The 60,948-nt window shown below is 36.9% G+C and overlaps 10 protein-coding genes and 1 pseudogene across 11 annotated transcripts; 6 read left to right on the forward strand and 5 right to left on the reverse strand.

Annotated features, from left to right (window-relative positions):
- Positions 1 to 1,500: 1,500 nt before the first annotated feature.
- LOC121752618 (dolichyl-diphosphooligosaccharide--protein glycosyltransferase subunit 2-like) lies at positions 1,501 to 8,758 on the reverse strand. The gene is made up of 20 exons (XM_042147741.1): positions 8,684 to 8,758; positions 8,436 to 8,581; positions 7,616 to 7,808; positions 7,445 to 7,534; positions 7,115 to 7,177; positions 6,931 to 7,000; positions 6,664 to 6,728; positions 6,343 to 6,397; positions 5,438 to 5,565; positions 5,210 to 5,325; positions 4,981 to 5,050; positions 4,581 to 4,682; positions 4,360 to 4,449; positions 4,100 to 4,248; positions 3,500 to 3,611; positions 3,340 to 3,423; positions 3,024 to 3,104; positions 2,680 to 2,904; positions 2,429 to 2,551; positions 1,501 to 1,970 (listed from the first exon to the last, which is right to left on the reverse strand). The coding sequence occupies exons 2-20, from the start codon at positions 8,576 to 8,578 to the stop codon at positions 1,854 to 1,856; spliced, it is 2,076 nt and encodes a 691-aa protein (XP_042003675.1). The 5' UTR covers positions 8,579 to 8,581; positions 8,684 to 8,758; the 3' UTR covers positions 1,501 to 1,853.
- Positions 8,759 to 9,561: 803 nt separating this feature from the next.
- LOC121800692 (uncharacterized protein At1g03900-like) lies at positions 9,562 to 11,877 on the forward strand. Its single transcript, XM_042200210.1, has 3 exons — positions 9,562 to 10,194; positions 10,701 to 10,961; positions 11,639 to 11,877. Exons 1-3 carry the CDS (start codon positions 9,694 to 9,696, stop codon positions 11,705 to 11,707), a joined length of 831 nt encoding a protein of 276 aa, XP_042056144.1. The 5' UTR covers positions 9,562 to 9,693; the 3' UTR covers positions 11,708 to 11,877.
- A 3,664-nt stretch (positions 11,878 to 15,541) lies between these two features.
- On the forward strand, positions 15,542 to 21,928 carry LOC121752626 (casein kinase 1-like protein 9). Its single transcript, XM_042147747.1, has 14 exons — positions 15,542 to 16,192; positions 16,311 to 16,351; positions 17,095 to 17,164; positions 17,347 to 17,495; positions 17,593 to 17,688; positions 18,433 to 18,503; positions 19,170 to 19,231; positions 19,324 to 19,387; positions 19,579 to 19,663; positions 20,367 to 20,493; positions 20,634 to 20,707; positions 20,785 to 20,842; positions 20,960 to 21,090; positions 21,393 to 21,928. The coding sequence occupies exons 1-14, from the start codon at positions 16,117 to 16,119 to the stop codon at positions 21,654 to 21,656; spliced, it is 1,368 nt and encodes a 455-aa protein (XP_042003681.1). The 5' UTR covers positions 15,542 to 16,116; the 3' UTR covers positions 21,657 to 21,928.
- A 1,205-nt stretch (positions 21,929 to 23,133) lies between these two features.
- Positions 23,134 to 25,580, reverse strand: LOC121752637 (vacuolar protein sorting-associated protein 2 homolog 3-like). Of its 2 annotated transcripts, XM_042147756.1 has the most exons (11): positions 25,445 to 25,576; positions 25,294 to 25,338; positions 25,158 to 25,192; positions 25,030 to 25,080; positions 24,818 to 24,922; positions 24,668 to 24,739; positions 24,405 to 24,476; positions 24,236 to 24,316; positions 23,617 to 23,652; positions 23,477 to 23,532; positions 23,134 to 23,398 (listed from the first exon to the last, which is right to left on the reverse strand). In XM_042147756.1, the coding sequence occupies exons 1-11, from the start codon at positions 25,476 to 25,478 to the stop codon at positions 23,347 to 23,349; spliced, it is 639 nt and encodes a 212-aa protein (XP_042003690.1). In that variant the 5' UTR covers positions 25,479 to 25,576; the 3' UTR covers positions 23,134 to 23,346. The 2 variants fall into 2 exon arrangements, with proteins under 2 accessions (XP_042003690.1, XP_042003697.1); XM_042147763.1 differs by lacking the exon at positions 25,030 to 25,080 and having other exon boundaries at positions 25,445 to 25,580.
- Positions 25,581 to 26,682: 1,102 nt separating this feature from the next.
- LOC121752667 (60S ribosomal protein L14-2-like) lies at positions 26,683 to 28,558 on the reverse strand. Its single transcript, XM_042147780.1, has 5 exons — positions 28,417 to 28,558; positions 28,228 to 28,329; positions 27,222 to 27,351; positions 27,033 to 27,145; positions 26,683 to 26,910 (listed from the first exon to the last, which is right to left on the reverse strand). The coding sequence occupies exons 1-5, from the start codon at positions 28,417 to 28,419 to the stop codon at positions 26,854 to 26,856; spliced, it is 405 nt and encodes a 134-aa protein (XP_042003714.1). The 5' UTR covers positions 28,420 to 28,558; the 3' UTR covers positions 26,683 to 26,853.
- LOC121752658 (protein LTO1 homolog) lies at positions 28,544 to 29,274 on the forward strand. The gene has a single exon (XM_042147774.1). It carries the CDS (start codon positions 28,663 to 28,665, stop codon positions 29,086 to 29,088), a length of 426 nt encoding a protein of 141 aa, XP_042003708.1. The 5' UTR covers positions 28,544 to 28,662; the 3' UTR covers positions 29,089 to 29,274.
- Positions 29,275 to 30,020: 746 nt separating this feature from the next.
- On the forward strand, positions 30,021 to 32,487 carry LOC121752651 (glycolipid transfer protein 1-like). Its single transcript, XM_042147768.1, has 7 exons — positions 30,021 to 30,207; positions 30,694 to 30,822; positions 30,960 to 31,015; positions 31,117 to 31,247; positions 31,422 to 31,557; positions 32,025 to 32,156; positions 32,273 to 32,487. The coding sequence occupies exons 2-7, from the start codon at positions 30,705 to 30,707 to the stop codon at positions 32,306 to 32,308; spliced, it is 609 nt and encodes a 202-aa protein (XP_042003702.1). The 5' UTR covers positions 30,021 to 30,207; positions 30,694 to 30,704; the 3' UTR covers positions 32,309 to 32,487.
- Positions 32,488 to 32,628: 141 nt separating this feature from the next.
- On the reverse strand, positions 32,629 to 38,628 carry LOC121792040 (annotated as a pseudogene).
- Positions 38,629 to 44,259: 5,631 nt separating this feature from the next.
- Positions 44,260 to 45,759, forward strand: LOC121800699 (piriformospora indica-insensitive protein 2-like). Its single transcript, XM_042200216.1, has one exon. The coding sequence runs from the start codon at positions 44,340 to 44,342 to the stop codon at positions 45,690 to 45,692; it is 1,353 nt and encodes a 450-aa protein (XP_042056150.1). The 5' UTR covers positions 44,260 to 44,339; the 3' UTR covers positions 45,693 to 45,759.
- A 314-nt stretch (positions 45,760 to 46,073) lies between these two features.
- On the reverse strand, positions 46,074 to 47,687 carry LOC121804800 (CRIB domain-containing protein RIC6-like). The gene is made up of 4 exons (XM_042204480.1): positions 47,295 to 47,687; positions 47,115 to 47,218; positions 46,909 to 47,008; positions 46,074 to 46,667 (listed from the first exon to the last, which is right to left on the reverse strand). The coding sequence occupies exons 1-4, from the start codon at positions 47,368 to 47,370 to the stop codon at positions 46,309 to 46,311; spliced, it is 639 nt and encodes a 212-aa protein (XP_042060414.1). The 5' UTR covers positions 47,371 to 47,687; the 3' UTR covers positions 46,074 to 46,308.
- A 9,353-nt stretch (positions 47,688 to 57,040) lies between these two features.
- On the forward strand, positions 57,041 to 59,522 carry LOC121800703 (long-chain-alcohol oxidase FAO2-like). Its single transcript, XM_042200220.1, has 3 exons — positions 57,041 to 57,265; positions 57,331 to 57,603; positions 57,677 to 59,522. Exons 1-3 carry the CDS (start codon positions 57,065 to 57,067, stop codon positions 59,375 to 59,377), a joined length of 2,175 nt encoding a protein of 724 aa, XP_042056154.1. The 5' UTR covers positions 57,041 to 57,064; the 3' UTR covers positions 59,378 to 59,522.
- The last annotated feature ends 1,426 nt before the right edge of the window (positions 59,523 to 60,948 follow it).

Below are 60,948 nucleotides of genomic sequence, written 5' to 3' on the forward strand. Positions count from 1 at the left end.
CAGCGACGAGATGCCACAGTCCTCGACTATTGAAACCCAAGCCTTCGAAAGCGCGACGTTTTCTCACACGCTCCAGACCGTTCTCTTTCCCGTCTCCTCATCATCCTCCTCCTCAGCCACCGTTCGCGAGGAAGAGCCCGTGGCTTTCCCCTGGCCCTTGCCCCTGCCCTTGCCGTTGTCCCCACATCATCGGGAGTCTCCCTCACTGGAGATAGCCCCAACTCTTCAAAAGAGAAAGTATCCACGCCGGTGAACTGATTCTCCGGAATAAAACTGGATGGGGTATCAGTAGACAACATATTGATAACCGGCCGATAGACATCGTCTGCTAGTGGTTCAGGGCCCCTGCCACCCCCTCCTCCAGGCATCATCCCCGGCATCATCCCCTGCATCATCCCCATCATATTTGGGGTCATGCCCCCCATCCCCATCCCCATCATATTTGGGGTCATGCCCCCCATCCCCGCTGCCCTGGGCATCATACCACCCATACCACACATCCCACCCATCCAATTGTACATATTGCAGTAACGGGACATCATACCACTCATCCCACCCATCCCACCCATACCACCCATCCTACCCATTCCACCCATCCCCGACATTGTCGGAACCGTTGTCGCATTTTCGCTAGAGTTTCCCTCCAGTTCGGCGGGAAACGTCGGAGTCTGCGACTCGCTCGTGGCGGGGGAGTTCCTGTCGTTCTCCATTAAGTAGAAATGAAATTTGTAGTAAAAGAAGAGAGAAACTTGTTAACACAAGTGGTGCGAATGAAATGAAGTTCAACGAGCTGTATATATAGAGTTTAAAAAAAATAAAATACCGGACGTCCGACCCACGCCACAATGGCGGACGTCCCAGGACAAAAAATAAAATACCGAGGACATCCGACGTCCTTACGGGACGTTCGTATCCGAGTTGAAACGCCACAATGGCGGACGTCCCGGTCGCCTGTCGCGGATGTCCGACCGGACGTCCGCCATTGGAGATGCTCTTACTATTACTTGAACTTGAACAATAAATTTACCATATGATTTTAAATGAGTCGAATAAATTTTACTATGTAAGTATTTTACTATTCAACAATTGAAAAGCAACTGGAAATTTGATTTTAGAATTGTTGCATGCTATAATCAACATTTTCTCAAAATTCAAATATAATCAAACTTCCAAAAATTCCGGCTATAAAAAGAGTATATAAAGTTCAGACTACATTTGAAATTCTTCTATAACTGCAGACCATAAAATATAGTAGCGATACTTATTAAATCAATAAATTATTTTTTTCACAGCATACTATTTCACTTTAATGAAATTTTATTTTGACATTCTCAAAATCAACGGAATTTGTTCATTCGATTATGCTTTCACATAAACTTTTCTCTCGTGACAAGAAGTAGTCTTCTGCATCTGTTAAAACCAATGCAAAAAAAAAGGGGCAAGCTTTGAGCTGAGTGCAACAACCTTCAGAGTTGGAGCAAAGAAGTGCACAACTAATGGTGATTCTAATCTCTGACATACTTCAATTCATGTAAATGTAATATCTAAAAAATCTGTTTTCAATACATTAATAAGCAATCAACTGCTATATATATAATAGTCAGATTAACCAGTACTGAATTACCAGCCAAGAAAAACCAACTCCCTGCAGCTACATCTTCCTTCATTTATGCCTATGACTCTCTCAACAGGTAATGCAACTACCTAATCCCACGCAAATATCAAAATTGTATCAGGGAATACAGGTACGTGATATAGTAATCAGACTCGAACACGATAGAACCAGATTGCAAACTGGGCTCTCTTTAAGCAGCTTCCTGTACCAGAAACTCTTAGAATAAGAATTGGCCCTTTCACGTAGATTTTAACTTGGACGAAGTGGATGCAAGATGAGATAGTGTCTTGTGCCCAACAAACATCAAGAACATTCCCAATAAGCCGAGTGCCTTCAGTGTGGTAAATAGGTCCAACTACAAGAGGATATAAGAGAAATATTATGAGTTACTCTTTTTCACATTCGCAATTGAATAGCACAAAATGGTACCAGAATAGATGATTTATGAGCAGGTAGAACATGGAATTTTCAAGATGCACAAATTTTTCTTCGTGCATAAATTTCCACATAAAAGATCAGTGATATTGCATGTTCAGTGATCAGAATATTGGACATAAAAACGTCAGCAGCAATATGCAAGTGCATGGAAAATGAGTAAGGCAGAGTTGAGATTGATCCTGCACAAATTACAAGACCAGAAATACAACAAGATCTTGAGCTCTGTATAAAAGAAGACCCCATTGAATGCACTTTAAAAATTCAAACCCATCAGCACAAGAAGAATCATTTTTAATACTATAATACATCAGCTCAATGGTACGCAAACAGAAAATGCTAAACTACAATCAGAGGAAAATTAAGAGACAGACAGACCTTTAACCAAAACAATGCATAGAGTGCCAGAACTGCTGCAATTCCCAGGTGGAAGAGAAGGGCAAAAGTTGAAGGGACAGTTGCTTTGGGGAAATTCTTGAGGTTGGCACGAAGCTGAACGAGCTGCACGACCACAAGAAAAAGTAGATAGTTTTAGCAGTGGCGATATGAAAAGGAGATGGGCACATTGAAAAAAATATCATCCATTTACTTGTGCAAGTCATAAGAGGAAAAATTTAAGCAACAAGTACCCCAGCCAAGAAACCGAAAAATGGTATGAGTACAAGGCCCAAGAAAACAAGAGAAAGCTCCTTAGCGGGACGCTTTTCTGGATCCCTGAATATGTGAGCGATCTCTGGCTTAGGCCCATATCTGGAGTATGGGTCAACAGGTTGTGGAGGAGGACGAGCGGCCTTTTCAGGTGCATCAGGGAGATCTAATTCTACATAGCCCAGAGGTTGCAAGAAAGAATTCTCCTGAAATAGATCAAACCAAGGTAATTTATGATAGTGTAAGCAGTCGATCCTATAAAAGTTAATTGGGAGCTAAAACACAAAATATCAAATGAAATGCTTTTTCAGACGGAGAAATTTACCATGTCAGAGTCTCCAACTGTAAGTTGGATATCGTATCTACCAGATAGGTAGAAAAACTTTTCAACTAGCCCCAGGAAATCCTACAAGATCAATAAAGCTAAGACACAATAATAGAAAACGATATAGGTCTACGTGCAGGATATATTACATCAATGACCTATCGTATTGCGTAAACACACAGTAATCTCAAACTGGAAGCACATATAGTGGGAGCAGTTATAATTCTAAAACATAAAAACTGTGACCTATTGTATTGAGTAAATAGCAGAATTTAACTCAGTTCATTTGCATGCAAGTGGTAATAAAGAACTTAACTAGTATTATCTCAAACTTCTTTCCTGAATTTCCCACCAAGAAGATGTGATCAACTTCACTTTCATGTCGCAACTTGAGGAACGCCTGAACAGAACATGGACTTAGACAAACTTCAAATAAGAAATAATACAGTCCAATTTATAAAGACTAGAATGGCAACCTGGTGGGGATTGAAAGCATTTCCAGAAGGAGTGGTCAGGTCAAAGGATAGCCTCAACTTCTGGAGATGATTAGCTGATAAAGCAACATCATTGCCGCCTGGTAATGTTAGCCTGAATTACATGACAGAGTATAAGAGTAGCTTATACTTATGTCCTTCCATGATAGGCATCATAAGATTCTCAAGAAATACTACAGTTGATTTTTGAAAATCAGATGCAACTCAAAGGACCATGAATAGTGTTACTAAATGGGGAGCAGAGCAAATAAAAGAGTAACGCAGTAAGATGATGACCAGAGATACAATAATATAAACAAACCCCAGTAAGCTACATCCCGAATCACGCTAAAAATGCTGATGGGGAACAGGAAACAACGAGAAAGCATCAAAGAGAGGTCGGGAGTTCACAACTCAATATGAAAACGCAGACAACATATGAGAGTCCACAAAGTGCATAATGGGTGCAGAAAGAGTTCAGGGACATAAACATAAAAAAAGGTCAAAAGCATAGAAAATAATAGATCCCAGCATAGTAAACACAAAGCAAAAAAGAAGACTATCACAAGATAACAGTCATAACAAGAGAAGTTAAGGGTTTACTTTTTCTGAGTCTCTATACTTCCATGGTCACCGTCAAGTATAACAATCTCTGCATTGCCAATCTTGATAACCCCGGTTATATCAACAAGCACTCTAGTTCGCCCACCAGTCACATAGGCTTTCTTATGTTCTGGGTTGTCAAATATAATCTACAAATGACAAATGCAGCTAGGAAAGGTAAAACATGGAGAGAAGAGGAAGATTGTATTCACTAATTGAAAGAGTGAGAGATGATACAGTAAAGGAGATGAACTTTATACCTCAAAAGAAAAAACATAGCTTCCAACATCAATATTTTTTGGCAACGTTTCCAAGACATGCATTCCACTGACTGCATTGAATTTTAGCTTCTGCATCATTGAAAATAAAAAAGCCCTTAGTTAAAGGTGTCTGAAACATGAATTTATGAAAGTGACTCTTTTGTAAGTTAATTATTAAGAAATTTCCAGCTTCATATAAGTCCTCTGCTAAATAGAATTACCTGGTCAATGACAGAAGCATCTTTTGAACCAGAGACAAAAATCTGCATGAGCCTGACTGACAGAGTACGAGCTGGAGAACCCAATACAGTGCTGACCCGAACCTAAGAAAACATTGAGAATAAGTACAGGCCTCCACATTTGCAACATTGGAAAGAACACCAGGAAAATCTCCAATAACACAATCAACTTCATCAATTATCTACACAATGATTGTGTTATACAGATATAACATGGGCAAAAACTTCATGCAGACCGACACACTAACATCTGAAGTTAAAGCTTCATTCCGGATTCCAGTTTACTTACACAAGTGCATAGTAAAAAGAAAATTGAAAGAAAGCAACTGATTGCTATGCAATAAAAAAGTTAATTAGAGTACAAAACTATTGGATTGTAGACCTTAAGTTGATCTTTCTTGGTGACTGAAATGACAGTAGCTGGCAGAGATAAAATCAGAGGAGTGGATTCCCTGGAGCAAAAATGAGAAGATATATTAGAGTTACTAGGAGTTAAGTACAAAGTCTAACAAGAGAAACTGCAGAAAATGTCTAAGTTATATATTTCAAACCAGAACATGCTTTATTGTATGAACGAAGGCCTAAAGAATGTTAATTTCAAAAACACTTGCCTAATGTTTTCCAAGCAACTCAAAGCATCAATTTGGTGATACAAATCTTGGGCACTTCCCGGAATTCCAACGCCAAGGAAGAATTTTGCCAAGCCCAAAATTTTATCTCCAGGAAGCTGCAAGTTGAAATCTAAGTTTATTTATGTGTAAAAGAAGATACAATTTACAAGAAAACCAAGTTACACAAGAAATTCCAAGTATCTGGAAAGTGGAGATAATCAAACATACATTCAAATTTTCAGATGTGACTGCTGCAACAGCTGTGATTCCACGGACTACTGAAGCAGAGGCTGAAATAGGACTCTGATGTCCCAGTGCACCGACATGTTTCTCATCAAAGTAATAAGTTCCATCATCTGGGAGAAGTACATCAAACAGAAAAATGAGTAAAGAATAGCATACTGTAATGTTTGACTTAAAACTCTTTGCTAGTATCACTGGATTCAGTTTAGATAATAGAAGGTTTAGCATAAAGAGAAAAGTCGCCTAAGTAGGACCCTGTGGCAGCATCAGAATACAAGTTCAGTTTTTATCACCCCAGCTGCAAGCATCAGGACATCTACATAGATCAGACCTTTTTAGGACAGTATACTCTAATTTCAAGAGAAGTTGGTATGGGAAGGAAAAAAACTTCCCAGAAGATGGAAGACAGAGGCTTCAAGGCAAGCATATATAATCATGGAGTGGATAAAACGTTAAGAGACCTTCTTCACCATGGTTAACACTTTCAGTTACATCCACTAGTTTATCATGTTCCGCCTCTTTTATGGTGGGTAAATGGGGAACTATTTCTCTAGCACATTTTCCTATATATAAACCATAAGTGGTATACCCATATGACCTAATCAGGTGAGAAACAGAATAAGCGACATTTAATCAGACAAAGGTTAGAATTTGTTAACCAATTAACAGGTATCTACTATAATTTGTCTACACTGCATCCTTAATACTTATCATATATATGAGCACCATTTAGAAACAATAGAAGAATGTCCTAACTCCTAATCCTTTTAAATAGACTAACATTATAGTGACCTTGTACCAATAACAATGGTGCTTAGTACAAGCTATTGAGCATGGATAAAAGAAAAACAAATATATTAAAAAGGGTAGGAAAACAGAGAGGCCCCTACCGTATCTTTCAATACCGTCAAAGAGCTTCAGGAGGTCATTTTTCAGAGTTGTAATCTGGCATTGCAAGCAGACTTAGATCAGATTATTAGACATGGAAATTGAATAACTACTTCTGTAGAGCTAGTGTGGCATAAATTCCACAATCACGTTCTTAATGCATTTGGTATATCTAAACACGCATGAAGCATCAATCGTCTAATTCTAATTTACTGTCAAGGTACTCAAAGGCTATGACATGTTATTTACAGCCTTGATAGTAACGGTATACCTTCACAGAATTGGTAACTTGTAAGTAAGAAACTCAAAACATCAACACTAACCAGGGAATTGTCAATCTGAGGAGTTGCTAAAGAAATAACTCCAGCCAGGGCTTCAAGTGCTATCCCTGTGAAATAAAAGCTACGTAGATAAACAATGCTGATATACTACTACTACTACTACTACTACTACTACTACTACTACTACTACTACTACAACAATGGCAACAGAAATATACTCCAGTACATAAACATCATCTATCGGTTGAATCAAAAGGGTTTGTGTTTAGCTAGCATATGTACTTTATATCAAGAGGACGAGTTAAATACCAGCAGCATTGTTACTAGACTCTGGATTGTTGGAATTAAGACGCCACCTTCCATCACTCTGACCAAGAGCCTGATAGAAAAGGACATAAATTTAGGCTTTTAAGAAATTGCAAGTAAATGGGGAGCATGTCAAGTGCTATCTCTTAGGACGCTTGCAGATCAATACATCATGTCCCGATTCTACCTTTATTGAGCGAAAAATTCTATCAGCATCTCCAAGATGAACATCCACTTCAGGCGTCTGTTCCTGATACCAAATGAATAGAACATGTGAAAAGAATTCAATGCAACAGAAAATGAGATTAAGAAATGAAAAGCTAATTGCTTGTCCAGAAGCTAGTGGAAGTGTGGAACAGCGGAAATCTTACAAAAATTTACACATGGCAGCAAATGAGCGGTATAAGGAGTTTATATTAAATCATAGTATATAGTTTTATTCTCAACATGGGTATACTTTTGTAGCCAAGTATGAATCGAATGAAAGAAATCTTAACAGAAATATGAACTCTTTTACCTTCAAAAGCACTAATCCTCCAATGGAATAGTAAAAATCAATAAGCGAATTGGCACCATTTAGAGAGCCCTTAAGTTTAGACTCAGTTCCCTGTGGACCAAGAACATAACGGTGAGAACAATAATCTTCACATCAAACAATTGTAGCTGATGGAAGAAAGATCTTTAATACCCGAAAAGCCTCACTATTGAGGTCACACTTCAGTATGCTGTTAACTCTTAGTGCTTGGAAATAATCCTTTGAGGCTGAAGAAGTAGACTTTAAGGTGTGCGCCACAGAAGCACAAGATGAAGTTGTTATATCATGCTTCTTTTCAATCCCAAGAACCTTAAACGTCTTTAAAGCCTCATATGTCTCCTCCAAACTGGAAATAGTGCAACAGAGTGAGATGGCCAACAATGTTAAACCGCATATGTTAAGTGGTATGGTTTTAGCAAGCAAGGTAGAGTAATGATCAGTATCAGGGAATATACAGAGGAGACAAGCAATAGAATATTGCACAAGAGCAGTCCTTTGGAGCGAAACAATGAGCCAAAGTTTATGCAAATCCCAATTCAAACACAAAATATTAATAACCAAATTTTTTTCCTATAGTATTATTTTTTTTAAAAAAGATGGGAAAGAACACACAAGAAAGAAAGGAAGACACTATGGGGGGACAGTGGGCAGTTGAATTGGATATGCAGCTTGCGTATTAGAGTCAGAATAGCCCCCCACCGCAAACAATAAACAAAACTTGCAAATTGTGAATAGAGACGGAAACTCTGTCTTAAGAAAGGCGATCAAGGCAAATCACGAATTCTGCTAATTAGCTAAAAACTCGAAATTGGAAGTTCAAACTTACTAGACAAGACTGATTGCTAAACTAATCTTCTATGATAATAACAGATCTTTCAATTCATCAATGACCATGAAAAAAATCTCAGAACCTAGAATTTGCGAGTCAAATACATCGCTAAGGGAGTGGGTTTAGAGAGGGTTTAGGACCGACCTTCCATAAGATCCATCAGCAAGAGAAAAGAGCTCCAATGCCGCAGATCGATGAGATTCCGAAACCGGGCTGAAGACGGCCGATTCACAGCTCGCGGCGAGCACCAAAACCGCTAATAGCAGTAATCTTAAATATCGCGCCATTTCCTGATGAAAATATCGGCGATGAGGCGACGATCAGTGAATACAGAACAAGGAGAATCGTAAAAATTGAGAGGCTGAGGATAAAATGCGGAGGAGATTGCTCACCGCGGTTGAGAGTCTTCGCTTCGACTGTACGAAATTGAGCTTTGGTTTGGTGAGGTCTAGACTTTAGTCTTCCAACAGTGACGCATACTGAAATTCCATATCTACCCCCGCTTCTTAGCCCGGCCCGGCCCGGCCCGATAAAAGCCTACACCTTATTCTATTAATTACGGGATAATTACACAATACATAAAAATCCTATTCTCTCCAAAATTATTTCTTATTTTTCATCTTATTCACATGATATTATTTCTTCAAATAATACCCCATGTATTGCAATATAAGCATCTTATATCATGCAGTAGATATGCATATAATTTCAGCTAATATATTTGCAGCTAATCTATATAAATACTAATTTTCAACCAATTTTTCATCCTCCATAACTTCACCCACAAACAAATTCCAGCTTATCTTTGATAAGTTATATGGAGTAGTATATTTCAATAAATCTCCTTCTAGCTGAGCACATATTTTTTCATTTCCTTTATCCTATTCTTAATTAGTTTTAGCCTTCTTTTCACACGCAAACACAGATTCAATCTCTTTCTCTCAAAAAAAAGAAAGAAAAGAAAAATGAATTGTTGCTGCAACTATATAGTAGCTAGTTTTCCGATGACTTGCAGCACCGAAATGACCTTCTTCCACTCCAATATCATTATGCAAACTCCTCAGATATTTATTTATTCTAATCATGTTTTTAGTATAATTTTAGAGTGAATAGGACAAAATATAAGATAAGATAATGGTGTTAATGATTTTTAATGGAATGCATTAATTTGAAACACTAATCATATTTTTTTTATATAATATATGTTAACTTAAAATTTTTTGTACTAATTTGAAATATTATGAAACCTTTCGTATGAATCCCATTAATTACAGTTGAAAATTCCAGTGGCTTGGCTTTAAACCCACGTTTTCACAGCTCCACCTTCAGCTTCAACAAACACTAATCAATCCTGCATCTGAAACCGACGAACCAACCCGAATTCTGCGCGAGCTCCGAAACGATGTCGTACGACGACGACCAGGAGACCTTCGAGCACACCCTCCTCGTCGTCCGCGAAGTCGCCGTCTACAAGATCCCTCCCCGCCCCACCAGCGGCGGCTACAAGTGCGGCGAGTGGCTCCAGTCCGACAAGATCTGGTCCGGCCGCCTCCGCGTCGTCTCCTGCCATGCCCGCTGCGAGATCCGCCTCGAGGACCCCAATTCCGGCGACCTCTTCGCCGCCTGCTTCGTCAATCCCGGCCAGCGCGACGCCGCCGTCGAGCCCGTCCTCGATTCCTCGCGCTACTTCGTGCTAAGGATCGAGGATGGGCGCGGGAAGCACGCCTTCATAGGGCTCGGGTTCAGTGAGAGGAATGAGGCGTTTGATTTCAATGTGGCGCTGTCGGATCACGAGAAGTACGTCAAGCGGGACGGGGATAAGGAGGCCAGCGGCACCGGCGGCGCTGAGGTTGGGGATGAGGGGCAAATTGATATACATCCCGCTGTCAATCATAGGCTTAAGGTAGTTTCCTTAGCTTTCTGCTTCCTAATTTTTTTATTTAGAAGTTGATTTCTTAGGTTTTGGGGTTTAATCTTAACAATGTGGCTCTGGATTGATCTGGGAAATCCGCTGTGTAATTTCTCAAATTATTGATTGATGCATATTGCTTTCGCACAAATAATTCAACTTTTTGATAGTTTTTGGATTGGTTTCCCCTAATATTTAGGAACTTAATGAATTCTTTAACTTGTTTTTGTAGTTACTTGACTTTTTTCTGTGCTTCTTTTGGCTATTAAAATACCAATCAAATAATTTATTTTTGCTTCGATTTGTTTTTGGACGTTTCTTTATGTGATCTTATGAATGGACTTCAAATTGCAGTCCTATATTTGTATTCTAGTGAAAAAACTACTACTACTATTTGCTTATGTCTTCAATTAATGTATTTTTATAGTAAAACACTGTCTTTTCTCTTTGTTCTGCAATTCTTAAGTAGCTCGTCTTATTTTTACATCTTACTGGGATAGGAAGGGGAGACGATTCGGATAAATGTGAAAAATAAACCTGCAAGTGGAGCAGGCATGCTTTCGACTGCAGTTGCAAAACCTAAAGCTCTAGGTCTTGCTCCCCCGCCTGCTGGAGCAGTCAAAATTAGGTCTCCTCTTCCTCCTCCTCCAAATGATCCCGTTGCTGCTAGGTTGGGTGGCAGTCATAGCAGTGCTCTGAATGTTGCCCAAGATAATTCAAGGCGCTCTAGTGATGCTCTTTCCGATCTCTCTCAACTTGAGGTATGCACTGTCTTTTGCAACTGGTCTAAAGCTAGTATGAGCTTTCATAGTCATTTTTTTCTTTCTATATGTGATTAATGGTTCAAGTAATCAGTTTCCATCCTTCACTTGTTTGCTGGCTTGATTTTGTTTCTAAAACAACTTAAAGCATTATTTCTACATTTTCTATTAGTAGTATTTCTTTTATATTCCACATTCTTGAAAGGTTATATACCAAGCTATACTGATTCATTTCCTTAGTAGAGTGAGATAAATGCTTGAGAATCCTTTGAAAACTGAAGGTAGAATTCTTAATCAGTAATACAAAGTTCAGCATTGTGAATAGCTAGTTGATTCTCTTTTGATTTTGTGCTTGTCGTAAATCAGCAGCATGATTTAGATGGTAACTTAGAGTTGCAAATCATACATTTATGTTCTTTTAAATATCCGCTCAGCGAGTGATTCCTTGCCCGTAGATTCTCTTTGGTTGGTGTGAAAGTATCACATAGGCTCGCCACTATGTTGATCGAACCTTGGATCGGTCGAGCTCTTGGTCTCATTATTGTGAAATGAAACAATTCTGATGTGCTGTGTGCATGGAAGCATGAAGTTTATCGTTCTCCATTTTCTTTGGTTTAGTTTCAAGATTGTGGGGTGCACTGCATTTGATTTCACATGTGAATCGTTTGAATTTGCAGAAGAGCCTTCCGTCGAGTGGCGGATCAGGGACTCCTCAAACCTCTGCAGCCGGCTGGGCAGCATTTTGAAGATCTTAAAGGTTGGAGCTTTTTGTTACAAAATGAGAAAATATGGGAAAATGTGGGGAGAGATGTCCTAAATATTTGTTGAGTTATTATACCACCATCTTCAAATATAAATGTGTATTTTTCATGTACCTTTTGTTATTCTAATTTTAACATTGGATCTTTACACTCTACATTGTCTGTGAACTGTAAGAACAAAATTGTGAAGTTTTTTCTGAAAAAGTACTGCAAGAAAACATCAAAATTTAATCCCCAAAAATTCAGAAATTGAAATTTGAATGGTTATGTCAGTTGTTCAATGGTTAGATGATGAAATTAAATTCAGCCTTTGAAGTTGCCTTCTCATGGTCAAGGCATTTTTTACTAGCGACCGTGATACTAGCTCCGACATCGGGGGCTTTGAATATTGGCTTAGAGATTTAGGGCATTAGCAATGGGGCGCCCTAAGGCGCGCCCTATGGCGCGCCACGTCAGCAGTTTTATCCTCCTACCTCCTCACCTGCAGTGGGGCGCCCTAAGACGCGCCCTAAGGCGCGCCCTATGGCGCGCCACATCATCATTTTTTTAATATTTATTACAAAACTCATACGAATTTAACAAAATTAATACATTAAAATACGAATTTCAAAAACTTCATTTCATTGAATAAAAATTAATACATTACAATGCGAATTAAAAAAACGTGAACTCAACAACGGCGGTTGCGAGCCCACACTTCTTCGATCATGTCGTTCATGAGCTGCGCATGATCCTGTTGGTTGCGCATTGAGGCCTGTCTAGATAGAACCTCGTTGAAGCCTAACGGTAACCCTCTATCGGGTGGCTCGGTCGACGCGCCGGCCAAACTAGATGCACGATCATCTTCATTCCAATCGGTGATGCTTCCGCCTTCATTCTCGACTATCATGTTGTGCATGATTATGCACGCATATATGACATCGGCGATGACATCCTTGAACCAGAAACGAGCCGGCCCTTTCACAATTGCCCACCGTGATCGGCAAAGTAGTCTTCAACCAGACGTGTGTGAGCTTCCGCGTGGTCGCGTCGGATATACGACCTATGTCGAATAGGTCTATGGACTTGCTCAGAGGCCGCTGCCGCTGCCGCCTGGCGCTGCATCAACGCATAGCAATGCGTCATCGCCGTTTCAACGACTGCATTTAATGCTATATCTATGCTATTACTGGACTCATCAGAGGAACTAGAACTATTGGTGTCGTCGCCGGGATTCATATTGGTTGGATTTGTGAGAGAGAATATGTAGAGGTATGCACAAATGAATGACAAACGCTCTTTAAATAGAAAACCAAACCGCGTGCCATCGTCCGCGACCTATCGTCCGTGTACGCCACAATGGGGAGGACGATGGCGCGGACGATGCCTATCGTCCGCGGCCATCGTCCGTGTACGCCACAATGGGGAGGACGATGGCGCGGACGATAGGCATCGGGCGCGCCATCCTCCGCGCCCTTAGTATCGGCCGCGACGATCGTCCGCGACCTATCGTCCGTATCCGCAATGGGCGCGGACGATCGATGGCGCGGACGATGCGCGCCATCGGGCGTGCCATCGTCCGCCCATTGCGGATGGCCTTATGCTATATGGGGCTTTCACATGAACCTCCTTACAAAAAATTCTTGTCAGAGTATCTATAGTTATATACCCTGTTATTATACCTTAATATTCATTTTTTATTTAATAAAAGTGAAAAAAAAACTATATACTTATATCTTAATGGGATATTGGCAACTAATATCATGGAACTTTCAAAAAGTTAGGTTTTTCCCACGAACTTTGAAATTGACAAATAATATCATGAATTTTACCCCGAATCAGTGAAAAAAGTTCTGCTATAGTAATAGATTGAAGAACAAATTTGAAGGGTGTACTTCAAGAAAAACTATTCTTGACGATTCAAAATCTTGAAACTCTCAGAGTTGTTGTCGAGAAATTACGAAAAAAATTATGTATCATGATATTATTTGCCGGATTTTTTTCATTGGTGGGAAATAACAAACTCGGGGTAAAGTTCGTGGTATTATTTGTCAGTTTCAAAGTTCGTGGGAAAAAATCAACTTTTTAAAAGTTTCATGATATTAGGTGTCAATATCCCTATCTTAATTTGGTGTAATAAATCCTTGATAGTAACTGCAAGTTAAACATACTATAAATTTTAAATAAAAGAAAAAAATATAACAAAAAATAAAAGTGATAAAATGGGTCAAAAATAGAGCACCTAATCTTTTTATAGGCCCAGCTATTTTTCGAGTGGCCCAAATTAATGAACTTATTTTCTACAAATGCATCTATTCTATAAGCATCGTAGTATAAACATAATGAAATCGTTTATTCAGAGTGCCCAAATTAAAGGAATATCAATCACTTATAGTAAAATAGAAAGAATATATAATAAGAAAACATAACTCGGCGATGAAGTACAAATTTAGTTTGTAAGACGTTTCTCTTTTCACTAAAGATCAAAAGTTTGAGAAAATATAACTCTCGAAACAAGCTTCTCAATCAGCCCCCTTCAATTTATTATATTGAGCTCGGGTTGGATTGACCTTATCAATCACACATATGAATGGACAATCTGAACCGTAGATCTGGAGCTCGATAACATATGAAGACCAACTCACGAAATAATTGGTTATATGAGCTTCATTGCACTAGAATCGTTCTTAATTAGCCCAATTCATCGCGACCAATTTGACATCTCGAACAATGCTTGCTTGTACGAAACATAAAGTTTAGATTATTTTTATCAAGATAATAGGTAGCTTCAATTTAAAAATAATGAATAGACATCAAGAAAACAAAAAGAAATAGATAAGTAAAAAGAGAATGTGAGCTTGATATCCACCCCACCAACTCCAATAAAATATTAAGATTTGTTATGATTAATTAAAGCATTGGGGGACAAAATTATTATGATTGCTAAATACTCATGAAACTAATCCACATTCACATATATAGGATTAAAAAATAATTAGATGGTAATTCACCTTTTGATTAGTAGGGGCATGCACGTTTGTGGGTGGAAACAACATACCATCACACGTTTTCAAGAATCATTCATTACTTTAATTATTTAAGTACATATTTTTCGCCACATCACAAATTCATTATTGATGAAAATTGAAAATCATTTACATAATTTACACTGAGTTGATAAGGTAATCAAATCCACAATTATGTAAAATATACTCTACTAGATTTATGTGTATACGCTTATTAAGCCCTATTTCTCCGTTGTCATGACCGTATCTTGCAATTGTATTATTTAATTAATTACATTTAAATTATAATAAATTTTAATTCAAGAGTATTAGTAATATTTTATAATTATAATTGAAATTTAACTGTCGCATATATCGGAACTTGATTTCACTATGGGAATGTTGAATTATTATAATTTATTTGTTAGATAATTATAAATATTTACACTTACAAGCAAGCCACCTAATATAAAATCATTCATATGATTTGTATACATCAAAACGTTGACCCTTTTTAACTATGAACTATTCAACGATTAGGTTATCCTATCATGGATATTGAATAATTTTAGGATATTAATTATCGTAAAATATGAGGAAATTTTGCATATTTAGTTTCCATATTTGTTTTTTCCTAATTTTATTATATATTAATTTATTTAATTCATCTTTGGTACATTTTATCCTCTTTCCATATTCTCCAATGTATAGATCCTATGTAAAAAATGTCACAATTATATTGAAAAGAATGACAGAATATAAGTAAAAAAGAAATAAAATCACTTCAATTTGCTCTCTTTATTTTCCTACACACATCGATAATCAGTCATCATCAATCTATTGCACTCTCTCTCTCTCTCTCTCTCTCTCTCTCTCACACACACACACACACACACACCGCACACACACACCGCACACACTCACGAAATCCATTGTTTTTGCGCTCCCAAACTATTTGCCCCGCCCCCCCTCCTTTTCCATCATCTCTCTCCCCAATTCTCGCTCATCTGTCTCCCCTTTGTATTGTTCGTTATCATCATTACTACCACTCTTTGGATTCGTTGATTTGCTAAAATACTCAACCTAATCAAAAGCTTACTCCGTGTTTATTTTGATCGGTTGTATTCTGGGTTTTGATCAATGATGAGTGATTTTGAGTTCGTGATTTAGGGTTCGTCTCGCCGACGATGTAGTTCGAGGAAATAAGGACTCGATCGATAACTTTTTGCTTATTTATTGATTCAATTGTGGGGAGTCCGACTTTAGGGATTTTTTTGCGTTATTTTTGGACCTTTTTTTTTTGGCTCCGATTAGTTTTTCTATCAAAATTTCCGATTAAGGCGTAGTCGACAGGAGTTCTTTGATTTTATTTTGGAATTTGGGGTTTTTTTCTTAATCCGACCAGTTGCCATGGATAATGTTGTGGGCGGAAAATTTAAGCTTGGGAGGAAAATTGGGTGCGGTTCATTTGGTGAACTCTTTTTAGGTATACCACCATTCGTCATTTAGTTCACTCCGTTGTTTGCTCTTGTTGGATTGCTGTAATGGGCTTGAATGTTTCTTCTGATAAACAAAGATATACTAATGTATCTTTTTATATGTAGGCGTGAACATACAAAGTGGAGAAGAAGTAGCCATCAAGCTGGTATTTTTCTTTAGATTTTTCCATCATCTTGTTGAAGTTTGTGTTTAAGTGATGAAAGTAGTGAGGTTCATTTATTTGTCCGCGCAATATATTTTCGCTTACCATGTCATCTATTGAAATTTGCAACTATCAATCTCGAGCTTGGGACTGACTTATAGGGTACTTAGTCCGCTCTCATGATATTGTATTTCTCACCTTAATTGATGGAGTACTTACTAAAACTGAAACTTTGAAATACAGGTTAGAGGGTGCACTGTAAGTTTTTTCCCTTGTCTTAATGAGAATACGCATAGCACATGAACTTAAATAACCAAGTGTATGCTTGTTTGTCAAGTGCTAAAATGAAGGTAATAGTATATATATCTCACACACGGGCCTCATCAGAAATAGATATTAGATTTATGAAGATCTACATGAAGAAATTACTGATGTATCCTTGTAACTTTGACAATCTACCTAATCGTGGCAGCTTTAAACTTTAATTTCATTTCTATGCTTGAATTGTCTTGCCATTATGTTTACCTAATCGTGGCAGCTTTAAACTTTAATTTCATTTCTATGCTTGAATTGTCTTGCCATTATGTTTACTTATCTCTGATACTGTGAAGTGCAATTGTATCCTTGTGCATTTAAGTTTTTATCTGTTTATTTATTAATGCTAAGAAGTTGCATCTTATTTGTACAGCCGCCATTGATTTTTTTCATTGTTAGTAATATGGTTTTATTGTTGCTGCTGTTGGCAGGAGTCAGTGAAAACCAAGCACCCTCAGCTTCAGTACGAATCAAAAATTTATATGGTTCTCCAAGGAGGAAGTAAGTTGCTCTCTAATCCTAATCTCCTTAAACACACTCAAAATTTTAACACAGGCTACTGCATAGGGGCATATGTACCCTGATTAAGTGTATGCAACTGAGAAATCGGTTCTTGGACTGCTCTTCTTTTGTTTGTCAACACAGTGAAGTTAATTTGAACATGTTTTGTCTCATATGTATAGCTGGCATTCCCAACTTGAAATGGTTTGGAGTTGAGGGCGAATATAGCATTATGGTGATAGACCTTCTAGGGCCAAGCCTGGAAGATCTCTTCAACTATTGTAACCGGAAGTTTTCCTTGAAAACAGTGTTAATGCTCGCAGATCAGCTTGTAAGTGGTTGGGACTTTCAAAGCCCATTCGTCAGCTCTAATTTTTGGGGTATTCAGTTTACTGAAAAAAAAACTAAAATTTGTTTTTAATTTGTAGATTAATAGAGTTGAGTACATGCACTCAAGAGGATTCCTTCACCGGGATATAAAGCCTGATAATTTTTTGATGGGCTTGGGTCGCAAAGCAAATCAGGTATGCCTTTCTATTATATAGACATCATACTTTTATTTGTATAAATTGTATTAGTTCTGAAGCCTGAAGTAATTACCTTGGTGTTGTTAATTTTTGGAGTACTTATTTCAAAGACTGTTGTTCTGACTTGTTAACTGAACTCATCCCTCATCTCCAGGGATTATTTAAATTATATATTACTCCAACAGTTTCTTTCTCCATTGCATCCCTTATAAGATGACCCTTCAATCTCCAGTTTATACAAGTGTTTTCACGAGCATTTACTTTTGACTTTTGAGAAAGCGATTGATTTTCCATTTTTAAATAAATTGGCTGAGAAGTCCCCATGACGTGATTGCAAATATTGCTGGTAGGTCAAAAAGACATTTGAGGAATAGGTTTTTGAAAAAGTATTTACCTGTAAATTCCAGAACTTTCACCATATTCTGGTATTGCATATCAGTTTTAAAATCTATCTGTAAATAACTGAACTATTGATTTTTTTTCTAATGTGGCAACCAATCAAAATTCCGGCTCTTACATGGCACTATCGGACGTCAACCAAAACGATGTGATATTGTAGGCAAACAGTGTCGTATTATACTAACTAAGGAATTTCCTATGATTAAAAGCAGAGTTTCTATTTTCATTTCAATTGTGGGCTGAAATCTCTAACTTATATTTATCACACAAAGTGGCTTCTGCCTGATTGTTATCTCCGTGCTTGTGGCTTTACTTGTCACAATATTGGTATTTATTTTGCAGGTTTATGTCATTGACTTTGGTCTTGCCAAAAAGTATAGAGATCTTCAGACCCATAAGCACATACCCTATAGGTACCTTTACATATCTTTCCATGGTTTCAGTTTGTGCAGCATTATAGTGTGCATATGTTCTATACACTCTTATTAATTAATTGGCACCACTTACTTTGCCAGAATTTTTTATTTTAATCACAAGAAAATGGCTGTGCTAACGTGCAATGGCTTTCTGTGAGCCCTAAAGTACTTTTTTTCCAAAGTGGAAGCATGTAGAGGAATTAGAAGACCGGTTGAACAATACTGAAGTTCTTTTGTTTTTATTGGCAAATGGCATCTGCTTATTAGTTTTTTTTTCCCTACATGGCTCAGTTTGTTGAGCCAAGAAATACTGGATTTCAAAGGATTCCAGCAACCTTGGTAAAATTAAATAAGATTATGTAGTTTGGCAAAGTTTAAGACCTGAAAGGTTGAGAAATATGAATTATTCATTTCAAATTTACACTTCCTCTCCTGATGACAGATAGATACCTACGTTGAAGCATGATAAACATCTTTGATGTCTAATAAAATTTTCTTTTGTTATGGGTTTTATGCCTTCCTGTCCCTAATTGACCATGTCAACTTACTAAGAATCTTGATTTGATCACAAGTTAGTTTTGCCTTTTTTGGCAATCGACCATTTCTGCAATTTAATATTTGACTCGACGTTCTTACTATTCCCCCTTTAACATTTGATTCCAGGGAAAATAAGAATCTAACTGGTACAGCTCGCTATGCCAGTGTCAATACACATCTTGGGGTTGGTGAGTAATGCATTGTATTAGAATGGTTATTCCTTCTTCGAGATTTGATCAAATTTCCATAATTTTATTTTGTAAATTATTCATGTTTTCAGAACAAAGCCGAAGGGACGATTTGGAATCCCTGGGTTATGTCGTAATGTACTTCCTGAGAGGCAGGTTGGTGATATGTGTGTTAACACAGCTCGTGTATCTTTTGAAAGAATAATAAATAATTATAATAAATAAAAGGATATTGTAATTAATATTATCAAATCTTTTTGTCATCTTGCCTTCCTTGTTTTGAATTATTATCTAACAAGTGTTTCAAGTTTTACTTCTTTTCCTTATTCTGTATATGTTCTTGGCAGTCTCCCTTGGCAGGGATTAAAAGCTGGCACCAAAAAGCAGAAATACGACAGGATCAGTGAGAAGAAAATGTTAACCCCTATAGAGGTCTATATTCACTGCGCTATTTACATTTTTATTGTTGTTGATTATGCATGTTTTGCTGCATATGCTAGTATTCTAAATTGGGTGATAGCGTGAAAAGAAATCGTAAGTACCTGTTCTATTTTTTACTACATGATTTCTCTTTGTAATGGTGATGGAGAATTGATGGAGGGTGTGTTTTTAATTTATCTAATGAATTCTTTCTCCATTTCTCATGATTAAACTATTTGAATATAATTTTGCTGTCTAAAAGGTCCTAGTATACTTTCTATCTTTATTTTTACTAGAAAAAAATTACTAAGTTTTTATTTCACTTGTCATGGGTCCTCATCATGTTAATAAACATGTCAGTATGTTGGATATTCCTAAACATGCTCTGAACTGCATAATATAGTCTTTCTGTTGTGAAACCTTACTCCCATGTTTTCAGATGCTCTTGGTTTTCTTCACCACCCTGTTTCTTTTTTGTGCCGCTGCATCAGTAGGTTTTGGTTAACATTAGTATCTCATTTTTTGGAAACTACATAAAATGGACCAGGGTTGTGCATATCATGCATGGGAGAAGCAGAGCGTGTATGAGTTTTCTATTGTGCTATTGTCTGATCCAAAATATTCTAAGGACTAAATTTTTATCTTTTTTGGGGTTTATCTTGCTACAAGCACTTAATCAGTCACAGAAAGTTTAACTTGATCATATTTACCACAGGTGCTGTGCAAATCATATCCATCAGAATTCATATCTTACTTTCACTATTGTCGGTCATTAAGATTTGAGGACAAGCCAGATTATTCTTATTTGAAGAGGCTATTCCGAGACCTATTTATTCGTGAAGGTAGCAAATAGTCTAATTGTGTCTTGATCTTGTTTGCTCCCAAAATATTTCTTGTTAATAAGTTTTTCGGGTATTTAGCTGTTTACTTCCTCCTTGAGTATCTTGTAATTCAGCATGCACTTGCTGAAACATTTATGCAGGTTACCAATTTGACTATGTGTTTGACTGGACTATGTTGAAGTATCCACAAATTGGTTCAAGTTCCAGAACTAGGGTGAGTTTTTGGCTTTTCACATCCTTGCTTTGTGTACTTTATGGTGTGAACCTAACAGCTTATTGGCTTCCATACAGAATATCCCTGGTAATCCTGTTACTGGACCCTCTGGTGAAAGACCAGGTAGAACATCAGGTATACCCCCTCACCCTAACTCGTAATGTAGTATATACATTTGCAGACTAAGTCAACTGAAATGGATGCTGGATTAAGTCTTGTCAGCTTCTTATGAATTTTCCACATTTTACATAGGGCAAGATCTTCGAGAAAAGTTCTCAGGTGCAGTCGAAGCTTTCTCTAGAAGAAATGCTACGAGTACTGGTCGGTATGGTGAACAGTCTAGACACAGGACATCTGAAGATGTACCTTCATCGATGAATGTGGTACCTTTTCTTTCCCATTCTGAAAAAAAATCAGCTATGATGTAACGTGCTTGTTAAATTTTTCTGCACTCGTGTCTCCTAGAAGCTGTTTTGTGCCGATCCCTGCCCCCATTCGGCAGGTGACGACCCTGTATCTAAAATTGAAACTCAAAGAAAGGGTCTAATAGGAAAGAGTAAAGGAGAGAATCTATGTTTTAATGGTCAAACATGCGCTGCAGCTGCACATCTACGTGCCATACTTGAGCAAACTGTTAATTTTGGACTTTAAATTGTGAGTTAATTTTATGTTTTCTCAAATGCAGCAACCAGATTCAGAGATGGGCCGCTCATCGCGAAATGGCAGCTCTTCAAAGAGAGCAGCTGTTTCAAGTACCAGACCAAGCTCATCCGGTGAAGCCATTGATGGCCGCGTGGGAAAATTTGTCCCGAGTGGTGGTCGCATATCAACCACACAAAGAATTCAACCTGGTGCTGAGCAGAAACCATCATCAGCCTTCACTCGCACAGCTAAAGGCACTCGTGATGATCCCTTGCGGAGCTTTGAGTTCCTCTCTATCAGGAAGTAATACCAGTGGCTCTTTTGAAAGGTAATATGAAGTTGACAAAGGCCACCTATTTATGGGATCTTCACGTTATCTATAATCCTTGTAAATGTGAAATGTGTCGTAGACAATTGTTGATGCTCATCCATCCTTCCCTTTGAGCATGTTTTTTTGTGAAGAGTTAATTTTATGTTACTACACAATGTGTATGCTCATCCAAGGAATTGATGAGTTAAATGTGCACCACTTTTCTATCTTTACAAGACAAAATTGTAGCTATAATAAACGTTTGCGTATCTCCCTACACGTTTCCATATTCTTATACTCCTATTTAACTATTTTGAACTTTTCATAATAGTTGTACAAAAATGAACTATGGCTTTGCTTTTCTTGCTATAAGAGCATCCCCAACGGTGGTGGAATGCTGCTCGTCCGTCCTTGCCGCTGGCAAGGACGCGCTCCGCCGCTGTTGCGCTTTTGCCACTGGCACGGACGTGCTCTTAGCTAAGAGCACGGCCGTGCCAGCGGCAAGAGCACAAGGCGTCGATGTGGCATGCTTTGATTGGCTCGTTGATTTATCATTTTTTATTATTATTTTTTAAAAAAAATCGAAAAAATCTGAAAATTTTAAAATTAATTAAAAAAATATTGTCTCACTTCCTAATAAAATATATCCATTTTTTTCACACTTTTAATTTTTTTCCATCATTTTTACCCCAAAATTCATACTTTCATCTATAAATACTCTCATTTCAAACACAAAAAATGACACTATACTAAACAACTCTCTCAATCTCAATTTTTAGGATTTTAATTATGTAATTTTTAATTTTTAGGAGTTTAATTATGTAATTTTTAATTTTTAGTATTTTAATTATGTAATTTTTAATTTTTAAGATTTTAATTATGTCTTTTTTATTTTATTTGTAATTTGTATTATTTATTGTGGTTTTTTAATGAATTTTAATATTATGTAAATGTTTTTGTTTAATTAAATTTTAAATTGAATTGTGCTCGTCCGCAAGGACGAGCACAGCTGTGGGTGTTGTGCTCTTGCCAGAGAGCAGACAGAAAAAGTGGGGCCGGCACAGCTGTGGGTGTTGTGCTCTTGCCAGAGAGCAGGCAGAAAAAGTGGGGCCGGGCCTACAACCGTGCCGCTGGCAAGAGCACGGTTGTGGATGCTCTAAGCCTCACTGTTTCAGGCTTGCAGAAACCAGACGATGATGGCTGAAACCAAAAGGTGCCATCCATTTTGGGTCCAATATACTTAAAACATACATAGAAATGTCGAACTCACGGAAATATTGTTTTATGCAAATCGGCGACTTTCTAAATTGAGGAAAATTCCCAAAAAGGTTTAACCCAAAATGCAACAATTGTTATTATCATCGTAAAACAATATCAGAGATGCTACATCAACTTAAACGAGGCAGAATACCTCCTACTTCCTGAACATACCATAAACACCCAATTTTGGGAAATTTGAAACAATTTTACTGTGTTTAAGAAACCTTAACAATTGTTATTATCATCGTAAAGCAAAGTCAGAGATGTTAGACAAACATTTGGTAACATTAGATTAAAACTATTCCATGTTAACCACTAGGAAAAAATTTGATAGACGCCGAAGGAGGACAAACTGCTAGTCAATAAATAACTATGAGCACAATTGTGATATTAAATGGAAATTGCAGCACCCAATCCAATTTGTAATTCAAGGATTCCTGAGGGCAGCCAGCCTCTTCTCGAGTTCATCGACGTTTGAACTACAAGACAAGGACGGCAGTTGAGGTGATATCTAGGAAATGGAATGTGAGTTCAAGTGCAACAACACTTTTTTATACCTGCTGGCACCTTCAGTGTTCTTCCCAGCAATTTTTCCTTTGGGAGCAGATGATAACTGAAATAAATGGAACTTGCATGATAAATGCCCAAAAAAAAAAAGAAACTCATTGAGACATAGGGTGCTGAAAAAGATACAAACCTGTGAAGCAACATCAACACCAATTTCATCTAGCACCTGGTATATTTCATCATAGACAAGTAAATTAGCATATGTGGTACATAAGAGATGTATAATGTGTAACGGTAGCTAAAACAACGCTTTTTGAACATCTGATGCATTTCACTATATGATCTGCAGACACCTCACGAGTAATCACAATTTATAAAACTTGAATGCTCACTCTAATTAGTGAAGAGTAGCGGGAAACTAGAAAAATTAGTGATTGCATTAAAATTGCTATAGGTATCAACAATATAAAGGGACCTAAATGTCTCTGTTAAATATATCATATTATAGACATTTACTGCAATGGCACGCTGAAAGATTAGGAGCCTTTAGTCAAGATGTGATAGGTAGAATACTGTAGCCACATCACCAGATGTGAATAAGATGGAATTATACTATCTTATTTCTTTTCTAGTGGGGAGTTAACCTTTTACAGTTTTTTTTCTTTTCATATTAGTTTGTTAAGATTTTTCTGATTCAAAATCCTAACTGGAAGAATTAATTGGTGTCTACTACTGTATACGAAAATAGAAGATAGCCATGAATCAATATTTTGACCAATCTATATCGGTGATTAAGTTGAAAATATCACCTGGTTTGTCAACTCTTCTGTCTCATCCTCAGCCTCATCATTATCCAAAGCATCATCAATGGCATCTGACATCATTTCAGTCTACAGGTACAAAATGGCCACAGAGAGAAAAATGTTAACTCACATGCCGGTGGATATCTTATCTTACAGAAGACATATAGGGACTCACAGTCATATCCATTTGTGCTGATTGCCTTTGGAATTCCTGAATCACCTTCGCCTGTTTTGCCGGAGCCATTTGCTGCAATCACATGCACCATCATAATATGAATCAAAGCTAAGCCAATCAGCCACACCACAAAGTAATTCCTATTGAACTTGTGGCTACAGTTTTCATATAGACGTTGAATATGATTATTTGGTCTACTTCTGAAAACGATCTTATCTGGTGTGGTCATATGCAGCAATGGTACATCACAACTAATGTTCTACCTTATTCATTGCTGACATAGCTTTACTGGCACCCTTCATACCAACAGCTACAGAAGTTTGTGCAGACATTGCCTGCGATGAAAAACCTCCTAATTAGCTAGATCTCACAGCAGGATCACTTAACAAGAAACATATAATCAGATTGCATACCTGAGTATGAGTCGCTATACCTCTCATCTGAGCTCGACTACTCTGTAAGTTGGCTATTTGTTGCCGAAGCCGGATTAACTGGCGCGCAAGAATTTTGGTTGCAGCCTAAATATACATGAAGAAACAAAAGATATAATTACTCTGTGCGGTTTTTCTAAATGTTAACAGAGTCCTTAGTGTGTGTAGTGCTTATAATCCATATTAAAACATACATCATTCCCTGTTTTAGCAGTTCTTTTAATCTCAGCAACAAGCTTCTTTTCCTGTATCATCAACAATCATCCCATGCCCTTAATAAAATTAAAAAATTAGAGATATTGCATCAAGAAGCACAACATACCTCTAGTTGCAATGCGTTGATCTCCTTCTCTATGCCTAAATCAAAATCACAGATCAAACTAGTGTGCATATGATATCAATCAAGCAACTGTAGCTGTAAGATCAATTAATCACAGGATTTAACAAAAAAAAAAAACCTCTGGTAGCGTTGGTCATTTCTCGTTTACTCTCCCGGACCACCTCTGCAACCGAGCAGCACAAAAATTGAGAGAATTTTATCAAAAGATAAGATCGAGAATCTAATTTGAAGAAGTATTGAAGTGAATTGATGATGTACGGCAAACAAACCTCGGGGAGTAGGTTTTTTGGAGAAGATGTTCATTTTGATCAAAACTGTTATCTTCTCTCTCGCGGCAGAAAGGATGCGACGAATTTTAATCTTACTCGAATTTGGAGGAAAAATCGTCACTTATGTGAAATAATTTTTTGTATAAATTGATTTCATGATATATGTGAAATAGTTTTTATAAAAATTATATTTGAGTTTTGATTATACTTAATTTATATTATGATCATATCATGTGGAATAATTTTATATTAACAATTTTGATTTATCAGATTAAATCGGTGATGAAATTTAATCTTAACAACTTCGCCAACGAAATGTTAATCTTTGACTGATATTTTAAGTATAATTTTTATAAAAACTAGTTTAGACTTTAGACAAATCAAGGATAAAGTCAGTATTCCTTCAATTCCAATTTCCACACATTATTTGGAAAGTTTAGACACAAAATTGAAATCAAATAAAAAGAAATAAAACTATAAAGATTAAATGTATTATTTTTTATATAAATAAAAATGAATCAAGTAATACAGAATAATCTGAAATGAAATAATGACTCCAGCAATAACTTGGGAGGGAAGAGGTATATTTTAGACCAGTATTGCAAATTAAAAGAATTACTTTCCACACAAATTTTATACTTGTAGAATAGCATGTAGGCGTGTCTAGCATGTTTTGATCCTAGGCAAAGATTTTATAAGATGAACGAATTGTAATAAGAAATTTATAAGATTCCCGAGTAAAATTAATTAGTTATAAAAAAAGGGGTTCATAAAATATACTATTATAGTTATTTATTGTTTTAATTTAGACTTTTTTCTAACCTGTTAAAAAAAGTCCTCTATCAAACTAGCACCAATTTAAAGTATATTTCACTGTGTCCAATTCTAAATCGAATGACTTATATAATAATTTCACTCTTCTTTTTATGCTATATATGAGATGCTATTTTTATTTCATTTGTCGTGTTATGATTGTGTAATATTTACTAATAATTTGACATTAGAAATACACATATACAAAGATTATTAATTATAACTTGCCTTTGAATTTACAGATTAACTAAAACAATCATAAACTCAAACGCCATTCATTTGGCAACAGTAATGTTATGATTGTGCAATATTTACAAATTTGACACTGAAAATACACAGAGAGATTATTAATCATAACCTGCATATGCATTTAGTGATTAACTAAAACAATTATAAACTCAAAAACGCCACCATGCTGGAAAAGATTGATAAAGTGCCAATGGCATTAAGGAGAGCAATTCAACAAGCAAAAATATAAAAGCTTCATGTTCAAACATAAATGAGCAAAATTGGAGTATCCTTACATTTGCAAAGTATTCAAGAACAATGTCCAAAATCCTAAGCCAAATTCTCATAAACCACAGAACTTATGCTTTCTAAGATGCAGTCTCTTTCTTAAGTTTTGCAAGCTCCTGCCTGACAACACCAGCCTTCTGCAAAAGCAAAAAAAACATATTTCAGACTTCTAATAGATGTTCAAGAAACAAAAGCATTTCACTCCCTAACAGACATACATAGCTAACAAATACATATGATGTCATAGTTTGATTCAAACCTTGATCTTGGCGAGCATCAGCTTGAAGCGGTCAAAGTCATTAAGAGAGGCTCTTCTCTTCTGAACAATGAGCTTCCTTCCCCATGAGCTCTTTTCCCATTTGCCTTTGACATCTGCAAGAGCAATCAGAAAATTATCAACACAATCAATGCATCTTAGGGATGTAAGGTTTTCTTATTAAATACACACCCGCAGCTTCCATAGCAGCAACAAGAGCTTTCTTCTTTGGAACTCTTTTGATGTCAATCTTGATGTCTGTAAGAGAAAGCCTCTTGAAGTTAATCTGGCTACGTACCATGTCCGGGGAATCAACAAGGGCCTGTCAATTAGGCAAACAGATGATGAAAAAAGACCATTACAGCACAGATAAGATAAAACAGTGGAAACAACAAGTACTAATAAAAACTGTTGATATTCAAGCGCATCTTTCAAAAGGTGCACAGGAAGCCAAGCATCAATAACTCAACAGATTAGGGTTATTGCACTTCATAAAAATAAAAGTTTCATCTTTGTTTTATGTTAGTACAAAAAGTTTGAAATTTGCACACATGATACAAAAAGTAACACCACATTTTAATACATTCTGTTAGGTGGGCAAATCTTTGACTATGTATGGGTGGGTGCAAAACATGAAACAACAATAGAAATTTTTCATAATAACATGAAATTATGATGAAACTCATTGTATAACTTCCAAATTTTTTGAACTGAGTTATGAGAATAGTGTAATCATTCCAAAAGGATTATCAGTAATACAGGACTGGACAACACATAAAAAACGAATGATAGATGCTAAATCGACGTGCATTAATGCAAGTATTAAGTATTTGGCATCATTTGATAAGAAAACCGTAATCCTATAATAGATGCTAATGCAAGTACTAGCTAGTATTTGGCATCATTTGATAAGAAAACCCTAATCCTAAAATAGATGCCACCCCAGAATGAACATCGAACGGATAAAACGACGCTGAGATAAATTACAGATTACATACACAATCTTACTGAAGAAACTAAAATATAAAGTAGTACTACGGCTACATAGCAACTAGTAAATTATCGCGATGAAAGAAAACAGGTAATCAACAGAACGTGGTGAATTAGTAAAAAATACTCCATGAAAACTAAAACCGTCCTATTTCTGAATGACGAAATTCAACAGGAAAAATCAACTTAGCAAAAAAGTAATTCATACCCGGTTCTGATCGACGATATCAACAATGACGACAAGCTTGCCGTAGTCCTCGCCGTAATTGACAAGGGCTACTCTTCCGATCTCCGCGAACCTCTTAAACGTCTACACAGAAAGACAATCAAATCAACACTCATAATGATCATCATTTCTATACATATATGTTAGACAGAGAAAGAGAGGGAGACTAACCATGATGAGAAGCGATCAGCTGGGGATGCAGGGTTTGGAGTGAGAGCGGAAGCGTTGGAAGCGAGGTTTTGTGAAGGGAATTAGGGCTTGGAAGAGTATATGTTGGGTTTCAGAATTTGGGCCTATAATTTCAAAGCTCGGCCCAGTTAGTTAAATAGCTGGTAATTTAACAAAAATACTCTTATTTATTGATAATAGTGGTAATTGAATGCTAAATTAGATTCGATAGTAAAGAATCGAAGTTGGATGGACGCCATTGAAGACATCTTCGAATCTTCGTTGAACCTCGAGGAATCGCACTTGAGAGAGGGCTACGACGAGGGCTACGCCGACGGGTTAATCTCGGGGAAGGAAGAGGGGGAGCAAGTCGGGCTGAAAACCGGGTTCGAAACGGGCGAGGAATTGGGGTTTTACCGCGGCTGCGTCGGAGTGTGGAGCTCCGCCATTCGCGCCGACCCGAATTTCATGTCGGCCCGGGTCCAGAAGACGATCAAGCAGATGGATGAATTGCTGCAGAATTACACGATACTGGAGCCGGAAAACGAGGCCGTGTCCGATGCCATGGATGCCCTGCGACTCAAATTCAAGATTATCTGTGCTAGCTTGAATCTGAAATTGGAGTACAAGGGTTATCCTAAGTCGTCTGATGCTGCTGCAGATATTGGATTTTGATTTTCATGTTTACTGCCAACTGTTCGACATATGTTCTAAGAGAAAATCTTATTGATTTCGGAAGAAACTACCTGATCCTGATTGTCTATCGAAGTAGTAGTATAAATCTCGAATTTGTGAGGGTGATGGTGATGATGAAACTGAGGAATCAAACTATTTCATCATAATAATTTATGTTTACATTCATTTTCCTTTCAAATTATGGAGCACTAGAATGCTGCATCAGCAACAGGTTATTTTTGCACAAATTTTTAGTACTAGGAATTTTTCAAAAACGTTATCAGTATTCAAATTCTGATCCATACAGTGCCGGTATTGGAGGTTGTTGAAAAATAGGAGTAGCATCAAATATTAAATTCTATGAATCCAAATCATTGAAAGTTAGTGGGGTTATTGCATTGTTGCACTATGATAATATAGTTTCATAAAAGTCATGAATAATTGGATTTAGTAGACGTGCTAAAGTTATTCTTCATTTCCAACTATGACACATTGCATTATTGCCATTACAAAAAAATGAAGGTATGGAAAAATTTACCTATTCATAAGAATTTAATTAATTGCCGAGGGATTGTGTTAGTTATTGACGAACTACTGACCACACATATTTCCCGACACAAAGATGGAAATAGAGAATAATTTTTTTTTCTACAACATTCGTCAAAAATTAGAGAAAAGATAAATATACATGTACATAATATTCTTAAATTTTTAAATTTAAGTGAATTTAATTAAAAATTAGTTTTGTTATTTATTGTATTATATGTAGCAATAAGAAAGAAGTGATATCGAAATTTTATGTCAAATCATAACATGATTTCGAGCTTGATTTGAATTAATTATATAATATTTAGTAAGAATTAAAAAAAATTGAAGTGTTGCAAAATGATTAATATGAAATTCTGGCAGATTAAGTTTTTGCGTCCACTCCTGCAGCTGGATAATTTGCCGTCGCCACGCCACACCACGCCACCCATTTATTTCGGAAGTTTGATTTATTTTTCGGATATTTTTCGTCGCAATCAAATCAAATACTACTACTACTAGTTTAAAGGGGTGGAAGAAGCTCTTTTTCAAAGCTAGTCGAAAACGAGACTGCTCGTAATTTCAATCTCCGAGGTACGCTCGGATCTTAGTCCCCTGCATTTCTTATCCAATTTATTTTTTCACCTTGTTAATCTGATTTTGTTTGCTTGTTTCTTTTCTGTGATTATATGCTAAATTGCTTGTTATGAACCATCACAATCTCTTGTCTAAGTTTTAGCTAACCATATCATGTTTTGGTTAAGATCGAGATTGTTTCGAGAACAGTTTGGTCGATCAGTTCTTCTGAAATATAAGCATCAATTGCATTTCAATTAAGATCGGTCAAATTGGAATCTGTGTCTGTGTAAGTTTGATCTCGTTATTTCTTGGTAAGTGATTTGGAGTTATGAGATCTGGAGCTAGTTGATATAGGTAGCCGTAATTTGGTTTGTTTAGAGTTGAAGATGAATGTGAAATTAGGCAGATCCGTTTCTTATTAGAGATCCAGAGTTGCAGGGACCGCTGCCTGTTTTTCTTTTTCCCAGAATTTTGTGAGGCAATGCTGTTTACCATGTGCAGTGAAGGACGAAATGGAAGGCACGGTGTTCACCCCTGCATTGGAAGGGATGCAGCATGTGAAGTCGGAAGACGGAGTAATGCTAACTAAGCCATTCTTGGATGTATGCAAGCTTATCTTACCTGTGATTGGTAATTTCTCGTGTGCATTTTTGAGCTTTGCACTGCTTCGATATACTAGGAGATATTCATTTGTTTATTTTTGCTTTCCTGTGATGTGAAGGAATTGAATTGATGAATAAGATTTAACTAGCCGTGAATGTCTGCAGAAAAATTTGGAGCTGCTATGGCACTTGTCAAATCTGACATTGGAGGCAACATAACTGTAAGATGATTTTCCTCTATAGTTTACATACTAAACTGTCATCAACAGAGGTCTATGGATATATTCTTTTATCAAATCACATCTTGATCGTTGTGTTGTAGAGGCTAGAGAACAAATATTTGTCCAGCCCAACGAAGTATACCCATCTATACACTATGGTACAAGAAGAAGTTGATGCTAAGACCGCTAAAGGCTCATCTAGTTGCACCAATGGCCTCCTGTGGTTGACAAGGTAGAAATGATACAGAATCAATCACTTTCTCTTCTCCTTAATTCCTAAGTGGCATGCTAGTGCTTCTTCTGTAACTTCATTTTCTTGAGTGTACATGTCAGAGTACGCACGTGTAATCTGTTGTTACTTTTTTGGCTTGGAGACAGACTTAAATTAGAATTTTGTAATTTGTAGGGCAATGGATTTCTTGGTAGAATTGTTCCGTAATTTAATTCATCATCAAGACTGGTCTATGTCTCAAGCCTGTAGTGAGGCCTATGCGAAGACTCTGAAAAAATGGCATGGTTGGCTGGCTAGTTCAAGCTTTTCTGTAAGAACTCTCGATACTTTATTCAGTTAGAATATTCCAAGCATCAGTTGAGTTTGAGTTGCTAGAGAACAATATTGAAATCGGGTATTGAAATTTGATGGCCCAGGTGGAATGCCTTGCTTATTTATTTTACCACTTACCGCATCCGAACAAACAATTTGTGTTTTAGTGCACATCATAAAGTCAAAAAATCAACTGCCACCAAGCATGTGATTATAATCCGAAGCTTCGGGTCATGTTCTGTTCTCTACACTTTGTTATAAATTAAGATCATATAAAGTCCATAGAACCTGAGAATGTCAATGCAGAGGGACTGAATGCTGTTATTTTCAGTTCCTGATATTTTTTACTCAATGTTCGCATTCGGAATTTGTGATCTGTAGAAACAGTTGGTAGGCTAGATTGCATTCTAAATCTTCTAAGCTCATTGTACCCTAACAAATGCTTATTCTGGATCAAAATTTCAGGTTGCTATGAAGCTCGCGCCTGATAGGAAAAAGTTCTTAGATGTTGTTGCTGGAAATGGTGATGTTAATAGTGATATTGAGAAATTCTGCACCACTTTCTCACCATTTCTTGAGGAGAACCACAAATTCTTGGTATGATCTTTGAATGTGATAAGTATATATCTAACTTTCTTGTTTTAGGGTTCGATTAGGTTCATTTTCTCATTTTGATATTGTTGTGGGATGATATTCAATCTCCCTTTCGACAGGCTAGCGTTGGCTTGGATGATCTCAAGGCATCTTAGATGAATGATGAGTGAGGAAAATTATATTCCTGCGGCTATAATTTTACTACATTGCTATACTAATGCTAATAAATTCAACACAAATTACTCCGTCTTGTGCTTATGTAACCTTGGCTTGGGTGTACGTGGATTTTTTTTATTTGAAAAGTATTATTTTAGAACTAAATTAAATAGCTAAAGACAATCCAGATTTTTATCTGACTTTATCTTTAAAAATTTACATCCAAGTTTTGCTGTTGACCTCTGTGTGTGTGTTATACACCAGATAATTAGAAAATCTCAGACTACAAAGACAAAAAAAATGCTTATATTTGGAACTTACAAACAAATAGTTTCATTTCATTTGAGCAAAGAACCAATATTTACAAGAAATTGATATATACTGTCAAAGAATAAGACTAACAATACACAAATCTTCAGCTTTGGAGCTAAAGGCCTACTTCCCCTGCCTAGCAGAATCCTACTTGATTTTCATGGTAATGTACTATCCTAGTCCTGTGAAGTTGTGGAATATTCAAACAAAAGACGTTTGGATGGAGCTGACTGTAGGAGTACCCGTAGACGATTAGTCAGCTGGTAGATCAGCGTCCATTCTGTTGGGTCGTGATGCCGCCGATCTCACACGCACACGAACAAGAAAATAAAGCACACAACGATGTAACGTGGTTCGGTGAAGAAACACCTACGTCCACGGAGAAGATGACCGGAATTTTATTGATGGAACTCTTGAATACAAGGGACTCACTCTCACAATTCTACTACTCAAAAGCCCTAATCACAAGCTAGAGTAGTAATCTCCTAATTGTGCATGTGTATTGTGTTGATCTCGTGCACAACATTACAACTGAAATCAAGCTATATAAGAGATGAAAAGAAGTAACAAAACCAACTGACTTCACATTCCAAAAATCAGTTATAACTGCCACTTTCCAACGGCTAGCTCGAGCTCACCAAAACCGAGCTCCTTTTCTTGATCTCTTCCTTGAGCTCCAACGGCTCTATCACTTGACTATCATCAGTGCATGCATGGACACATCCTCACACATTCCATGGCTCTATCCTTGGCATCAATGTCTCGAGCGTTGCAGTAGCAAGCTTCTTAAATGCAAGCTGGCCATCACCTTCCAATATTGATTCAGCTAATTGACCCTCAAACACTCTTGCAGCCTGTTCAATTAGACACAACATTTAAGTTTCTCGGATGCTAACAAAATATGTCTCCAAGCTCAGTCACAGATAGGCATAATTAAGCATAAAATTATCCAATTCAGCAAAGGATCAACATGATTGATGAAAAGTGTATAGCAACAGAGTATGATATCAAGAAAAACTGGCTGATGATGCCGAGCACAACGGGTATGAAAATGCACTTAGAACCAACAGTATACCGTATTAGTGTAAGGCAGGTATAGCTGTGCGCCCATGAAATTAAAAAAGTGACGGCAGATAGTAATTAGTCATCCACTCACATCTACATGCACATGTTAAAAGAATATCTAATTCTTTCATACGAAAGTGCAACACAATTTTGTGTTATGTAGGTTTCATTAAAACTTGATATTTCAGCATCCAATTTACCTCAGTTGTTGAAAGGAGATCTTGCTCCACTGAACGTGTTGAAGTCACCACCAGTTTTTCCTGCCATTTGCTAGCTCGACTTTGAATTCTAAATTGCCACTCTGATCCTACCAGGGCTAGGTCCAATGTAGGATCAAGTCCATTGTCGGGCTCAAATTTTGCTACATTAAGATGCTATCGCTTGAGCGGGCCTCACGGGTAGAAAAAAGATTAAATAATCAACACACATAAAAACATTTTAATAATATAATTTATGGAGCAAAAAAGGTCACCGAATTGTACCATCAACTCCAGTGTTTCACTAGTATCTGAAGATTACCTGAGTTGCGACAAGATTCACATCACCATTCTCAAATGTTAAAACCCCTTTTGGTTTTATCGATTTGGGATGAGCAGGACCATTTAATTCAAGCTCTCTGCTAATAGCAAAATTGAGTATCAAAGGATAAACTATCCTCAGTTCAGCGCCAAGAACAATCCTTAAGTCCGAAAGGCGAATATCTAGCTTCGGCTTCCCATTTACCTGCACCATCTCCTTGTCAGCTTCATCATGTGCACCTGCAAATAGTCATAGTTTGTCAACACATTAGGACTGTAACAGCTTGAAAGAGAGTAAATTATTCACATTAATAACTTTGATACAGAAAGACATAGGTGCCAGATTCATGGTTCTTTGAATTTTATTTTAGCAGGAACTATAAACTGGAAAGTACACCCTGCATCAAAATTCTAAACCCCAGCTACAAAATCTAATTACTCAAACTTACCAGGTGATAGCCGGAAAGGACTATTAATTGATGCTGGTTTTAGGTTGAGAAAACGTGAAACATATTTTGTAGCAACCATGCGACAGTAAGCACAAGCTGGAGGCCTCGGTTCATTTGTTGTATCATTAATGAAGGGTGCAGTTCCACTACCCTTGTCATGTGGCAGATAAACTTCTCCTTGGCTTATCTTTATCTTTCCAGACATGTTTGGTTGCATAATGGACCCAGATATTTGCAACTGAGAATCAACCTGACCACTTTGACATACAAGGTTTATCAAGTTCAGATAAAGGGAAAGAGAAACACAATACACACACACATAAAGAGAGATTTCCTATGAAAAAACAGGAGTAAGAAAAAGTCCAGTCTTTCGGAACAAAAAGTACCTCAAAATATTTCTAGCACGCACTTCCAGAACCTCACATTTTAGGTCAAGTTTATCACCGATAAATGCTTCACTTGTACGTAGAGGAAGATTCCCTTTTAATGATAATTTTCCTTTTCTGCTAACTTTACCCTCCAATGAGTGAATTCGCAGTCTATTTGAATTTACAAGAATTGTTCCTCCAAAATTGGTTACTGGTTTCTGGAGCACAGGTGAAGACACAGTTGCCCTGTGAAAATAGGCAGAGCCATCCAGTAATGGTTGTTCTACAGTATACATCAAGTTGTCCATGAAGATTAGGAAAGCTTTCTCCCCGTGACATGCATATGTGAACCTGTTAACAATAGATATACAAGCTAAGATATCATTGACCAGATTCTATCACATCTGGGGGGCGCACTTCCATTTCTCAGAGACAATTAAAATATGAAGTCAGAGAAGCACCTCGCCGCTAGCTCTTCCTTTAGACCATGAAATTGGAAGCTCTAGTATCCGCTCGAAGAGCTACGAAACAAAGACATAAATATTAGGATCAAAATCTGATCTAGATGGGGACAGCATATACGGCTCAAAAGTAAGTCAAGGTAAGAGTTCACATTCTCAATGAGCTAACCGGAACAAAGAGATTTGCAACTTTCAAGTTGGCATGCCATTTCTGCTCAATGATATCGACATACACATCAGTGGACAACCATCCACCATCTTCAGATATCAAATCTGATCTCCACATTTTACAATTTCCACTAAGTTGCACATGCACACGCCCGTAGTGATTCTGAAACTTCACATGTCCGCTGGCAACTTCCATTTCTCTATAAAAGGAACAACAATTAAAACCAAATACTTGGAGTAAGGAATCCCACATCTGTAAGAAAATTGGCACAAGATATTGCTATAAATTTAAAATCCATACTCAAATAAGGATAAACAACCAGATAATTAGCGTTTCACTTTTTTTCTCAAGAAGGTTTTTTCGATTGAAGAAGTTAAACACAACCACTATCCTTAAACATATTTCAAATTTTGAAAGATTTGACAAAAAAGTATTGTTTCATACAAGTAAACCAAGCATCATAGTTTCCAACAAACATTATGCTAATGTATTCTTCGTGAATTCCTTAGGAAATAGCCAAGACACCAAAGGATTTAAATTGATCTTTCAAGCAGCATATTACTAACTTGGTTCTGTATCACCATATGCAAGCAGCATAAGAGTACCGCCTTGAAAATGTACCGAGTCGAGAACTACAGGAATCATTTTCTCTATGCCTGAAGTATTTCTCCACCAATCTCGTCGACTATTTCTGTCGATATTTGTTCAAATCCCTCCCTGATCTCAGACTTCAGCCTTTCCCAAGGATTGTCAAGTAAATGAGACCACACTTCTTTGAAGTTTTCATAGGTAGTGGACAGGCCCATTGTGAACTCAATGGTGGAAATTTTCCCAAAAAACTAAATGAACTTGAAGACTCAACCTCAGTACGACTGGAACTACTAGAGGCACCAGAGCTCTGAGTGCCCGAGATGTCATCTTCAACATTATCCACTTCCTTGACCAACCTGACATCTATTTTTACTGTATTATCTCCTTCAAGATATGCATTGTTTATGTCACTATTATTGGTGTTTCTTGTTCCTCTTACAGTTTTTACTGATGAAAATTTGTCACTGTAGTTTTTAACTTTACTAAGTTTCACCGAAGTAAAGAGAAACGGACCTTGAGCCTTATCCATCCGATTTCTAGATGGAATTTCTAAAATTACTCGAGAAACAAAATCAGTCTTCAGTTTGTTGTCTGCCTCAAAGACATCATTATTTGTCAGTAAATCTACAGCAAGTTCATCATCTCTACCACAAACACTATTGTCAACCTTTACATCCTGATACAAAGCTCTCTGATCTCCTTTGAACTGGGTCCCCTCAGAACAAGAAGCACCAGCATGCTCGCTGCTTCTCATGGAAGAATCCATTTTGCGAGAATCAAAGCATACAGATCCTTCGAAAAATGAACGTGCTGCGGATGCACTGCACTCAAGAAGTCGCCTTTTAGAAGCGATATTACTCATAGATAAATCCCTACCACTAGCCTTCCTCTTAAACTTATGCCTCACAGATCCAGGCATTATCCTGGACCAGATGCTGTTTTCAAGGCTTGAAACTTTTGCACCAAATGATCTCTCTAAATCAGCATGCTTCAAATCATACTCGGCGCCAGCATCCATACAGTGATGGTCTCTCCACTGCAATTTCTTATCTGTATAATGGAAAGGATCGGGAGTCCCTAGCCTTGTCCTTGTCGGTCCAGCCGTGTGCTCCTTGTAAGTATCATCCTCAGGTTCACACTCTGAAATGATATAACCATTCTCAGCAGATACTTTAGCTGCATCATCTCTTTCCCTTTCCCAACGAGCCGTGGCTTCCTCCCTCGCAAGCCTCCTTGTTCTTGTACGATGATCGATTCCCTCTTCAGTGGACAAGTGCCTCTGGGGAACACCTTCCAAATATGGTATTCCCAACCAAGTATAGTTCTTTTTCTGTGCTACCAACAAACTTGGACTTGACAAAACAGCATCAACAACTATTTTCCCCCTTCTGAGGCTCGCAAACGGACGAATACGCAGCTTGACAGGGGGAACCTCACCACAAGAGAACTCTTCACTGTGAGGGCCAATCGAGCACGACTCCAAAGTAATGCCTAAAGGCGAGATTCTGCGAACCTTACCAAAATCAAGCTCCCGCTGGAGATGATCACTCAACAGGGTACAAACCGATGGCAGCAAATTGGTTTCCACATATAATTTTGCTTTCGACTGCCCTTACCACACCAATAAGCACAACCCAGATATCACAGAAAAGAAGACAGAACACCTGAACAGAAATAAACCCTCTTCCCACACTGGAGTCACAAATTTGACAAGTCTCTCATTCCGCACGATTGGCTCGCTCACAGAATTGATCACTCGACCACTCTGCAATTCTAACTTCTTCCAAAGTAGCTCGGCATTTCTCCCACTAAAGTGCTTAATTTTGTTACCATAGAAAACAAAATCAACTTTTTTGTTACATTTACATGATAGACCTCTTCTAAAGGGTTTTCGCGTAGCTCCCCTGAGATAACCAGTGTATCGATTGTTTTTTGCTTCAAACGTAGTGCAATTAAGTGGAACCCCAATAAACGGGCTACGAAGTTCGAGTCTCATTACCTCAATTCAAGTAGGTGGCTTCTGCTAGGAAGAAGAAATCGAACGCGGCTGCAGCAAGGAGCGCTGAAGCGGCGACCGCCAGTGAGAAGGAGAAGGACCATTACAATCAGCAGGCAATCCGGTAAGAGAAGGAAAAGGTTGGAGCCTTGATGAAATGGAGATGCAATTTTGTGGTTAACAAAGTCCAAGCTCCTGCTTCAAGTTTTCGTAGAAGAGGAACTTCGAATATTAATTTTCATGCCGAATACAAGTTTTATGGTTGCATAATTGCACTGCTCTTCAAATCAATACTGCTGTTGTTGTGTAATCTTCTTCAATTGATGACGAGGAGTGATGATTCTTTAGAATTGGATGTCAATCACTTGCAAGCCATCGATATCTTATTCATTTTCTTTAATTTAGATAATAGTATAACGTTTGTTCATGTATTAGTTCCATATTTTAAACGAGGAATTTTGGTCATTATTTAATTAGGGTATCACTCTGTTCGTTGTACATATCTTAATTTATTTTATAATAATCCAATATCAACACTACACAAAACAAAATGAATACATAGGTAATGTACTACTAACAATTACTCCTGTTGCGCAACGGAGAAAGTAGATATTATAATGGTCCAACTCCTAATATTAATTCTATGTACTGTATTACTTTATTTTTGATACATGTATCTGTGTAGGTTCATCCAACTAGTTCATTCTTAGAGCATCTCCCATGGGAGAAGTAAATTAATATAACTATTATATTTACCTTTTTTTGGTGAAAAATCATTTTTCAATGGGAGAGGTATTTGAGAAGGTATTATACATTTTCCCATTTTAAAGAGGAATCTTTACCTCCCCATCAATGGAAATGTACATTTTTATAACTACCATATTTGCCTTCTTTTCATGAAAAACCCTTCTCCAATGGAAATGTATTTGAGAAGATATTACACTTTATATTTTTTAAAGCATTTTGTACTATTATTTTATTTTTAAAAAATAATTTACCTTTTCATATACCTTTTCCCTTTGGAATGTGTTACTTTTTAAAAGGATATATTTCACTTTTTAAGAAGGTAAATTCATAATATACCTTTTCTACATACATTCTTTCCTTGGAGATGCTCTTACACTAGTATAAATATGATGATTCTTGTACTTGTTTTTCATTCAAGTATTCAAGAAGAAAATGCGGTCAAAATCGGTAAACTGTCGTTGACCGTTACTCTTAGACGGAGCCGTCCAAAATGGATTGATTACTGCCGAGTTCAAATATGTAGAATGTAATCATTCAAATTGTAATATCTAGGACCAAAATCGTAAAAGCGTCATATGTAGGATCACATTTGGACCTTACTCTTTCTTATATTATGTTATGTTATGCTTGTGATAATAATTACTATATCAGTTTCCTACTTATATTACGACTTAGGGTGCCAACAATAAAAAATTACACTACCACTAAGAGTGTCCATAATAGGTGGCACAACCACGCCACAATCACAAAAAAACTTGTCCGCCTAGTCATCACAACCATGGCTCAACCACAAAAACTTATACAGCTACGTCTCACATTTTTCTAATTGTTGTTATATACTTATATTTTAATTGGAGTATAACAAAATTAATTGGGCAAAACAAATAGAATGGAATGGGATGAAAAAACAAACAATAAAATAGGGGAGTACAACACAATTACTATTTTAATTTCCTTGCTGTATTCAAAATAGTAACACTCTACACTAATATAGATAAGACATCCCTTATATATACACGGCCCCTAGATTGACATAAATGATCGTTATAGCTTGAAAATGAATTAATAATATTATTTTTAATTAAAAAGGGGAACTCATTTAGCTAAAAAATTTATAATCAGTTGGAAAATAATAAAGCTGTATTTATAAGAATTTTACTTTTAACTACATATACCACGGGGGGAGTGTTATATTGTTAACTTGATACTTAATTGTTAACTACAATTAATTAATAGTCATTATATATTCAAATAAAGGGTCTAGATCATTAGCCCCGGAATGTCAATACGATCAACAAAAAACGTTAATAAGGGTATTAAGGTCAATTTAAAATAAATTAATTGTAACTAACTTTTGAAAAATATCTCATAACTTTAAAAATACATATAACTTTCTCGATTTAAATTATTTTTTCGCACAACATATATCAAATTAAAGATAATTTTCATAAGGATTCTAACGAGATCTCACTTGCATATGTTCCGATGTCAAAATTTGAAAAAAAAATTGAAAATTTTCATAAATTTCGTTAACAGCTTTATATCAGTAAACAACACATAATATGTCAATACAATGCTTGTACAATGTCAATATGAGATTGTATTGACATTGTCATGTCTTTGTGTTGATGTATTTTATATACTGTATTAACATTGTGTTTTTAAACCCTAAATTTGATAGTTGGTATTATCTTTTTAATATTAAAAAATGAAAAACAAAATTACACACGGAAAAATGTAGGCCACAAGATTTCTAAAATCTTGTGGTCTTAAATTAGTTGTAGTTAGCAATTGATCACTCCCCTTAGTTGATAAAATTTAGTAGAATTCAAATATATTTCGGTCTAATTTGAATCACGCAAATATTAATGTGGATAGAATGACTAAAATCTCTTTTAATCAAAGGAAAGATATACTGTACACTTTATTTTCAAGTACTATGACAATAATGATATGTCGTCGCGAAATCTTATGGTTTTAACAATGAGTCCGAGACTTTTGTTTCTCCATTCAGATCTTGAAATACCGACCTAAATATAATTTTAGGAAAAAATATACACTGATGCCAATGAAAATAAATCTGAAGTTCATATTGTTTTTGGATTGTCAGGGTATATACTAAATTAGCATTTTATAGGGCTATTTGGTTTGCAAGATTATACTCATATCTCATAATTAGTCATAATACTAGCATGTCTACATATTCATTTATACATACATAAACGAAATGCTTTTTAGAGAATTTTTTAACTTCCCCGATGTATTGAGAACAGTTCATCAACATTAGATAAAATGTGCAGCAAGATTAATATATTGATGTTAGTTGACGTTGTGTTACATTTTTAAAAAGGGTTAATAGCCAATTTTAAAATTTGTATGATGAACCAAAAATTTGATAAAATTTTACTCCCTCCGTCCCGGACTACTTGCACTTATTTCCTTTCTGGGTGTCCCAAGTTATTTGCACTCTTTCCATTTTTAGTAAAAATTATCACCTACAGCCGCAATTGTTGACTTTGCTATACACTCATTCCTTAATCTCCGTGCCGAAAAGGAAATGTGTGAGTAGTCCGGGACGGAGGGAGTATTATTTAATTGGCTATTAATACCTTTTAAAAAATGGGTATGATATTGATATGTATAACCGAGAAAGATAAATGAGTGATAATTTCCATAAAACTCACCCGGTTAAAAAAATTACCCTCCACCACCACACTTTCTATTTCAGAATAAATATAAATCCAAAATTTTGAATTCCAACGAAGCAAGACAAAATTATAAACAAGGAGGTGAAAAACGAAAAAGCAAGGAGGGTAACCAACGGCTCGCGCATCGCAGTTGGCAGTGCGGAGCTGTGGTGATCTTGAGGTCACGGGTTCAAATCCCACCACTTGTTGGAAAACTTTCGACCTTAATCCGCAAGCCCGATCAAGCATAATTGGTCGGATTCCGCCAAAAGGCAGATTCGGTACCCCTTGAGTTAAACCAAAAAAAAACAAAACCAAAAAAAGCAAGGAGGGTAAAAGGGGAAAATCGTGAAACTACTTGGCAGTCTGAGTCACATACATGACCGTAAGGAATATAAGACCCGGAAATGGAATTCGCATGCTCTTCGGGATCCTCCGTACTCCACAATCAGCCAATAGTAGGGCTCCACGTGTAAGGCGATATCTTTGCCGTTAGACGTCGCTTTCTCATTCGATGAGAGGGGACAGCTGGGCGGCCGCCGCCGTGTTGATGTCGGATCCGCCGCTGCTCTTTGGTTTTCGTTTTGCTGCCATTTAAAAAAAAAGTTTTTATCCATCTTTTAACCTACAGTGCCTAATTTGTCCTATATATTACCAAAATCGATTTTTTTTGCCTATATCCATATGCTATTTTACTTTTTTCTCTCTTCTCATTTTCTTATCCATTTTATTTTACACAAAATAATAAAGACACGACAATCTACAACATCCGTTGATATACTATGAAATAAATCACCATCTTTTAATATTTATATTCCAAATGGATATGTATGAAAAATATATTTCAAATATATCGATTCATTAATTTAATACTAACATATTACAATAAGTCAGTTTAGAAATATATTATTATTATTATGAAAGTATGCATGCTACAAATTTATGTCAGAATTTTTACAATGATAGTGTATTTCTACTCTCTACACTTAAGTGTATATACAGACTTATCAAATTCTGGTTAGATTTTGCAAAATTGTACATTCATTTCTATCTAATCTATCTCAAGTTGAATGGAGTACTTCTAGTGGGCAAATATTAACTATATTTAAACAAGAATATTGTTTTACAAATGTTGTGTAAAATGAAAAACAACACAACAATTATTGTCAGAAAGAGGATGAAATGTCTCCATCTCTTCCATATAATTAAATATTCCTTTATTGCCATCATAAGAACTGTATTATTGTCGTAAAGGTTTAAACGACACTGACCCCTAGTGTTTCATTATGGGTTTTGATGTTATTATCTCTTTAAAATTAAATTTATATGGCCAGTATATGTTCATACTCATGAAATTATTTGGTAATCCAAACACTCAATACGTCAAAAAGAGGTGGAATAAACACATATAGGCGCATGCGAAATAGAGAAAGGATTGTATACCATTTGTGTTGGATTGGCATTTCCAATGTGGTTTGTTTGTCTTTTTGAGTGCAAAGAGAAAATAGTGATGCAGGCTATATATATATATATACTGATAGACCTACTTTTGCTGATTTAAATACGACAAAAGTGTATTATGCAGCAATTAATTGGCTGGTGGATTATTAATCACAGCCGTCAGACACTTCGACACTTTTTCATCGAATAAAAGGTGGTGTTGATGTGACTGACTTATCACCTCTCTACTCCCCATGCACCTATAACTTCTCATTCACTAATTTACCCCTCACGGTGTCTCTCGTTTCAAATATAAAAACATTGGTAATCAAATGGGAATAGGGTTAGTTTAATTCTTAACCATTTTGTTAATTATTAGTACAATACATGTTTTATTTTGCTATTTTCAAATGTCCATATTAGCATTTAAAATTGATATTCGCATTTCAATTGCTTCACATTTACTATATTGACATTTGACATGCATAAGGAATATAAATTCTCTTTTACAACTATTATTTGAATCAGATCACAACCTATCGAATAAGTGGAACATGTATAGAGATTTGAACATTGTCGTATAAATTTATATAATCATTCTTTTTATGGCAAGACAATATGATTGCATAAACTTTATTAATTTATTAATTATGACAAATATAGGCTGAGATTACAACTACATAGGAAAGCCATACATGCAAATATAAGTACATTTGAAAATTTTCAAAACACTTCCTGTCCTACTATATTATGACCTACTTTCTGTTTGATTATTATTGCCTAATGCTCACTATCTAATCAGGTATATAATTACGCTTCATTTTAAGCATCTTCAAAATATCGTACGTCTCTTATACATAAACAGAAATATTTAGAAAATTGAAATTTATTAATTTTATATTTCATGTAAAAACCATATGGAGTACTATAAAGTAACTCTGATTTGACACAATTTTATAAGTTTAATGATTACTATTATTCGTTTAATTAAATATATCTATGTGAATATAGATATAGTAAAATAATGGAGTAAGACGTTGGAACATAAGGGAGAAAATGGTCATTGCATTTGACAGCAAATCTCTGCACAACAATCCTGTTGCTTGATTTGTTGCTTTTTCATACTTCCAAATATCCACTCCACCCCTAAAAGGCTAAAACCCTATAATAAAACTAAGCCTCATTTCTCCGTTCCTTTAATTCATCACTCCCCTTTCCAACCTCGATATGGCGCAGTGGCGTCTCTCCCTCACCATCTTCACCATTCTCGCCGCCGCCGCCGCACAGTCGCCGCTCAACCCGGCGGAGCAGGAGGCGGTCTACCGGATCCTCGACTCCGTCAGCCCCGGGACCCCGTGGCGCTCTCTCTTCCCCGACGACCTCTGCTCCTCCGCCCCCCACGGCGTCTCCTGCGACTACTTCTCCTCCGCCGCCACCCCTCACGTCACCGAGCTCAGCTTCGGCTACGTCTCCGACTTCTCTCCCAACCCCGCCTGCAACCCTAACTCAACCCTAAACCCTTCCCTCCTCTCGCCGCTCCCCCGCCTCAGGAAGCTCATGTTCTACAAATGCTTCGTGCAGACGCAGACTCCATTCCCCAATTTATCATCCCTCAGCCACGCATCCTCGTTAGAGGAGCTGATCTTCATCGAGAATCCCGCCCTAATTGGTACCCTCCACGGCAGGATCGGAAACCTAAAACGACTCCGGCGGCTAATTCTCACCGGAACCGGCGTCTCCGGCGGGATCACCGAATGGATCGGGAAATTCGCCGTTCTCGAGCAGCTTACCCTCTCGAGAAACGGATTCTCCGGCGAGATTCCGATTAACGCCTTCCGTAACATGACGAAGCTCAAAATTCTCGATCTGAGCAACAATGCGTTTGAAGGATCTCTGCCGGAATCGATCGGATTCGCAACTTGGTTGCTCAAGGTTGATTTGAGCCACAACAAATTCTCTGGCAAAATTCCTGAGAATCTCACGTGCTTGAAGAACGTCCAGTTTCTCGATCTGAGCTACAACAATTTTGGTAACTTTGGCTTTCCTTTGTCTTTAGCAGAGATGCCAAATTTGAAAGAAGTGTATCTGAGCGGCAATTCCCTCGGAGGGGAGATTCCTGACATATGGGAAAACATGAGGGGTATAATGGGGATAGGCCTTTCCAGCATGGGGCTTGTTGGCAGCATCCCCAAATCAATGGGGGTACACCTCAGGAATGCATGCTACATAGGGCTAGACAACAACATGCTTCAAGGGGTTGTACCTCATGAGCTTGGTGATTTGGAGCTTGTGAGTGAGTTGAATTTGGAGAACAACAATCTGAGTGGGAGGATCCCATTTTCTGCAGACTTCTTGTCGAAATTAGGGGGGAAGCTGAAGCTGGAGGGCAATTTGGACCTTTGCATTGATGAGACTCTCAAGTCTGCGAAGCTCAGTCTTGATCTTGGCCATATCAAGGTGTGTAGGAAGCCTTATGTTTCCAGAAATGCCCTTTTCCATGACAGCTTTTCTCCTAGTTCTACTTTTCCTTTTTTGGCTTTGGTTTTGGGGGTTTTAGCATTAATTATGGTTTCAATGTAATACTGCATATTGTTACAAGAATGTACAAAGTTGCTCCAACTAAATGATACAAGAGGCTTTATCTTTATGTAGTTACTGTATTATTTAAGATTCAAGAATTTGTACCAACTCATTTAGCTCTATCTTTACATTATTAGTATCTATGAAATGACATCATCTATATATATTTGGCCAAAATAGTGTACAATCCACACTAAATGCTCTAAGTTTAACTAAATCATTATGCAATTATTATCAAGATTCAAGAATTATTGCCAATGCGTTCATCTCTATCTTTACATTATATATGAAATGGCATCATCGATCTATATATATTTGGCCAAAAAGTAGTGTATACATATCACACTAAAAGCAGCAATGGTAAGCAAGAACCTCTGCCTAAATAAACTGGCATTTATATAATAAATATGATGCTACATATACTAGTTGTTGCCTAGCAACATATCCCTTTTAAGAAGGAAAAAAAGCAAGAAAAGAGAAAATAGGGGAAAGAAAAAGTATATAGTTTATTTTCTAAGGAACCATCATATAGGCTTGATATGTTGAAAATTTATCCCTTGGTGTATTAGAGCTAACTATGGATCAAAAAACACTGATAATTGTTTGAGAAATATGGTTAGTTGTTTTGGTGGTTATCCAATTCGGAATTCTTGACGGATGATTCACCATCGGGGCCGGGATCGATGTTAGCCCTCGACCGTGCGGATCCGCCTGTCCCGTTGGACTCCCTCGACTTTTTTCTGCGTGATTTCTTGGCTGGATCCGGGACCCCCGGGTCGGATGGCTCCCGGTTCGACTTAACACTGCCTCCTTCTGATGTGTCCCTTGAGTGGTTTCTCCTCTGCTTTACCTTGTTGGGATCTTTCTGCTTCTTCGGGGACAACTCGTTGTTGCCTTCTGCTGATTGACTGCGCCTTGATGATCTCGGCACGTCAGGGAGATCAACACTTCTATTACTTCTCTTAGTGCTTGGATCTATCAACGAATATTGCATTGCTTGTTAAGACGTTTTTCCTCTCAATCAATTGAATCTCTTAGTATGACACATGGTAACATGTACATAAAGTTGTGTTTTTAACGTGGTGTGCAACATTCACGGCCCAAATAGAAAAACTACTAATGTTGACATGGTGCTGTGCACAGCATAATAGGCCTAATAGATCTCATTGCCACCAACAATATCATCAAATATATTCAAAATTATGCAAATTAATACCTTCAGAGACACATTTAATTTCAGGCTCCCCCTTTTCTCCACCAGTTGGGTGACCTAAAGGTGCAGAATGCAGGCCTGGAGATTCACTGAATTGATTCATCTGAAAAACAAAAAAATTATTTCTAGCAATAATAAATAAATAATGTAATATTTTTGTGATAACCCCTAAATAATATATTATTAGAATATCATAATTAATTTATTACCCAGCTTGGGGTATCAACAGCAGGTCCATCCCATCCAATATGAGCTACATGCTTTACATCTGTGGGCAAACCAATTTGTATGTCGTCTTCTTTTTCTTCCTCTTCTAATAAAAAATGAAAATTACGATAACGAGTAAAATAAAATAAAATAAGCTGTTATTATATTAAAAGAATGCTAACCAAAAATCTGGGAAATGTACTTGAAGCCCTTGAAATTTAAAATACCCTTCATCTTAGGCCTGGACGCAGTTGTCATTCAAATATTATGTATTTACAGATTTTATATATTCAAGAAAGATATTGGAGATATTTTACAAAGTTAAAAGAAGATATTTAAAACATGAGCCAAACCAACCCCTTTTTTGTGAGGAAACTCAGCTTTTTTTTTCTATCCCATGTAAATACAGGAGAAAATTCACTCAGAAATCGATCTTCAAACAAAAATTAATAATAAAAATAATAATTAAATGAAGATCAAAAGAAAGAAGAAGCTCGAGGAAGATCAGAGAAAACACTCTAACATCTGAATTTCCTCTTAGGGTGGTTTGACTCTTTTTTTTTAATTTAATTTAATTTCCTTTATGAATAAAGTTGATAAAAAAAGGATAACTGTACGTGGAAAAAAGAAAAGAAAATAAAAGAGGGGTTCCACAACAGGAAAAGACGAAGGTGTTAATGCAAAATAAACCTTTCATTTTTCAGTGGCGATGAATTGTTGAGAACCTTTGAAAATTTAGGTGGGAATTAGATAAAACTGAATCTAAAAATAGGATAGTTTGACAACGTCAATACCATATTGTCTAGTGCCATATATGATAAACATTTTGGATTAAATCATTTAAAAATACCTCATATTATTGCTCGGCTCTATCTTAAACTATCGATTTCGACCAATAAAAATTCAAGTCACGTAAAACAATGCAAATTGATCATTTATATAAAAATGGTACCCACAAAGTTAATTAGAATATTATGATAATGCTAGTTTTTTTTTTCTGAGAAGAATTCATTTGATTTATTTGCTCTATTTCCACTATTTGAATATGTATGAAATCACTTTTAACAATGTGGAAGCAATCATCAACATAAGGAGTTGGTATAATTTAAGTCGCGCGATGTCCTTTTCTTAATTTTGGGCCTCTGACTTTTGTTAGTATTGGGCTGGGGATTTATTTTTCTTTTGGGCCTTTGTTTTTATAAATGGTTTTTGTGGTGATGAATTAATTAAGTATTGGCTGAAGTTAATCGTTGGATCGATTAATCATTCACGGGCTGACAAATGTAATTTCTGGATCGAATAATTTCCTGATTTAAATAGTACGTAAATGGGAACTTTTAATTTTTCTAAGAAAAGGCGAATGATAGATTCAACATCTCATGGGATGCTCCCATGCATACTTTTTAAAATTATATTTTCTAAAGTTCAATTTAGCATGTTATGTTCTTAAAAAACATGATTTTGCATGCTATTTTAAGATCGAAACGAAAAGTTTAGTTGAGAAAGTAAGCATACGAGGTGACCTTCTTTTTCAAATAAGGACTGTCTTAAATATGTTTTGACGTGAAATGTGATATGGAGTATGTTTGTCATGTCATATTTTTGTTTTGTTGGAATATATCTGAAGTGGCTTTGCCGTACATGTTTAATGGAATCCCGGTCCCATTAGGACCTCAAACCCTACTCGAACTAGTGTACACCCGGTAGATCAGAAGCCTTCTTTCAAGTTGATCGTTCTAGTGATTTGGAATGTGGCCACATTCCAAATTGTTGAATATTGAACTCCTTGCTTTGGGCTTCTAATATTATTTGCTTGGGCTGGTTTTTTGTTGAGCCCATTCAATGGAATTATGGCCTGATGCGCTGGATGGTTGCCGCATGGCTCCTCCACGCGGATCAAGAGCCTGGGTCGTTGGATTGACGAGTGTGTTTGTTATGAGTCTGTTAGACTCCTTCCTTCTCATTTATTCTAGACAACTCTCTCTCTCTCTCTGAAACCGCTCCGCCTTCTCTCTACCTTCTCTCTAGTTTTCCGGTGATTCTAGCCGGAGATTTCCTTCAAGCTTTTGGTTCTACCGATGATTCTTAGTTTCATAGAGATCTATCAGTGTAGTTTGAGTGATAGGCAACTTCTTCGGTTTCCTTCTCCAACCCTAGGGTTCGGTCTTCGTCTGTGACCAACCCAGTTGTGCTTGAAGTTGTTGTGTGAGGGTTTCTTGTGTTCAAGGTTGTGTTCTCAGAGGCGCTTGTAAGTCCGCGTGTTGAGATGGCCGTGGTGTGCGAGAATCAGTGAGATCTAGGGTTTCACAGATCTCTGGTTGTGTGGTTCGTTCAACGATACTCTTTTTTGTGACTTGCATTGAGGATTGGGGAGGTCTGAGGCCTAGTGCAGTCACTGCTGTGACTTGAGCCATCCGTGGCCCATTTCACTGATTTAGTATGTCTTACTTGTTTAGATCCTTCGGGATCAATCTCTTGTGTAACTAACTCTTCTACTGAGTGTGCAGAGACTCGGTGAAGCTTGAATCTCAAGACCAGAGATGTTCTTGAGATAGCCTAGGGTTGTTACTATGTAATACTTAGTTAGCTTGTAATCTTGGCATTACTGTTGTACTTGGCTTGTACCTCTGAGATTAGCCATCTCAGATTGCGATCAATAAAAAGAGGTCCCGGTAATTAGTGAATCCATGGTGGTCTGATCCCTACACAAATCACCACATTCCTTGTCTATCATATATGTATACATATTGTATGTTGATGATGGATGTGATGGATGATGGGTTGTGCAACCATGTTTTACTATGAAATGTTTTGGTGTACCCATGCACGTTTAAAGTTAAAACCATGAGGACACTCAATAGTGGCTTGATAAACTTTATTTTTATAAAAATATATTTCGGCATGTGTTCATTTAGTATATCAAGTACTCAATCCTGTATATAGTTTTAAAAATGTGCAGGTTAAGCAGTGATAAGGGTGGTGAGTGTTGAGCCAAAGCCGGTGAAGACTTATGATTAGTTTTAATATTCTGAATGTGCCATGTCTTCATACATGACATTATTTTTTCTCTTGAACGCTTTCGCTAAGATTCTATTGTTTTCGAGTTTTGTGCATTGTAGAGATGATACTTTGATTCTTTCAAGTTATTCCAATTATTCCATGTTATTATCAAGTGTATGATGTTCCTATTTTCTTGACCACTTCTTTTTGGACGGAGGGAATATATTTTTATTTTCCGAAAGAATGTTGAAATTTTAAAGCCGATTTTCATTTTTGTTTCTTTTAGTCGATAGAAGGGGAATTATGTACAATTTTTGGACCTATAACAATTATTCTTTTACAAGCGCAATTCTTTTTTGAGGAAGTCACTTGTTATGATCCGAAGCCTTTTTCTATTTTCTTCTTGAGCTTCGCGACATCGTCCACCAGGAACGAAGGCAGCGAAAGCTAGCCGCATGGGAAGACAGAGTCAAGCCCAAGCAGTCCCCAAGCTCCACCCTCTCCCCCACTTCTATCCTAAGAGAATAATTAAATGTAAGATTACCCCCAACCATTTTCTGTTCCACGCCTGATCCTGATCTGTCGTGATCGTATACCTGAAAAATTGAAATAAATCGGCAATAGATTTAGCCATATATATATATATATATAGGCGTATACTATCTCCCAAGTCAGTTTCACCATCACACACCATTCACATCTATAATCGAGAGGAAAGAGAGGAAGAAAGGAGCTGTGTTGCAAAATGAGAGATTTCAGAAGAAAAGATTAAATTCACTGATCTTTCGGAATATGAGATCGATGCATCAGAATTTTTCACAATAAGGGATTTTTGAGTTTTTAGTTTTTTTTTTCTGAATTAACCAATCTACCCTTAATATTTTCACCCCAATTTTGATACCTCTTGTTTGGGACAAACAGAAACTACAGCCGGTTAGCATTTTGTTTATTCATTTTCTTTTGGTTTTGCCTAATTTGCTCAATCAGTTTAATGTGCGTAATACTTACTGCTTTTATTAATTCTATTATTCTAGTGATGGTATTGTTGTTGATAATTGGGGTTGAATTTACTAAAAAAATTAATGCTTTTGGCCAACTTTAAATCACTAGAGACTCGTTGCCGCAGTGGAATTTGCTTGTTCTTATGATGTACGAGTTGTGTATTTCTCTTTGGCATGTTTATATGCTATTGTATGAATACGTTTAATTGTATAATAGACAATAGTTCATTCATCAATCATCATATAGTATTTTGAGTAGTAATAAAGTTGTGGTCTTAGTTGTATTTAGTGAAAGATGAAAAGGCCTCGGTTTTTGGAATTGGGAAGAAAATATTATGGAATAATTTGGTCGAATTTATAAATATTGTGAAGAAATTAATACCAAGAAAAAAGAAAAATACTCAAAAAATGTCGGAAAATTTGCATGCCCTTCCAAAAAGTCAGCCAATTAAAATTTTATACTGTATTTTTTTTAAAATCTTACGTTATGAAATCAAGTTAGAGCCTTAATCAAACCCTCCAATCAAAGAGAGAGGGGGCTTATCGGGTATTCGGACAGCAGCACCGGAAGGAGCGCTCGCTGGCTGCCCTTGACACCGATGGCAGCAACGCGATGATGGCCTTCTCTGTTCGAGCCGACAGCGCAATGGGGGGTGGGAGTGAGACTCGCTCGGCTTGACGGCAAGTGAGGGAGTTCTCATAATATATATTGCAAGTTTGTGCGAATTTCTAGTTTTGCAAGTATGTGCAAGCAGTTACACTTTTGCAAATATCACAACTCTTTTCTGATATACTCTCTCCGTCCCGCACTACTCGCACCTTTCCTTTTGGGCACGGAGATTAAGGAATGAGTGATAGACAAAGTCAACAATTACGGTTGTAGGTATAAATTGTTACTAAAAATGGAAAGAGTGCAAATAACTTGGGACGCCCAGAAAGGAAATAAGTGCAAGTAGTGCGGGACGGAGGGAGTATAAAAATATCACATCTATATGCTACAGTAAATTAAATTAAATTAAATTAAATTAAATTTTAAAACACACTAGTCATACGATTGCTGGGCCATTAACCGTCAAAGGCCCCACAACGAGCCTAGGCCCATTTAGCTATAGATAAATGGACAGGGTTTATTTCGTGATTGCTATAGCTCACTTGCTGCGCATAAAATTATATAAACGATTAATGTTATCCTTTCATAAAAAATTTTGTGAGTAGGGAATTAGAAATAATAATACTCCCTCCCTCCACATCTCAATTTGTTATTTCAGGACGTCCATAACTTAAAGTCTCGGTTACATTTTTCCATTTTAGATAGTGGATCTCACACACTACTAAATTCTTACACTCACGTTCTATTATAAAATAATAATATAAAAGTGAGACTTGCACTCCACTATATTCCTTCATATCTTCTTAAAACCGTGCCAAGTCAAACCGCGACTCTAAATAGGGGACGGAGGGGGTAATACTAATAATAATACTCCAAATAAGGGGTATTGACGCCTAATATCACAAACGTTTTCAAATAAAATTCATACGAACTTTAAACTTGACATATAATATTACGAACTTAAATAGTTGTTGACCACTGCCGACAAAATCCGACCAAATTAAAATGAGATGGATACCATATATGGTTTGTAGGGACTTTGTAATCACACTATCATTTTCAATGGTAACCATCTCCCATGTGATGTAATGTGGCAAATGAAATGTAGTCGGATTTTGGCTCGATGGGAAAAATTCAATTAAGTTGGTAATAATATATAGTATTAAGTTTAGAGTTTATGGGTAAAAATAAATTTTAGAAAAATTTCATGAGATTAGATGTCAATACCACTAATAAATAATAATATAATAGTCTCTTTAACTATAAATTTGGAAATTGAAGAGAAGCAATTGGTCTATGCAAATGGCAGCTAACAAATCGGTTGGCAATGACGAAAGAAGGACCCTATAATACCATACGAGCCGTTTACAAATCATATACGAATTTGTTGGTCTAGTGATAAAACGATTAATGTCGAAAATTAAATGGTTCTGAATTAGAGTTTATCGTCTATTTTTTTTTCCAATAAGAAAAAGTCATGGAGGAATGATATCTTTTGATTTCGATTTGTGAATATTGACATTCTTTCGATTTTATATTGGCCTACTACATACTTTGGACCTCTTGTATTTTCCAAACACGTAACGAAGCAATTATTTGATAAAAAACCAAATTTGTAATATGAATGAGCTTACACAATTAATGGCACATGATGCTTATTGGTAAAATTGGTAAAAGTTATTAAATTAAGTATTGTGTGAATTAATTGGAGTGGGGTGTAATTAATTGCACACACTTATTCCCATTGGATGTAAAAAGATTCACACTAAAATATTAAATTAAGATATGAATACATACAAAATCAACATGTCAATGTCAAATTATATGATCTGAAACTGTTAGTAGAAGGATATGATAATTGGGAGTCGAACCTAGGCCTTTATTATTGTAAAGCTTATGTCGCCTACTGCTGACCAACAATACTGAATTTCTTACTCTAGATAATACTATTATAATCTGTAAAATAAACTTTTGGGGTACACCTTTGTTTCCATGAGACTCCTCCACAGTGTATGCTAGTGCTAAGGAAGATAGATAAGACAAAACAACATATATTTTAGGTCAAAAAATTAAAAAATATAAAACTTATCCATCCCACCAAACTACCCTTTATTATCATGTCTAACCAAGATATGGTTACTCAATCTATAAAATAATGAAATGCTTATAATATGGCTAGCCATAAAAATAAAATATTAATAAAAATTATTACATTTAATGAAGATTCACTTTAATTTAATTCACCTAAAAAAACATCAATTTTGTTTAGACTATTTTATCCAACATGAATAGTAAATCGTGAAGAATTTGAATATACATTTGAAACATGTGACCCATTTCGGTATTTTTTTGTTGATTTAGTGTCACTTTTTTATTTTTACTTTTATTTATTGTTTTATCTATTGTTGTTTGAATTGTTTAATATATAAAATAATTTTAAAATTATAATATTCAAATTCTATTGTTACTAATAATTTGTAGGAGTATTAAAGCATCGCTTATTTAAACTAAATAAAATTATAGTACTATATTTAATATTAGTATTTACATAATTTATATATAAAATACCCCCTCTATGAATAAGAGTCTTGTTTTTTCTATTTTGGTCCGTTCACGAATAGGAGTCCCAGTTCATAATTACCATAAATGGTAAAGAGACCCGGCATTCCACTAATTCATTCTACTCACATACTCCCTCCGTCCGCGAATAGGAGTCCCGTTTTTCTATTTTAGTCCGTCCGCGAATATGAGTCCCGGTTCATTATTACTATAAATGGTAAAGAGACCCCACATTCCACCAACTCATTCCACTCACATAACATTTAAAGCTAATATATACAAGTGGACCTCGTATTCCACTAACTTTCTGTCAATCCACTTTTCTTAACATTTCTTAAAACTCGTGCCAGAATGAAATGAGACTCCTATTCGCGGCCGGAGGGAGTATCATTTATGAGATTTCTATTCCACTAACTTTCTTTCATCACTTTCTTAACATTTCTTAAAATTTATACCGGAAAGAAATGTAACTCCTATTCGCAGACGGAGAGAGTATATGCAAGTAGGAGTAGTATACAAGTACTTGTATTGAATTTTTAGTATAACTAAATTGATGATGGCTAATGCAACAAATAAGCCTCTTTCTCATCAATACTATTTATTATTCTTATCTATCAAATTATTTTCTTATATATATTGAATATTCAGTATCAAGATTATAAATAATATTTATATTAGATTTCAAATACTAAGATATTTTCGTTACGAGAACGTGAGAATCATATTCATCAGCTTTTAAGTTGTTTCTTGCCAAAACAAATGTATTTTCTAGATTCAAATTCCAAAGGCGTCTTACATTTTTTTTTTATGAAATATAAAAATATAAGGTTCAACCCTCATCATTGCTCTAACTATGTATGCTATAATATCTGTAGCCAAATTTGATGATTAATTGCTTTAATTATTACTATAATAAAAAATATAGAGTATCGTTTATATTACGGTCCCAATAATAGACGAATGTACTAAAAAATGAATTAAAACGTGAGCCAAAAAGTTAATAAAAGATGGGTGTCGTATCGTTACCATACTTTTCTGAGTTACCAAGTGAAAGGGTAATTGATCGGATTTCATTTTGTAGTCATTGAAAATGATCTCCTATTTAGCAACTTGTGAACAATAAAATAGTCTACATATCATTTTCAATATTTTTTCAAAAATATTAATACTAAGTGTTCACTATAAAAATTAAAAACTCAATTTAGAAAAGGATTAATAGTCATTTAACTCAAGAAATTTAGTAAATTAAAGCCTGTCACATGAAATTTGGAAAAAAAAAATCATGAAGTTTCAATTTTAATACAATTGTCTTATCTATGTATAAGACGACGTCTTTAGCGATGTTCAAAACGTTATTGTTTTATTAAAATAAGAAAAGAAAAAACAAATACTTAAATAAAAAAATGTCAATTCGAGCATTACAAAAATGACGTCATTTATACAGATGAGATAATTGGAAAAAATTGAAACTTCGTAATTTAATATTTTATTATCAAATTTTATTAGATTGGCCATAATTTGACCAAATTAAATATCTTGATTTAACTGGCTATCATCCAAAAATAAACCAAAATCGAATTGGGATCAATAATCCACTGTCCACCAATGAATACCGAAAATTCTATTACATTGGTCTTTTGAATTCTGTTTTGTTGATCCATTACATGGACGAAACAATGAATACACAAGATAAAGACGGTATATAAAAGTCCAAGCACGCAACAGCTTACGCAAGTTTGATGCTGACTTTGACAATTCATTTCTTGTAATTTTATGTCGACCTTTTTGCCATTGGATGGAAATCAAGCCGCCGTTTTTGTCAGCAATATTATTTTCTGGTCTCAATAGTCTCACGTGTATTAGAACATCCACATAAGGATGGATGTCCCGGCGGACGTCCCGACAGACTTCCAAAAACACATTCTGCCACGTCATAAGGACATCCCACTGCACAATGACAGACATCCCCAAGGACTTCCCATAATAATAAAAATTTATAAATTCACCAAATTAAACAATTTACGGAATTAAAATTTCGACACAAATACGGAGAAAATGCAACCACTCTATTTAAAACAAAAAGCATACATAATTATTAAAAAAATACATAGTTAAAAAAAACAACCTACAGCTTCGACAAATGCGGCCCCCTTCTCACTCCTCATCGTCCTTGTCGCCAGTCCCGTCGTAATTCTCGGGCAGGGGTGGCATCCCCAAATCGCACCGCATACTGTCGATGACATCCTTCAGCATAATATTGTATAAGGGATCAGTCGCTGAAAGCCACTTCTGCATGGTGATTAAAAATAAATCATGTTGCTGTATGCGGGCGAGTGCGGGGAGCTCGGGATCGATCTGGGAAGGAGCTGCGGAAGGAGCTGCCGATTGGACCTCGGGTCCGGACCCACTGGCGCTTCCCCTAGCCATCCGCATCGCGGACTTTTGCCCAACCGGGTGACGGCGGCGGGATTGAGGGGTCGGGAACTCTGCCTCGGCTTCAGGGAGTTCGTGGGAACCGGCACTGCTGCTGTACTCCCCGGAGGGGTTGATCTTCGTCCACTTCGGCCAGCCAGCTTCAACACCCGAACTAAACTTGGCGGACGTCAAGATGGACGTCCCTGGAATGCCGCGGAACTCCGATGTCCGCATTGCACGTCCGCGTCCGCCTCCCTGCTGCCTAATGGCGGACGTCCGCCTTTGTGGATGCTCTTAATATATTAGTTTCATTATAAGTAGGTTGCTTGCATAACTTTATAGATATGTAGAAAACAAAGAGAGAGATATGGAGATAAGTAAAATGAGTTTGGTGAGTGAAGGGAAGTTGGTGTTGAAGCCAAAATACACGCATGGCTTCTCCTCTTCTCAGATTGAGTCACTGACTGCAGTGTGTGAAGCTCTCATACCTTCAATCCCCATCAATGGAAACCCAAATTCCCACAAATACTACTTGTCTTCTGCTTCTCTCCCTCCATTCCCTCATGAGGTAACAACACCATCCCTAGTCATTTTCACACAACACACACTACTACTTGTTTTTTTGTTGGACAGACTGCAGAGCTGATGGTGAAGAGAGGGATACCTAAAGCTGTGGTGGCGGTGAGCCTCGTGCTGAAGCTTCTGTCCACGCGCCTCGGCACCCTCTTCCTCTGCGGCGGCGCTTCTCTTGATTGGAGATGGCCCTTCATCCACAAATTCACAGAGCTGTCCATCAGCAAGAGAGAAGGCATACTCAAGAAATGGTCAAAAGGAACTCTTCTCCTCCCTCTAAGAACTGTCTTCTTCATGCTCAAAGTCACCTGTTTCTTCACCTTCTTCTCTCTGGTAATTAAATCACCTCTCTCTCTCCATCTCCACATCTCATCTCAATCTTCTCATGAATATGAATTCGTTGCAGACAGACGAGAACCACAAGAATCCGGCGTGGGAAGGCATAGGATACCATGTGGAAGAAGTCGAAAACTCTGTGGATTCGAACGAGGAGAGGCCTCTTGAAAAGGGAATCGTAGAAGGAGAGAATGAACCAAATCTGAAGCAATCCCTCGTCAGGAAAGGGCTGCAGGTATCCGACAATGAGAAGGATAACATGATCAGTATCAAGTGTGATGTGGTGATAGTTGGCTCGGGCTGTGGGGGAGGCGTTGCAGCGGCTGTTCTTGCAGAGACCGGCCTCAAGGTCGTTGTCGTGGAGAAGGGCCGTTACTTCACTGCAAGAGACTACACTGGAATTGAAGGGCCTTCCTTGAATGAGCTCTATGCATCAGGGGGGCTTCTCTCCACTCAAGATGGGAAGATCATCCTCCTTGCCGGGTCCACAGTTGGCGGTGGCTCAGTCGTGAACTGGTCTGCCTCCATCAAGACTCCGGACCATGTTCTGAGAGAATGGTCTGTGGAGAAGAAAATCCCCATGTTTGGAGGGGAGTATAAATCAGCTATGGAAAAGGTGTGGGGAAGGATAGGTGTGACAGAGAATTGTACAAAGGAAGGGTTTCAAAATCAAGTCTTGAGAAAAGGGTGTGAGAAGTTGGGTTTGAAAGTGGAGAATGTGGCAAGAAACTCTGGCGAAGGGCATTACTGTGGCTCATGCGGCTACGGCTGCAGGAGAGGGGAGAAGAAGGGGACTGACACGACGTGGCTGGTCGACGCGGTGGAGAAGGGTGCTGTGATCTTGACAGGGTGCAAAGCAGAGAAGTTTGTAGTGGAGAGTGATGGGAAGGGGAAGAGATGTAAAGGGGTGATTGCATCTGTTGTTGAAGGGAAGAAAAAAGTGAAGATTGAGGCAAGGGCATCAGTTGCTGCTTGTGGTGCTCTCTACACTCCACCTCTGTTGATCTCAAGTGGGCTAAAAAACAAGAATGTGGGGAAGAATCTCCACCTCCACCCTGTGTTGTTTGCATGGGGATACTTCCCTGAAGAATCAGAGTCACAGCTAGAAGGGAAGAGCTTTGAAGGAGGCATCATCAGCTCCATCAACAAAGTGATCATTGAAGGAGAGGATGATTTCAGTACCATCATAGAAACAGCTGGTTTTGGGCCTGCAGCCTATGCTGTGTTCCTACCGTGGGTGGGAGGGAAGGACATGAAGGATAGGATGGCAAAGTATGCGCGAACAGCCCTGCTGTTCGCGCTGATCAGAGACAAAGGGACGGGGGAGGTGAGGGAGGAAGGGAAGGTGACATACAGGCTGGATGCGGCGGACAAGAAACATCTTGAGGCTGGTTTGAGGCAGACACTGAGGATCTTGATTGAGGCCGGGGCGGCTGAGGTGGGGACTTTTCAGAGTGATGGGCAGAGGGTGGGGTGCAAGGGGGAGGTGGAGGGGTTCTTGAAGGAGGTGGTGGCGGCGGGAGGGGTGGCTGAGGGGGGGAGAGTTTGGAATACATATGGGTCAGCTCATCAGATGAGCAGCTGCAGGATGGGGGTGGATGAGAGGGAAGGGGGAGTGGATGGGAATGGGGAGAGTTGGGAGGCTAAAGGGTTGTATGTTTGTGATGGGAGTGTACTGCCTACAGCCATTGGTGTTAATCCTATGATTACTATTCAATCAACTGCTTACTGTATCTCTACTAGAATTGCACATTCTCTCACCCAAGTTTAGTGTCATGATTTGTATCTTGTGTTGTGGAAATCAGATGTTGATGTTCATTGATATATATGAACATGCCAACAGTTTGATTCATTGAGTCAAACAAAACTTAGTTTGATTATAATATTTCAATAATAATTCTCAAATTATTCTCAAATCAGTGTGATAATTAAATCTCCATAAATTAAAACCTAGATGGAAACCACCCAAGGTAATTATATTTGCTCCAATGAGGTAGTCAAATTATTCATGTACAGCTAAAATTTTAAAAGCCCAACTATTTAAATTAAATTAAGGCCCAACATTGGAGCCCAACTCATTCCCCACTTCCGCCGAACTTCACTTTTTCGTTGTGAATTTGCAGCCGAATGGGTCCCACTATATATGGGGTTCTCTTCTAATGCTTGTAACACTATAATCCAAAACTAAGACTAAATCTACACCCTTAGATTTTGAAATGAATTGATGAGATTAAAACTCACAAATTTCAATAAATAGTAGACAAAATATCAATAAAATGATAATATCGTCATTATGTTATCATATGATAATATTCGTGGGTGTTTTTTATATCAACATAGTGTATTACAAATATCAACAATATGACATGAGAATATCAACACAAGTACAAGAAAATATCAACACAGTTTTATTGATATTTTACCTAAATTATATTGAGATTTTGCATACACTATATTGAGATTTTTTTTTTTGCATTTATTGCTAAAATCTGCTTATCAACATGTACGAAAATTGAAATATAATTTATCAAATTTCATCACCCGAACATTGTCGGAACATATGCAATTGAGATCTCGTTGGAATCCTTATAAAATTACCTTTAATTTGATATATTTTTTGTGAAAAAATAATTTAAATCGAGAGAGTTACGTAAATTTAAAGTTTTAAGATGATTTTGATAAGAGAGAATTGACATTAAAAACCTTTAAGTTTATTTAATAAATTTTTTAATTTAAAATATAATTCATGTTGCATTATTTCAATCACTAGATCTCCTAATCTAATAGCTAAGATTTGATCTTAATTTGTGATAGCTAATTAGTTAGCCTATCACTCCCCTATATCTTAATATATTTGTTTTATATTTATTTTAGCATGTGGTGTATGTATGTTTATTCCATAGGAGTATTAAAAATATTCTTGTTTCAATTGTTTTTTTTTTTGTTTTTTATACTATTATAATTAAAAAGTGTTGGCTTATGTAAGTGTTGTGATGAATTAGCTGCGTTAAAGCTGGAGTGAAAGCTTATCAAAATGTTATGCGTTGATCGGGAGTCGATGGCTGGCAGAAGGAGTGTGACGGACACTCAGCAGCCGTTGGATCAGATAGTTAAGATAGGGATTAAATCTGAACCGTCGATTAGATTCGACCGTTAGTGTTGTTAGCTTTTAAATAAGTTTGTTAGAGTAGTTGTATTCTCTGTAATTTTCCCATTCTTGAGCTCGAATAAGATTCCAAAATAAATTCCCAAACTCGTCTTCTCCGATCAAAACCCTCGATCAAACATACGCGAAGATCATCTTCGGAAAGAACCCCAACAATTGGCGCCGTCTGTGGGAAT

Source organism: Salvia splendens, chromosome 1 (genome assembly GCF_004379255.2).
Source record: "Salvia splendens isolate huo1 chromosome 1, SspV2, whole genome shotgun sequence".
NCBI classification, from domain to species: Eukaryota; Viridiplantae; Streptophyta; class Magnoliopsida; order Lamiales; family Lamiaceae; genus Salvia; species Salvia splendens.

Excerpts from the sequence above, each read along its gene's own strand:
- LOC121752626 (XM_042147747.1), top strand. The coding sequence starts at position 16,117 with ATGGATAATGTTGTGGGCGGAAAATTTAAGCTTGGGAGGAAAATTGGG. Across the intron at positions 18,504-19,169 it reads CATAAGCACATACCCTATAG|GGAAAATAAGAATCTAACTG; the intron begins GTACCTTTACAT and ends ATTTGATTCCAG. Across the intron at positions 20,494-20,633 it reads AGACCTATTTATTCGTGAAG|GTTACCAATTTGACTATGTG; the intron begins GTAGCAAATAGT and ends ACATTTATGCAG.
- LOC121800692 (XM_042200210.1), top strand. The coding sequence starts at position 9,694 with ATGTCGTACGACGACGACCAGGAGACCTTCGAGCACACCCTCCTCGTC. Across the intron at positions 10,195-10,700 it reads CTGTCAATCATAGGCTTAAG|GAAGGGGAGACGATTCGGAT; the intron begins GTAGTTTCCTTA and ends TTACTGGGATAG. Across the intron at positions 10,962-11,638 it reads CCGATCTCTCTCAACTTGAG|AAGAGCCTTCCGTCGAGTGG; the intron begins GTATGCACTGTC and ends TTGAATTTGCAG.
- LOC121752637 (XM_042147756.1), bottom strand. The coding sequence starts at position 25,478 with ATGAACATCTTCTCCAAAAAACCTACTCCCCGAG. Across the intron at positions 24,477-24,667 it reads CTATGTCAGCAATGAATAAG|CAAATGGCTCCGGCAAAACA; the intron begins GTAGAACATTAG and ends ATGTGATTGCAG. Across the intron at positions 23,533-23,616 it reads GTGTTGATGTTGCTTCACAG|TTATCATCTGCTCCCAAAGG; the intron begins GTTTGTATCTTT and ends CATTTATTTCAG.
- LOC121800703 (XM_042200220.1), top strand. The coding sequence starts at position 57,065 with ATGGAGATAAGTAAAATGAGTTTGGTGAGTGAAGGGAAGTTGGTGTTG. Across the intron at positions 57,266-57,330 it reads TCCCTCCATTCCCTCATGAG|ACTGCAGAGCTGATGGTGAA; the intron begins GTAACAACACCA and ends TTTGTTGGACAG. Across the intron at positions 57,604-57,676 it reads TCTTCACCTTCTTCTCTCTG|ACAGACGAGAACCACAAGAA; the intron begins GTAATTAAATCA and ends AATTCGTTGCAG.
- LOC121752651 (XM_042147768.1), top strand. The coding sequence starts at position 30,705 with ATGGAAGGCACGGTGTTCACCCCTGCATTGGAAGGGATGCAGCATGTG. Across the intron at positions 31,558-32,024 it reads TGGCTAGTTCAAGCTTTTCT|GTTGCTATGAAGCTCGCGCC; the intron begins GTAAGAACTCTC and ends TCAAAATTTCAG. Across the intron at positions 32,157-32,272 it reads AGGAGAACCACAAATTCTTG|GCTAGCGTTGGCTTGGATGA; the intron begins GTATGATCTTTG and ends CCCTTTCGACAG.
- LOC121804800 (XM_042204480.1), bottom strand. The coding sequence starts at position 47,370 with ATGACAACTGCGTCCAGGCCTAAGATGAAGGGTATTTTAAATTTCAAG. Across the intron at positions 47,219-47,294 it reads GTACATTTCCCAGATTTTTG|AAGAGGAAGAAAAAGAAGAC; the intron begins GTTAGCATTCTT and ends ATTTTTTATTAG. Across the intron at positions 47,009-47,114 it reads CTGTTGATACCCCAAGCTGG|ATGAATCAATTCAGTGAATC; the intron begins GTAATAAATTAA and ends TTTGTTTTTCAG.
- LOC121752667 (XM_042147780.1), bottom strand. Across the intron at positions 27,146-27,221 it reads TGCTGCTATGGAAGCTGCGG|ATGTCAAAGGCAAATGGGAA; the intron begins GTGTGTATTTAA and ends TTGCTCTTGCAG. Across the intron at positions 26,911-27,032 it reads TGATGCTCGCCAAGATCAAG|AAGGCTGGTGTTGTCAGGCA; the intron begins GTTTGAATCAAA and ends TTGCTTTTGCAG.
- LOC121800699 (XM_042200216.1), top strand. The coding sequence starts at position 44,340 with ATGGCGCAGTGGCGTCTCTCCCTCACCATCTTCACCATTCTCGCCGCC.
- LOC121752618 (XM_042147741.1), bottom strand. The coding sequence starts at position 8,578 with ATGGCGCGATATTTAAGATTACTGCTATTAGCGGTTTTGGTGCTCGCC. Across the intron at positions 5,051-5,209 it reads AGTTGCTTGGAAAACATTAG|GGAATCCACTCCTCTGATTT; the intron begins GCAAGTGTTTTT and ends TTTTTGCTCCAG. Across the intron at positions 2,905-3,023 it reads CAGTTGGAGACTCTGACATG|GAGAATTCTTTCTTGCAACC; the intron begins GTAAATTTCTCC and ends GATCTATTTCAG.
- LOC121752658 (XM_042147774.1), top strand. The coding sequence starts at position 28,663 with ATGGACGCCATTGAAGACATCTTCGAATCTTCGTTGAACCTCGAGGAA.